We start from the raw sequence: 61,389 nt of genomic DNA, 5'->3' as shown, positions 1-61,389 counted from the left end.
CCCCACTTCAGCCACCGCCGACCCTGGGCCCCTTCCCTTCCTCCGTGCATGGGCCGTTCCGGGCGTCCACACAAGAGCAGCCATGCACTATCTGTGTGCTTTGTTTTATACATTTTTTTTTTAAGATTTTATTTATTTATTCATGAGACACACAGAGAGAGGCAGAGACACAGGCAGAGGGAGAAGCAGGCTTCATGCGGGGAGCCCAACGTGGGATTCATCCCGGGACCCTGGGGTCACGCCTTGGGCCGAAGGCAGACGCTAAACCGCTGAGCCACCCGGGGATCCCCTGTGACCGTATTTTAATTGCCTTATGTGTTTTTTTTTTTTTTTAATTTTAGGAGTGCTTTATATATCCCAGATATTAATCCCTTATCAGATATGTAATTTGCAGATATTTTCTGCCATCCCTTTTGCTCACAGTTTTCATTTTGATGAAGTCCAGTCATGCTCTGTTCTTTCTTTTGTCTGCTGTGCCTTCGATATCATATCCAAGAAGTCGCTGCCAAATCCGATGTAGTGAAGTTTTCCCCCTATGGTTTCTTCTCAGAGTTTTATAGGTCTTAGGTTTAGGTCTTTAATCCATATTGGATTAGTTTTTGTATATGGCTTTAGGTAAGGGTTCCACTCTGGCTTTTTGCATGTAGAAATCCAGTTTTCCCAACATCATATGTTGGAGAGGCTGTCCTTTTTTCATTGACTAGTCTTGGCATCCTTATCAAAAACTGTTTGACCACACATGCAAAGGTTTATTTCTGGGCTCCTTGTTTCACTGGCCTGTATGTCTGCCTTTATGCCATTTCATACTGTTTTGATTATTGCAACTTTGCTGTAGATTTTGAAACCCAGAAAGCATGAATCCTCCCGCTTTGTTCTTTTTTAAGATTGCTTTGGCTATTTGGGGTCCCTTGAGATTCCACGTGAATCATAGGAAGGATTTTTCCCATTCCTGCAAAATGAAAACAGAATTAGTCCTGAAAGTCACAGGCCCAGGGCAAAGGACCAAAAGGGACTGTTTTGGTATGACCAAGGTGGGTCTCTCAAAAGTGGTCATTCCAATCAGTTGGTGATGGATGTTCTAGATTCATTGAAGCAAGCTCTAGAAAGTAGGCATGCAGCCCAGTGATTGGTACCAGCATCCCTGGCCTTGGCTTTCCTTGTTTCTGCTCCTGTGGCTTCCATGGGTGCACAAGCTACGGTTTCCTTGGACCTCGGCCACCTCTTTCTTCTTCTCAGACTGAGCGTTTGCTGCTTCTTCCACTTGGCTCTTATGGCGTGGAGGTTTTCTTTTAAATTTTTTTTTTTAAATTTTATTTATTTATGATAGTCATACAGAGAGAAAGAGAGAGGCAGAGACACAGGCGGAGGGAGAAGCAGGCTCCATGCGCCGGGAGCCCGATGTGGGATTCAATCCCGGGTCTCCAGGATCGCGCCCTGGGCCAAAGGCAGGCGCCAAACCGCTGCGCCACCCAGGGATCCCGGTGAGGAGGTTTTCAAGAAGCTGGCACTGAGGCTGAGAGAGCCTCTCTTTAGTTGTTTTCAGCAATATATTTTAGTTTTCAGTGTACAAGTGTTTCACATTCTCGGTTATGCTAATTCCTGGGTATTTTATTCTTTTTGATGCTATGTAAATAGATTTTTTTAAAAAAATTATTTATTTATTCATGAGAGACACAGAGAGAGGCAGAGACACAGCCAGAGGGAGAAGCCGACTCTATGCAGGGAGCCCGATGTGAGACTCGATCCTGGGTCTCCAGGATCACACCCTGAGCCAAAGGCAGACACTCAACTGCTGAGCCACCCAGGCGTCCTGGATTTTTAAAGTTTCATTTTCAGATTGTTTATAGAAATGCACCTGGAGTTTTTTAGATTTTTTTTAATATATGACTTATACTCTATTGACAATTTACTATTTTTTAAAAAATATTTTATTTACTTATTCATGATAGAGAGAGGCAGAGACAGGAGAAGTAGGCTCCATGCAGGGATCCTGATTTGGGACTTGATCATGGGGCTCTGGGATCACACCCTGAGCCAAAGGCAGATTCTCAACCACTGAGCCACCCAGGTGACCCGAGGAGGTTTTTTAGTGGTTGCTCTAGGGTTTACTTATCCATCTTAACTGGCAGAGTCACATTCAGATTTATACTAGTTTAATTCTAATAATCTTTAGGAACATTACTCATATAGTTCTATTCCCTTTTGGCCTATTGTTTTTACTTATATTATATTATATTATATTATATTATATTATATTACAAATCCAATGACACATCATTATATTACTACACTACCGCGTATCCCTTTACATCTCTGATTCCACCCACCCCATATCCTTTGTATTCTTGTTGGCAAATATATTGCACATATATTCCTCTATGTTATAGGCCTAATAATACATTATATATGTCTTATTTTACAAAGTTTATCTTAAAATTAGTTTTTTTAAATTTATTTTTTATTTTAGGGATAGCACGAGTGGGGGAAGGGCAGAGGGAGAGGGAGAAGCTCAAGCTGACTCCATGCTGAGTACAGAGTTTGACACAGGGTTCGATCTCATGACCCTGAGGTCATGATGTGAGCTGAAATCAAAAGTTGGATGCTTCCATTCTTGATCAAAACTCTTCAGAGTGTAGGGATAGAGGGAACATTCCTCGACATCTTAAAAGCCATCTACGAAAAGCCCACAGCAAATAGCATTCTCAATGGGGAAGCATTGGGAGCCTTTCCCCTAAGATCAGGAATAAGACAGGGATGTCCACTCTCACCACTGCTATTCAACATAGTACTGGAAGTTCTAGCCTCAGCAGACAACAAAAAGACATTAAAGGCATTCAAATTGGCAAAGAAGAAGTCAAACTCTCCCTCTTCGCTGATGACATGATACTCTACATAGAAAACCCAAAAGCCTCCAACCCAAGATTGCTAGAACTCATACAGCAATTTGGTAGCGTGGCAGGATACAAAATCAATGCCCAGAAATCAGTGGCATTTCTATACACTAACAATGAGACTGAAGAAAGAGAAATTAAGGAGCCAATCCCATTTACAATTGCACCCAAAAGCATAAGATACCTAGGAATAAACCTAACCAAAGAGGTAAAGGATGTATACCCTAAAAACGATAGAACACTTCTGAAAGAAATTGAGGAAGACACAAAGAGATGGAAAAATATTCCATGCTCATGGATTGGTAGAATTAATATTGTGAAAATGTTAATGTTACCCAGGGCAATTTACACGTTTAATGCAATCCCTATCAAAATACCATGGACTTTCTTCAGAGAGTTAGAACAAATTATTTTAAGATTTGTGTGGAATCAGAAAAGACCCTGAATAGTCAGGGGAATTTTAAAAAAGAAAACCATAGCTGGGGGCATCACAATGCCAGATTTCAGGTTGTACTACAAAGCTGTGGTCATCAAGACAGTGTGGTACTGGCACAAAAACAGACAGATCAATGGAACAGAATAGAGAACCCAGAAGTGGACCCTGAACTTTATGGTCAACTAATATTCAATAAAGGAGGAAAGACTATCCATTGGAAGAAAGACAGTCTCTTCAATAAATGGTGCTGGGAACATTGGACATCCACATGCAGAAGAATGAAACTAGACCACTGTCTTTCACCATACACAAAGATAAACTCAAAATGGATGAAAGATCTAAATGTGAGACAAGATTCCATCAAAATCCTAGAGGAGAACACAGGCAACACCCTTTTTGAACTCAGCCACAGTAACTTCTTGCAAGATACATCCACAAAGGCAAAAGAAACAAAAGGAAAAATGAACTATTGGGACTTCATCAAGATAAGAAGCTTTTGCACAGCAAAGGATACAGTCAACAAAACTAAAAGACAACCTACAGAATGGGAGAAGATATTTGCAAATGACGTATCAGATAAAGGGCTAGTTTCCAAGATCTAAAAAGAACTTATTAAACTCAACACCAGGGGATCCCTGGGTGGCTCAGCGGTTTAGCGCCTGCCTTCAGCCCGGGGTGTGATCCTGGAGACCCAGGATCGAGTCCCACGTCGGGCTCCCTGCAGGGAGCCTGCTTCTCCCTCTGCCTGTGTCTCTGCCTTTCTCTCTCTCTCTCTATGTCTATCATGAATAAATAAATAAAATCTTTAAAAAAAAAAACTCAACACCAAAGAAACAAAGAATCCAATCATGAAATGGGCAAAAGACATGAAGAGAAATCTCACAGAGGAAGACATGGACATGGCCAACATGCACATGAGAAAATGCTCTGCATCACTTGCCATCAGGGAAATACAAATCAAAACCACAATGAGATCCCACCTCACACCAGTGAGAATGGGGAAAATTAACAAGGCAGGAAACCACAAGTGTTGGAGACGATGCGGAGAAAAGGGAACCCTCTTACACTGTTGGTGGGAATGTGAACTGGTGCAGCCACCTGGAAAACTGTGTGGAGGTTCCTCAAAGAGTTAAAAATAGACCTGCCCTACGACCCAGCAATTGCACTGTTGGGGATTTACCCCAAAGATACAGATGCAATGAAACGCCGGACACCTGCACCCCGATGTTTATAGCAGCAATGTCCACAATAGCCAAACTGTGGAAGGAGCCTCGGTGCATCGAAAGATGAATGGATAAAGAAGATGTGGTTTATGTATACAATGGAATATTCCTCAGCCATTAGAAATGACAAATACCCACCATTTGCTTCAACGTGGATGGAACTGGAGGGTATTATGCTGAGTGAAGTAAGTCAATCGGAGAAGGACAAACAGGGTATGTTCTCATTCATTTGGGGAATACAAATAATAGTGAAAGGGAATATAAGGGAAGGGAGAAGAAATGTGTGGGAAATATCAGAAAGGGAGACAGAACATAAAGACTCCTAACTCTGGGAAATGAACTAGGGGTGATGGAGGGGAGGAGGGCGGGGGGTGGGGGTGAATGGGTGACGGGCACTGAGGGGGCACTTGACGGGATGAGCACTGGGTGTTATTCTGTATGTTGGCAAATTAAACACCAATAAAAAATAAATTTATTATTAATAAATAAATAAATAAATAAATAAAAAGTTGGATGCTTGATCAACTGAGCCCAAAAATTTCTCTTAAAATCAGTTAATAGAAGAAAGAGAAAATCCTATATTTGTAGTACCTTTTATAATTATATAGTTATCATGACCATTGTTCTTTGTTCTTTTTTTTTTAAGATTTTATTAATTTATTCATGAGAGACACACAGAGGGAGGCAGAGACACAGGCAGAGAGAGAAGCAAGCAAGCTCCATGGGGGGAACCCAATGCAGGACTTGATCCCAGTACCCTGGGATCACAACCCAAGCCAAAGGCAGACACTCAACCACTGAACCACCCAGGTGCCCCTGTTCTTTATTTATATGGGTTCAATTTACTGTTTGGGTCGTTTGCTTTTAGCCTAAATAACTCCCTTTAATGTTTCTTTTAAAATAGGTCTGTTTTCAACAAATTCTTTTGCTGGGCATAGGATTCTTGGTTGGTGGTTTTCTTTGTGTACTAGAATGTCAACTGATAACATTACTGGGTTTCCCTTGTAAGTAATCAGTCATTTTTCTCTTGTTGCTTTTAACTTTAGAAATAAAACTCCGTTATTTTACCAGCAAACATGAGTTTATTTGGGAATAACAGAGAATGGCATTTCAGGACAGGCGAGCTACAGCAAAACCATGTGTGAGTCCAGAGAACAAAGCAGTTCTTCCATAGAGGAAAAGGAATTGGGGAGGGGCCTTGTAAACCAAAAGTCCACTGGAGTAAACTGGGAGCTTAAGGTCCTAAGTGTGGAGATCATCCTGAAGCATAGAGCCAACATCACCTTACCCGGTAGATCTTTTTTTTTTTTTTTAAAGTATGCTCCACACCCAGTGTGGAGTCCAATGTAGGACCTGAACTTACAACCCTGAGATCAAGACCTGAGCTGAGATTAAGAGTTGGCCACTTAACTGACTGAGCCACCCAGGTTTCCAGGTACATCATTTTTTAACAGTTTGACAGGCAACACAATACAAAACTTAATTATACAAAGCAGGAGAAGTAACACTATCATTCCAAATTGTATGATGGTTGTAAACGGGAACTCCAGGTCTGAAAGTAACCCACCGAAATATTTACTGGCATTTACGCTGACTCAGACTCCTTCTCCCCGCGAGGTTGGGGTTGACTCCACTGGGTTGACCACGGCAGCAGGACAGTGGGTATTGCAAGAGCACAACAGGAGTACTAAGCAGGCACCCTTGGGAACATATGGTGCGGGTATAAACATGAAGCAGCAGCTGATAAGCTTTTTGTAAAACAGCTGAAGACTTCAAAGTTGCTTTAAAACAGTATCACTATCTCAAAAGAACTCTTTGGAACCATATACGTAAATTTACGATCTCTGAATTCACAACTTTACAGACTACTATTGAAAACATGTATGAGTCCGTTAATATTAGTTCAGATGAAAGAAACTCTTGTGAATCCTGAGCCTCCTAACTTTTCAGAAAAGGCAAGAGAAAAAATAATTGTTTCAGGATGATGATAAGCCTGTTTCCAAGAGGCCATAATCATAGAAGAGGTTTCCTCCTTTCCACGAAAGAGAGAGAAGACATGACAGTGAGTAAAGGTACACAGGCCTGTCCAACATCTTGGGCAAGTGTCTCGTCAGATCTCATCCACGTCAATTCCAGGAATTCTGTGCTCTCAGGTCACCAGATGGTGCACAGTGCCAGTCGGGGTTTGCTGCTTTCAGATGCATCATGCGAGTCCAAGAGTCTACGCTCTGGAGTGTGTCCGCACAAGGTTGGTGAGCAGATCCTGATAAGGGGTCTTTCCAGGGAGGTTGAAGAGTCTTTCTGGAGATGTCTCTTCCAACAAACAAAATCTCCAGATTGCAAGGTGTGTGATGCTTCAGGTCACTCTCCCTTGGGAACACTGGGGAGAGGGATCTCCCTTTTTATCAGCCGGTGGTCAGAGGAGCCAGGGATCAAGGGGACTGGACACCCTGGGACTGTCTCAAAGTGTGAGAATCTGTGTGTTCCCAAGGGGGTGGAGCCAAGGTATTTGGAATTCTTTACGAATTTTGCCAGTTGAGTCCAAACAGTGCTGTTACTGCATTTTATTAACCCCGAGGATTGAGCATGGTGCACGATGGAGGTATTAGAAAGCCAGTCAGACTGTGCAGACGTCTTGAAGCACCTGACTGGTAAAGTGGGCTCCCTGATACCCAGAAAGTGTGAGAGGGTTCCCTAGGCAGGGGATAATTTTTTCTAACAGAATTTTAACCACAGAAGAGGAGTTGGCCTGTCTACCAGAGCAAGCTTTGGTCCAATGAGAGAGCAAAGGGAACATGACTAAACCATGTTTAAATCCATGAGATGGGAAAGCTGTGTGAAGTCCATTTGTATGAACCGGCCCCCCTGCATTTATACTTTGGAAGGTGTGACGAACGAGGGGGGCAGTCGTGGGCTTTACTCTGTTTTCCCATCAATGTTGGTTCATGAATGCTTCCACTTTGTCAGGAGGCCAGTGGTTTAATGCATGTACAGTGGTAAGTAGTGGGAATTTGAGAGTTTCTAGTTGGATTAGTTTGTTATTTGGTCTAAACCGGAGTTCTCTGGATCCCAAAATTATTAGATTTCCAATTTGTTTTTCCTTTTCTGGGACCAGTTGTAAGGCATCGCTTGTCAGTTTTTCCAAATTATCATTTGGGAGAATGTCTATTTGGACCACGACAGAGGTTCGGCTTGAGAGCCGTGTTTTTGGCAGAAGTGTTAATGGGGTTGTTTGCTTCAGCCTCTAGGGAGTCGAGTCTGGAACGCCGGGAACCTTCGTGGCAGCCAGAGAAGCCGGTAGAAGTGTAGTGTCTGATAAGCTTTGGACACAGAAGCCCTTCTGTTAAGCCTTTTTGTTTTTAAACCCCCCATTGCAGGGCTTGAGCTCACGACCCTGAGATCAAAACCTGAGGTGAGATCAGTAGTCAGAGGCCTAATCGGCTAGGCCACCAGGCACCCCCATCAGAGCCCATTTTTAATTTTATCCCATTGCAGGTGTTTTCCACAATGTTTGAAGTCCTGAGCCGCTCAGAGGCATACCAGCCACCAGACCTTTCTCCTAAGCTAAGGCACAAGCCCAGGTAACAACAGCAGGCTGAAGTAGCCAATGGTGCTGCCTCCGTGACTTCGGGATGGAGTTGTAGGGGCAGACTCAGCACCACATTTGCCATTTTCATCCTCTACGTAAGAGCCATCCGCAGATCCTTCCTGCGTGGTTAGAGGCGCTTTCTGGCCGTTGTCCCAGGGATTCAAAAGGTGATCCATCAGCATCAAGCAGCTGTGCAGTCCTGGTTTTGAGGTCAGATGCTCTAGGCTTCAAAACAATGTGAGCAAACTATACTTTTTCTTTGGAGGCTTTATGTCCCTTTAAGACCAAAAGTTTTGGTGGAGGGGTGGGGGATGCTCTTACTGGGAGGAGGTGTGAGAAGGGAGCAGAAGAGCAGATCGTCTCCACATTCTGGAAGAGTCGAGCCTGCAGAGAACAGTGTGCCATCCTCATCAGCTTTTGAGGTTTGTGACGAGTGAGAAGGACCCCGTGTGTCACCCTGGGTGTGACTGCCTGGTGTGCTGCTGTTGTTCCAGGTGAAGGTGGAAAGATTCCGGCTGCCCTTATGGGCCGGAACACTAGGAAGGCAGCCACAGGTCAATTACCGGGAACTATTTGCAGTCAGTGGGAACAGGTGTCAGCAGCATGCGGGGATTAGGAACAACAGGGTCCTGAGGGGTGATGGTGTTACTACTGCTGCTCGGAGATCCTCAGCCCACGGCTTCCTCACAGGTGAGGTCAGGGTGCTACAGGGTGCGGGGAGGGGGGCGTTGAATCGCGAGGGCCTGAGGCTTCTCTATCATGCGCTTGACGCCCTCAAGGCTTCTTTATTTATAGGCTGTTGAGTAATTCTAGGGAGGGGTTGTGAAGGATCTATTGGAATCTTATTGGGAGGTGTGCTGTGGGTTTTACCAATATCCCTTGGGGATTTTTGCCCCAGAAAGAGGGTGGTCGCTGATCCGATAGGAATAAATGATCGGTGTCCCCAGGCTCAGCTAGGGTCCCGTTGGAGACCGCAAATAAAATATGTCATGACCCTGGTTGGGTACGTTGATCGCTGCTGTCAACGTCTATGATTATTTTCCCCTTTGGAAAGAAAGAAATTCTGGCCCGATAACTTTTCTAAGAAGTCCCAGCCCAGTGAGTAGGGCAGAGGCAGGAAGGAGTGGGCATCTCTCAAAGGGAACCTGCTTGAGCTGTAGCTGCTCTGAGGGGCCGCTGACAGCAGGGGGCGGGCAGCAGGTGGCAGCTCTGGTGGCAGCAAGGGCAGGTTCCCTCCTGGCCTGGACATGGTTTCCCTGAGCCCGTCGAGACGGAGGATTGGGAGGAGGTCATGTCCCTCTGGGGGCAATGGCCTCCCAGTTCAGTCACCATGGCCTGAGGCACGGGGGGCCGTGGGTGAAGGCAGGCAGGAACTCGGGGTGATCAGATGGGCCAGCCCGGGAGGGGGCGGCGGGGCAGGGTGCCTTGGGGGGTCCGGCAGTTCTAGGGAGCGGGATGGTGGCTGTGTCGCTGACGCAGAGCAGGGCAGCCGGGGCGACAGAGTTCCATTTCGGTGGCTCTGCACATCGTCCCCGCGGGGATGGTCCACAGATGGCGGGGACAGCGGGCGGGAGGTCACCAGCTGGCCCTGAAGGGTGGAGGAGGAGCAGATGTGGGTGTCTCCTCCTCCTCCTCCTCCTTGGCGCTGCCACCCCGGGGGCAGGGCCCAGGGCGACAGCAGGACAGAAGCCACCCGGCGCAGCTGGTCTGTGGACCTGCGGGCCTCCGCTTCCAGAAGTCCGGAGGCTCGTGACATCAGCGCCTTCGTGCCCTGGACATCCCCGCCCCTGCTGCGTGTCAGCCATGTGCTCGAGGTGTGCACGTCGGAAGCCGGGCCGCCTGGGCAGGAACCCGCCGGAGGTGGTGCCTGTGTTGGGGCTGGAAGCCAGGGAGGCCAGAGCCATGACCCTGCAGGCTTCGGGGCTGCTCTGGCACCTTCGGGCTCAGCCGCCTCTGGCCTGTGCCCTCCATCAGGGACGCTGGCCACTTACTGTCTGTAACCAGCACCCACGCGGGGCTGGGTATCCGCGAGTGGTGGGCCGCTTGGAGCTGGCCTCGGTTCCTGTAGCCCAAGGTCTAAATGGATGGAAGCACCCGGACTCTTGGTTGATACCTTGTGGCGTTCAGTCATGCTAGTCCATCTGCAGCAGGACCAGGCACAAGCTGACGCACCACCCGTTTTCTGCCCCGTGTCTTCCTGACTTAAAGCAACAACGGTCTCTCGTTTCTCACGGTGGCCGGCAGCTGGCCGTCTCCTGCCCAGGCTGCGGGCCCAGCAGGCCCTGTCCCAAGCGGCCAGCCCCAGGGGGGAGGTTGAGGGCTGTGCGTCTGTCACACGAGCTTTCCCCCTGGGCCTCGTCTCAGTGTGGTGACCTCTGGCTTCCCAGAAGCAAGGGCAGTGCCACCAGGCTGCTGGAGCCCAACAGGTGCCCAGCCGGCCCGGGGTTCCCTGGCAGGGAAACAGGCACCTCTGACAGCAGCAGCTCTGCAGACACTTGACGTGCTGACACCTTCCCTCACCTGGCTTCCAGGGGACCTGCCACCTCGAGGCCCTCGACACCGGCTCCTTTTCTCTGCCCTTGAACCTCCTCCCTTTATGCCAGGAAACTGTCGGGGCATCTCAGCAGACAGCACCCCGAGACTGTCTGGGGCACCAGCCCATCCCCCAGTCCATCCACACGTCCCTCCATCTGCACATCTGGGCAAAAGGGTGAATCAAGTGTTGGAGTGGCACCTGTCCTGGGGAAATGCCTGTGGTCTGAACAGAGCTAGTGTCCTGGGGACTCACTCCAGCTGACCTCAGACGACGGCACTGCCAGCGTGTGGCGGGTGTCATTCAGATTCTTCATTCTCAGCCCCTGGGTACGTGGGGACCTCCTGGCTTGAGGACTCAGACTGACAGCCTTACACGTGATCCGCTCTGGGCTCTGTCTGCACAGAGCAGGTTCACACGCGGCTTGGCTGCCTCCTGGCTCTGCAGCTTCTGATAAGCAGTGCCTCAGTTTATCCGTGAGGTGGGGATGATGGTCAGACCCTACCGGTTAGAGGTGGGCTCTGCTGTAAGCACAAGAGACTCCAAATAACAGGGCTTTAGTCACACACAAGCCAATTTCTGCTCGTGTTGCCTTTGAACGGTCACACAGCCAGCCGTGTCCCAGGGAGGCCGGTGGAAGAAGGCACATATCTTTGTCTTTTTTTTTTTTTTTTAAGATTTATCTATTTATTCATGAGAGACACAGAGAATGAGAGAGAGAGAGAGAGAGAGAGGCAGAGACACAGGCAGAGGGAGAAGCAGGCTCCATGCAGGGAGCCCGACGTGGGACTCGATCCCGGGACTCCAGGATCACGCCCTGGGCCTAAGGCAGATGCTCAACCGCCGAGCCACCCGGGTGTCCCCACGTCTTTGTCTTGAAGACAAAAGTGCCACGTGTTGCAGGTCCTGACCAGGTCACACCCAGCAGCAGGTGAGCCTGAGAAGAGTAGACTTTCCTCTGGGGCCTAAGACTCACAAAGCTTGTGCCTGGGGTGTGCTCAGTGCCAATCCAGCCTCCTGCACAGAGGAGGAAACCGAGTCCCAGAGCAGGGTTTCTTCAGGACCAGTCATGTGCACAGGGACAGAGGCGGGGGCCAGGCCTGTGCACGTCCACACAGAGAGTCTAGAAGGCTCAGTGCAATGAAGATGCCCACGTTTTTAGACCCGTTTTTTAAAAAAATATTTTATTTATTTATTTATTTATGAGAGACACACACAGAGAGGCAGAGACCCAGGCAGAGGGAGAAGTAGGCTCCATGCAGGGAGCACGACGTGGGACTCGATCCCGGGACTCCAGGATCATGCCCTGGGCCGAAGGTGGCGCTAAACCACTGAGCCCCCCCGGGCTGCCCTAGACCCGTGATTTTTTTTTTTTTAAGATTTTATTTATTTATTCATGAAATACACGAGAGAGAGAGAGAGAGAAAGAGAGAGAGAGAGAGAGGCAGAGGGAGAAGCAGGCTCCATGCAGGGAGCCTGATGTGGGACTCGATCCGGGTCTCCAGGATCACACCCTGGGCCGAAGGCAGGCACCAAACCGCTGAGCCACCCAGGGATTCCCTAGACCCGTGATTAACGAGGCCTCAAACTCGTTAGGTTCCCCTACAAATTCAGAGCGTCTCTCAGACCCTCCCATGCAAACTGCGACATTCCCCCTGTCAGCCTGCGGTTGGGAGGGTCCCAGCTGCAGGCTGGGTGACGGGGCTGAGGGGATGGCGCCAGCTCAGACACCTCGGACTAGTTCGGGCCCCCGAAGCTGCCGGGGACCGCATATCCCTCATGCACCATCCTTAATCAGAGGTGTTCACGTTCAAGAAAGCACGTATGCGCCAGGGCCACCGAGCCAGCTCTGGCGGCAGGGGAGCGGGGGTGGGGTGGGCTCCAGGTTGGGGGGCTGATGGGATCTCAGGATAACATCGGAAACCGCCCACCCGCCACCCACGAGGGAGGCTTCTGTAGCTTTCAAAAAGATGGACACACAAAGAGGTAGGGAAAGAACTGCCAGGTTTTCTAAAGAGAATGCTCTAAGCAAAGGGTTGGGGGGGCACCTGGGGTGGCTCAGCGGTTGAGCGTCTGCCTTTGGCTCAGGTGTGAGCCTGGGTCCTGGGATCGAGTCCCGTGTCCGGCTCCCCGCATGAGCCTGCTCCTCCCTCTGCCTGTGTCTCTGCCTTTCTCTCTGTGTCTCATGAATAGATGAAATCTTAAAAAAAAGTAAAAAAGAGGCAATGTAGCACTGTCCTGTATTTGGGAAAATCGTGCGTTAAGTGGCCCTCTAGTCCCACCCTGTGTGTTGGGGGTGAGGGGCCGGCCAGGAAGGATTCCAGCAGGTGCGCAGCTGGCTTCCTCTGGAGAGAAGGGGTCGGTTGTGCTCGCAGGTGTAAGGATGGCACCCTGGCCCCTCTCCCCAGCGCTGACAGCCCCCAGCCCCAGCCCCAGAGGCTCTGCACCTTTTTGATGACACCTGTCATCTCTAATCTGCTGCATTTTTCACAACTTTTCTCTGCAGACTGCTTCAATTATGAAATTACCCCTTAGTTTTTGAAATCAGTCTGTGGAACCAGCAGAACTCCTGTGTGAGACTGAGAATCCCACGGCCTGCTGGCGGGGTCCTCCCCCCACCCTACAGGTTCCTCGCTCAGCAGGGTCACGTGAAGGCTCACGCTGTTCCCCAGCTCTCGTGATCACGTGTAAATTAGAGAAAGTGCCGTAACTTTACATCTCAAGTCTCAACATCGTAATTAAAAATTGCCAAGTCCCAAATAAAAATAAAACCTGAACACCTCTCCAGGCGAAAATGCCTTTCCTCTGGCTTTGCCTTCAGGGATGTATTCAGCTTCCATCCCTTGCCGCCTCCCAGCTGGGGGGGCTGCAGCCAGGCTCCTGGGGCGGGGAGGGGGAGGGGTGGGGGCAAGCCTCTCCCTCCTCCCCTGTTGCTCTCCAGCTCCCAAGATGAAGGGATGTCCCCCCTCCAGCTGCTGGTTTCTGCAGGTGGGGGATGGGACAACCCAACCGTTTCCAGAGAACCCCACCCCCACCCCAGCCATTTACCCCTCCGGAAACCTGAGGCCAGTTCCTTTCTCTGGAGTCTGTGCTCCAGTCCCCCCCAAGGTGGGTCTTGGCACCTTGCTTGCATTTCCAAAGTGAAGTAAGTTTGTGTTTTTAAATGGGTTCCTCAGTGTCTTCCACACACGGCCCAGCACACACTTGCATGCATGCACACACACATGCAGGCTCGCACACGTATGCAAGCACATGTGGGATCACACGCATGCACAAGTATGCACTGGCACGCAGGCTCACACGCATGCACACATAGCCACATGCAGGCTCGCCCGCAGGCGCACGCACACACACACACATGCACACCTGTGCCAGAAGGCCCACTGGAGGGCCTAGGGGCTGCCCACCAGTGGGGCCCTGGGCAGAACATTTGCTGAGTGGCCCCAGGATGCTGAGCACAAGCCCAGCACATGTTTGGTTTCGGCCTGGTGGACGCCCTGCAAAGGCCCGCCAGTCCCTCCCCTAGAGGTGTGGCCCTCGTGTCTCATCTGTAAACTGGGCATACGATGGCTCATGGTCGTGGAACAGTATGGGGTGGACTGAGTGAGGGGGCTGGAGGCCTGGGTCCCCGACCCCAGCGGTCACAGACAGGCCACACCGCAGGTCAGGTTCGGAAACGGCATTTATTGTGTCCCCGAGGGTGGGCCCGAGTCCCAGCTCTGCCACGGTCACTCCTCTTTCTCATCCCCGTGGGTGATGATGTAGCACAGAGACTTGTAGTCTATGTCCCCTGCCAGGTCCATGGGCGTCAGGGCAAACATCTGCTCCACCTGGGGCGGGGGCACCAGTAAGAGGGAGCCCGGCCTGGGAGCCTGGGGTGGCCACAGCTGTGGCCTCTCACCCTGCCCTCTGCCCCCAGCTCCGAACTCTAAACCCAGACTCCATGTGTTTCTGCTGACTCTGGGCGGTAAGGGAACTGGGGTAGAGGGGGTGTAGGGGGGGGCCCAGCTGGGTCTGCTCTCTGCTTGCCCAGCCCCCACAGCCTCCTCCCTTCTGGCTGCACGTCCTGGCCGCTCTGGGGCTCCTGCATGCAGCCCACAGGGGTGCCGGGTCACCGAGGCCGCCCCAGTGCCCTGCGGGGCACGACCCCCCTGAAGGAGCTGGGAGTCCTCACCTCCGCCGGAGAGAACTTGTCAGCCTGGGTCAGGAGAAGCTGCTTGAACCTGGGGAGAGTGGGGGCGGCTCAACGGCCGAGATGAAGGCTCCCATGGCCCAGGTGCCTGCCCCCCAAAGAGTAGAGAGGCCCCAAACACAGGCAGCCACTCTCACCGGGCCTCCTGGGCGACAGCTCACACTTACTCATCCTTGTTCACCACACCCTTGCCGCTGGGGTCAAACATGCGGAAGGCGCTCAGGATGGCTTCCTCCGGGTCCGTCCCTGGGAGCCGAGGGAGCCAGGTGAGCACCTGGGCCCCCAGCCTCCCCGGCCCCACCCAGGAGGACCCCAGGGTGCAGGGGAGCCCTTCCCGTCCCAGAAGAAGTGGGAGGGTGTTCCCAGACACCAAGTGTCCCTCGGGGCTCAGAGAGGCCAGGATCAGCCATCCCCGTGGACAGGCCGCCCAGGAGACTGGGATTTGGGAGAGTCAGGACTTGGGGCGACCAGCGCCCATGGGCCTGGGGTGCAGGGGAGACCTCCACATGCTCCGGGTGGGGTTGCAACCCCTTGAGGTAGCAACCCCTTGAGGTCTGGCTGGGGTTCAGGAGGGGTTGGGGCAGGTTCCAGGCTGGGAGATCCAACCTGGCCCAGGCTCACCATTGAGCTTCTCCCCGAAGAGCGTGAGGAAGACAGTAAAGTTGATGGGACCCTTCCCCTCCTGCAGCATGGCATCTAGCTCCTCTTCTGGGATGCTCACCTTCCCTGGTGGGGGTGGGGGGCATGAGGTGGACACAGGGTCCCAGCAGCCTCCCCTCCTTCCCAGTCACAGTGGGTGGAGAATCCAGCAGCTCTGGCCTGGGAGGAGGTGTGGTGACCAGCGGGGGTCTGGGGGGTGTGGGGGACGAGGAGACCCAGGGGGAGGGAGGTGTGAGCAGGAAAGGGGGAGAAGCACTGCCTGGCAGAGGGGGCCTGGGCCCTCTCAGCGGGCTCACCCAGCTGGGAGTAGGTCTCCCGCAGGTCTGACTTGCAAATGATGCCATCGCGGTTCTGGTCGATGCAGCTGAAGGCCTGCGAGGTGGGGACACGAGGTGGGGACACGGTCACCATGCGGGAACAGCCCCCCCCACCCTGCCCAGGGAAGGCCAGAGGTGGGCAGGGGTCCTGGCTGGTGGAAGGAGCAAGGGGCCAGGACCACTGACTACAGAGAAGAGGGGGTGCTGCAGAGGGTGGGGTGGGCAGGGAATGCCCTGGGCCCCTGGCAGTGGGGCACTCACTTCCTTGAACTCCTGGATCTGCGCTTGCTCGAACATGGAAAACACGTTGGAGGAGCCTCGCTGGGCCTGCTTGGTGGCTGCAGCCTTGCCCCGGGTCCCCGCCTTCCTGCTGGCCTGCAACACTGCAGGTGGGGAGACGTCCTCTCCCCGGCCCCCCAAAGACCCCAGTTCCTGGGCACGCTCCTGGAGCATTCCCAGGAGAGCCTAGGCCAGGGCCCTCCTCCCATCTCTGGAGACCCCCTCTCCAGGCCCAAGGCCAGCTCAGAAGTCACTCACTCGCCCCAGCCCTGAGGACTGGGCCTGGGAGTGTGCGGCCTCTGGCTTCCCCACTCGCACTCACCATCCTCTCTCCAGGCAGCTGGCTGGGTCGCTGCATGGGGCCCTCAGCCCCTTTTGTGTTTCAGCCTTATCACCTGGGGAGCCAAATAAGGACAGGAGGAGCGGACAGGCCCAAACTTGGCAGCCTTGCAGGGGCTGGGGGAAGACAGGGCCCCAGGCAGATTCCAGCCACATTCCTGGTGACCTTCAGACCCCTGATGTGTAACATCCGGGCATCCACCCATCCAGCAGCAACGAAGGCAGAGCTCACAGGCTCACAGCTCTTGCCATTCTGGGTGCCCACTGAGATACCCCCCCCCCCCAAATGAGAAGTCTCCCCTGCTGCCCACAGGTCCAGCCCAGAACATGTCCCATCCGGGAGGACAGCTTGGGAGGGCTGGTGGGCCTCTCCTGGGCTTGGCAAGGGCAGTGGGTGGTCTGGGGATGGTCTCTGTCCAGAGATCACCAGGGATTCCCAGAGGTTTGGGTGAAGATGGTGGCGTCTGGTTCCTCCCCTACACCCCAGACCCATGGGCACTGGCCGTGGCCACAACAGTACCTTTGGGTGCTGCTTCTGGAGTCCAGTGCACTACCTGGATCCCAAGCATCCCCTTGGGTCCCCATGAATGGCCATGAGCCCTTCCTGTGTGGCTCAGCTGTAGAGTCAGGGGTCACGTACCCTCTGCTCTGTGGAGCAGAGAAGGGCTGGGGGCCTTGGAGAATAAACATGATGGGCCACTGGCTGCCCAGCCTCCCTCTGCCGGCCCCTGGGGGGAGGAACACAGAGGGGCCAACTGCCAGGGCAGGACCCAATGCCCCTTCTATGTAACAGGGTTTTATACCATCTCCTTACTCTCCTGAAAAGAAATTCATAAAATATATAACCTGCCCACAAAGAGGGCTGAAAAAATCAAGAGGATCCTCTGGACTGTAAGGTGAAGACCAACTAGGAAGTAGCTGACATCCAGATGGGATCCACTGGGTGAGCGCCCACAGGAGCCACGAGGAGTGGCCACATGCCGGCATAACGTTCTCAGGCACAACTGAGATTCTAGAGAACTGAAAGATCCCACGTAATCCCACCCGAGACACGAGACACGGGAGAGATCAAGGGCACATCTCAAGAGGGACGTGACTGCTGGAAGCCACAGCTCTGGGTGAAGTGCTGAAGGGAATTATAGTCATTCCAGATGGGCTGGGTGGTTCCTCTCACCCTGCCCCCCACCGCTCCCCAGGGGTGGAGGCTCTCCCACACATGGCCAGCAGGGCCTGGGCAAGGCCAGCGCGGCTGACTGCCCCTGACCGACGACACCCCACCTCTACTCCTACCACCTACGGCACTTCACACCCCCGCCACAGCGGGCAGGGAGGGCTGGCAAGTTCCACGGGCGTCCACGTGCATGTGACCACATCTCCACTCAGTCCCCCGGCCCGTATGCACACAGATCAAAGGACACTGGTCAAGGCCACATTCTCACTTTTGAGACTTTTAATTAAAAAACCACACAGTCCCAGGCTGGGCATGAGAGGGGGGTGTGGCAGATGGAGGTCTGGGGAGAAGAGGGAGGCCTGGGCGGTCCCCTGGGTGCTGAGTGCTGTGTGATGTCTTTCTAGGCCAGCCCTGTGGGAGCGGAGGACTCTCCCATGGAGGGTGCTCCCAGGACTGCCTGGGGTTGGGGGTGGGGTTCTCCTCCTCATGGGCTCCTCTGGGCAGGGGCTCTGGGGGCTCTGTGTCTTGCACCACCTGGGAGCTTCCATCCCAGAACCACAAACCACTCAGAGTCAGTGGCAGGGGAGCAAGGAGGCCTCCAAATGCAGGCCTCCGGGTACCAGCCGCCTCCACTGGGAAGCGGGTCCTCTCCCATCCTCCACCCCCCCACCAGGCAAGAAAACAGCCAGGCCTGGGTGCCGGGCAGCCCCTGGCCCCCTGAGGAGCCCCGGTCCACGTCTGGCCAGGTCAGCAGGGCTGCCTCCCCAGGGGTTCCCAGGCCACAGCAGGGTCCAGCGCAGGGCCCAGGCGAGGAAGAGTCAGGCCAAAGGCTCCAAAGGGCAGGCAGTGCAGAAACGCAGCCAAGTCCCGAGTGAGCAAGTCCCTTCTGAGTCCTTGGTTCCAGCAAGACCGGTGAGGGACTCTGGGGGTGTCTGTGCCAGCTCACCTCAGCCCCCAACCCAGTTAGGGCCCTGGTCTGTCCCATCAACTGCCTCTGAGGGAAGAGGCCTGTCCAGGGCCCTCCAAATCCCCTGTGGGCCCGTCCCTATCTTGTGGGGTGGCAGTGGGAATGGGAGGCATCCAGGGTCCTTACAGAGAGCGACCTCTTCACTGGACCAGGCTGTGGGCACCTGTGGGGGCGAGTCCCCTGGAGCCCAAGTCCAGCCAGTCACTGCCTCCTCCTGGCCTGATGGCCTCCGGGCTCACTGGCCCAGCATGCAGGCCTTCTTGCAGGCCACTGCGGAGATCAGGGCTGCGCCCCGGCCACTGCCCTCCTCCGACTCGATGAAGGTGATCTCGCAGCTGGGCGTCAGCCTGCGCACGCTGGCATGGAACCTCTCCTTGAAGCTGGGCAGGGGGAATGGGGCTGCGATCGCAGACCGCCTCACCTCGGGCCCCCTCCAGAGCTGCTACAGCAGGTGGGCCCTCCCCCCTCCCTGTCTGGAGGCCCGGGGGTGGGGGGTGGGGGTGGGGATGGTGGGGGGTGGGGGTGGGGGTGGTGCGGGGTGGGGATGGTGGGGGTGGGGGGGTGGGGCGCACGGAAGGGGGGGCTAGTTTCCACTCCGGCCCGCCTGCAGGGCCCCGGGAGACACGACCGACCGACAGCGGCGGCGGCGGCGGCGCGGCCTCACCTGGGATGCAGCTTGTACACGGAGCCGTCCACGCCCACGGTGATGCGCATCACGTCCTCGCTGCGGCTCTCGCGCATGCGGTTGATGACGCCCGCCAGCCCCGCGGCGCACATGTGCGCGGCGCGCGTGGACACGCTCTCGCAGGCGCGGCGCACGATGTCGCAGTCGGTGGCCGAGGGCCGCAGCCCCAGCGTGCTCAGGATGTTGTAGATCTGCTTTCGGTCGCCCGAGTCGCTGCGGGGCGGGGCGGCCGGGGGCAGGGCGTCGCTGGAGGGTCGCCGGCCCCGGGCCAGCCCGACCCCGCCGGCGGCGGCTCTTCCCCTCCCCGTGCCCCCCTCACCCGGGCAAAGCGCTTGGGGCTCGGGCTCCGGAGGGGAGCGGGTCCGATTCCGCCAGGCACCGGCAGTGCGCGGGCCTTCGCGCCTCTACGCCCGGGGTCTCCGCTCTAACGTGGGCGACACGGGCGCGCCTCGGGGCCGTCGCGTGGACGAAATGAGACGGTGTCCGCGGCGGCGGGGTGCCACGGAAGGGACACGCGTGGACGGCCGGGCGGCGGCTGCACCGCGGGCCGCGCCCCCCGCCCCGCCCCGCCCCGCCCCGCCGCGCCCTCCGCCCCGCCCCGCCCCGCCGCGGCTCCCGCTCCCCCCGCCCGCCCCAGTCGCCGGCCCCGCCCCAGCCGCCGGCCCCGCCCCGCCGGCCCCGCCCCGCCGGCCCCGCCCCGCCGGCCCCGCCCCAGCCGCCGGCCCCGCCCCGCCGGCCCCGCCCCGCGCCCCGCGCGCCCCGCGCACCTCTCCACCTGCGACACGAAGCGTGTCTCGAAGGCTCCGCGCGTGCGCAGCTGCTCCGAGGCCTCCCCACGGAAGAGCAGGTTTTCGTCCACGAGCTTTAGCAGCACGAGCCGCACCAGCTCGCCCATGTATTTGCCGCCGATGATCTTCTCATAACTGCGCAGAGGGCGGCGGGGTCAGGGCCTCGGCCGCCCCCAGGAGGCCCCCACACGCGGCCACAGGGAGGCCAGGTGAGGCCCTCGCACACCCCGCTTGCAAACCTGGTCGTTTCCGTCCCCTCATTTATCAGCCAGGGGTTTCGGATGAGGAGGGCTCTGGGCCCTGTCCCGTCTGAGACCTTCCTCATCCGACCTTGCGCTGAGCGCACTGCGACCGCCCACGGCCGTGCCACCCGCCGGGAGGGGGTAATCCCGCTCCTCTGCCCACAGACCCTCTCTTTGGGGACGAAACCTTCCTGCCTCTCACCGTTCCCGTTCCCAGGGGGCGCGGGGGCCGCAAGGAGGAGGAGCCAGTTTGCAAAAGGATTGTGGGTCTGCCCCCCCCCCCCCCGGCCCCCCCTTGTTTGCAAACAGGCCCAGGGTCCGCTGGCCGGAGCAGGGCTGGGGGGGGCGGCGGGGCGGTCCTCACAGCTGCTGGCCGGGGTTCAGGGAGTTCTCGTCCACCACGCGGTCGTACTCCAGCAGGAACTCGTCCAGCTCGCCCGAGTCTCCGAAGGCGCCCCACTCGGTGTTGACGCACATGCGGCCCTCGTCCCCTTCCACCAGCTCCACGTTCTGCATCTCCTCCATGTAGCAGGCGTTACAGCCTGTGCCTGTGGGGAGGGCCAGGTCAGGCCCCACCACCGCCCGGGGCAGAAACCCCTCTCCGGAGCCCCTCCTGCATCTCTCCGCCCGCACTCCTGCAGGAAACCCCGTGGCCCTAGCTCCCCAGCCTCCTTCCTCCCACACCCACCACTGCTGGCCCCGGCTCGCTGCTGACCTGGCCGCGTGGACAGGCGGCTCCCCCAGGCGCCAAGAGATCTGGGTTTGCTGTGTGACCTGGCACGGATGAGCCCACCTCTCTGGGCTCTTCCTCAGCCCCAGTAGGAGATGGGAACACCTTCTGCTCCTATTACCTGGGGCCCTGGGAGGACGGAGTGAAATGTGTCCAAGTGCTTTGCCAGCTAGAGATGTGCGTGGGATGTTATGGTTTTATCGTATTTATGCACATCCTTGCTTTTTGGCACTTTACATATGTGTGCTTGAGCCTCCCTGTCCTGGGTGGGGTTTGTGGGGCACCCAGAGATAAGGCACTGCCTGGGTCCCTGGCCGCAGCACAGAGGTTACTGCAGGCGGTGTTGGCTATGGAATTGGTAATTTGCAGCGTCCCTCGCAAAGTGAAACGTGGTGTCCTTTGCTGATAAATTTTTAAATTTCAAAATGGTTTCTGAGCCTGTGTGGGAAGCATGCCCTTAAAGCCATTGGGGATGTCCACTCGAATGCTGGCAGTGACCTGCCCAGTAAGAATGGGGCCAGTGATGCAGGGCCTTCCAATTTTTTTGTTGTTGAAAAAAATCCAGACCTTGATGTGCCTCCTCCCAATTTTTGGATCTTGGTCATTATCAGAAACATGTTTTTAAGCACTGAGCAGAGTGTTTGCAGCGCAGCCGTGGCCACAGGCCACCCCCTGCCATCTCTGCTCCAGCAGGGCTGTGGCTGAGGCAGGGGCTGCAGAGCTTAGGCCCTAGGACAGGACATCCTGGGGAACAGTGCCCAGACTCAGCTGCCCCAGGCAGCTCTGCAGGGGACAGGCAGGAGATCAGGCTCCTGCAGCTCCTGGTTAGGCGGTGGACTCAGAGACAGCTTTCCATCTGAAAGTCAAGACTAGAAGGAGGAGATGGGAGAAACAAGAGGAGGGCTGAGGTGAGGTCAGGTGGCAGCTGAGGGCTTGTAGGTGCCGTTGGAATTGGGTTTGTGAGCACACAGACAACCCCTCAGGATGGCTCTGATGGGCCTAGCGGAGCAAACAACTTTGCCACTGACTACAGCCCCAAGACTGCAGGTAAATACTTGCGTGCCCACGTGCCCAGAGATCACTGGCCACACAGGAGCGATGCTCAGGAAACATTCCTGATCCTCAGGAACTTCTGGGAAAGGCCTGACGCCCACTGGGGCCAGTGACACTCCTTTCCTGATACAGGTCTTCCCTTTGGGCAGGGACGGGCCAGCCGCTCTGGGGTACAGGATGACTGCCTAGGAGGGGGTGACCGCACCCATGCTTATCCTCTTCCACTTGGACAAATGTGTCCCGTTTGGTCAATTTACCAGATGAGGGAATTTAATTAAATCCTGGTGGAGGGTGCCTGGGTGGTTCGGTGATTGAGAGTCTGCCTTTGGCTCAGATCATGATCCTGGGGTTCTGGGATCAAGTCCCCATCAGGCTCCCTGCAGGGAGCCTGCTTCTCCCTCTGCCTGTGTCTCTGCCTCTCTCTGTGTGTCTCATGAATAAATAAATAAAATCTTTAAAAATAAATAAATAAATAAATAAATCCTGATGGGCCGGTGTGCCATCTGATGCAGGGACCCATGAGTGCTGGGACATACCAGCTGCATTCAGGACACCCCTGCATCTCCCAAGACCACCTCACACCCTATCACCTGTGGGGTTCACGCCTGGCATAGGGGCTCTGCTCTGACCACCAGTGACCCAGCACTTTCAGCCCTTACTCCTCAGGACTGAAGTCAGAGGCAGGCAGAGGCCCCTGGATAGAGCAGGGCATGAATCCTTACCCACAATCATGCCAACCTCACACCGGCGGTCTTCATAGTAGCAGGAGATCATCGTGGCCACCGTGTCGTTCACCATTGCTACCACGTCCATTTCAAAGTCCTGCCAGGAGGCAAGGAGGCAGCAGTGACGGGGCCTGGGTCTCGGCCTGGGTGCTCTGGGCCCCTCCAGCCAGTGACCTGGCTCCCTGGCCAGTGGGGCGGGGGGTTCCCAAGGCGGGCACGGGGGCCACCTCACCCCTCTGCGTTTGATGGCATCACGGAGGAGCCCCACGATGTTGTTCCCCTCTGCTCCTGATGCCTTGAAGCCCTTGGTCCAATTGAGGAGGATGCCCTGAGGGAAGAGGAGGGCTTGTGGCTGCAGAGGAATGCTGGGGGCAGCTGGAAGCCCTCCTGCTCAGCAGACCACAACTTTGAGACGTGTTGGAGACGGTTCTTTATGAATCTTCATACTTCTGCGGGGCTGGCTTCTAGCCCACTAGCAGTGGTCCTAACGTAAAGGCCTAGAGGCATCGGCCCAGAGTCAAGGTGAGGTCCCCTGCAGCACGCCCGAGTGGACAAGGATAAGCAAAAGTTCTGTCACCCCCTCCTGGATGGTCTTCCCGTGCCCCAGGGTGGCCTGCCTGCCCCTGCCCTTCATTCGCTTGGGGCCCAGGGCTTGGAGAACCAGGGAGCACTGAGCTGGCTCTCTCTCTGAGATGTGTGTGTTTTGTATGTATGTACATGTGTAGATGTGTGTGTGATTTATACGTGTGCATAACTGTGTATAACTGATGTGTATCCATGTAGATGATATGCACACGTGTATGTATTACACACACATAAGCATGTAGGGTTGATGCGTGTGTCTGCGTGTGCACTGTATGCACATGTAGGGCTGATGTGTGTGCATGTATATGTATGACTGACCTGTGTGTGCATGTATGTGCAGGCACAGTTGGATTCTGCATGTAAGCATCATGTATCATACACATGTGTGGGGGGTGACTGGCAGGTGGAGCCCTGGCCCCTGCACACTCCTGCTTCCTGTAAGGGTGGCCCAGTATCACGTGGCTACGCTGGCTTCCGGCTGCCTGCCTTTGAGCCCCAGCAACCTCTTCCATCCGTGGGCAGCTCGCGTAGCCTGCCCCCTGACCTGAGACAGGGTGACAGTCCTGCCAGCCCCTCAGGGCAGCAGGGGCTTCAGGCACACCGAATCAGCCGTATCTCGTTCCCCGAAGTCTCACAAAAGGTGAGTGACAGGGCCACAGGTTGAATCCAAGGCTCTTTCCCCACGGGGAGTGTCTGGGGTGCCTGTCTCTGGGGTGCATGTCCACCCCCGACCTGCCCCACCTTGTCGATGTCTTCATGCCTCACAGGAAAGGAGAAGGTGAAGCCCAAGGGCAGCTTCTTGTGCTTCATCTGATGCTTGTCCAGGAAATCGGAGATGCACTCGGAGATGTAGTCAAAGAGCTGGAAGACAAAGCGCCAGCGGGCCATCGGCCTCAGCGCCCCTCTCCCAAATGCTGCAGCCCCTGGCACAGGGCAACACCAGGACAGGTTTGTCCCCAGCCCAGCTGGGTGGGCAGCCTGTCCCTCCCACTGGACGTCCAGCCACAAACTTTGGACAGAGGTTCAGCCGTGCTCATGACTCTGATTTCTGTACTTTGCTGCCTCCAGGAGCCTGGCTGCCCCACCCCGGCCCTGCCGAGGACAAGCCCCCATCCTGCTGCGTGGGCCCGTCCACAAAACTGGGTATTGCCGAGTGCTCTGCGGATGGACCAAGGTCCCCGCTGGTGCTGGGGCCCCGTGAGGTGCCCATGCCATCCCTGCCACCTTGATTTACCCCTATAGCATGCAGGGGTGTGGTGAGGACCAGGCTGCCATGGGACTCCTGCCTCGAAACCCTGGCCCTCAGGATGGCTCTGCCTCTGCCCGCCTCCCCTGAGGGCTTGTCATCCTTCTGTACCTCTCCAGTCCTCCCCACCAATGGGTAGCATTCCTGCCTGGGCAGACATTACGACTGCAGCCACCCCACCAGGTGTCCCTGCTGCTGGAAGGTGAGGGGGTGACACATAGGAAAGAGGCAGAGTGCTGTGTGCTGACTGCACCAGCTTGTTCCCTCAGCTGCCCTGTCACACATCTGATGCCTCTGGGACACTGGGCAGGGATGTGACCTGCAGGGGCCATGCCTGGCACCATCCGCGTAGGCCTCTCAGCTACCTCCCTGGGCCCTCTGAGGCTGGCTGGCTCTCCTCTCTACAGGTGCCCCTGCCCCTGGGAGAAAGGTGGGCCCTCCTGCCAGGACTAGTGAGCGCCATGATCCTGGGCAGAGCTGATCCTGCCCCACGGTCCCCGGGCCCCCGGCCCCCGGCCCATGGGCCCAGCCCAGATCCCCAGCCCCCAGCCCCCTAGCCCCAGCTGCTCACCATCTCAGCAGTACCAGTCATGGCATCCTCAGGGATGGAATACATCTCGTGCTTGGTTTTCACACTCCACTGCCCCTCCTCGCCCTCCCCCACCTTCACCAGCATCACCCTGAAGTTGGTGCCGCCCAGGTCCAGGGAGAGGAAGTCCCCGACTTCTGCAGACACAGTGAGAAGTGCATTAGCCTCGGGGCGCTGCCCAGCAGGACCCCAAGACCAGGGAGAGGAGGAGAGGACGGGGTGGGGGCATCAGAGGAGCTGGACAGGGGGCTGCTGACTCTAGGCACCAAGGGACCCCAGAGTCAACTGTGGAAGAGGTCAAAGGTGAACTGGGGAGCTCAGTGGGCAGCCGCTGCCTTGGACTGAAGCCACTGCAAGCCCAGGTTCCAAGGGAAGACCTAGTGAAACAGCGCAGGGTCAGGATTGGGCTGAGCCTGAGAACAAATTTCTTATTGCAAGATGCACAAAGCCAGTTTCCCCAAGGCGGTGAAGACGCCAGGGCGGGGCCAGCACGGAGCTCGGGTGAGAACCAGCCCATGGTTGCAAGGACCTAGGCTGGCCTTCTCTGCTGGGGCCCAGGGACGCGGTACCTGAGCCTTCTGGGGTGGAGCGCACGTAGGTGGGCAGCATCTTCACGCTGGCCTCCTCGTGGGTCTCCAGCCGCAGGCCCCGCGCCATCTCCCTCTGCATCCGCCGCATCACCTTCTTCAAGTCCGCCTCCTGCATCTGGAAGTCTGCCAGGATCTGCTCTGCCTGCACGGGGTGGGGGGCAGCTGGGTGGGCTGGGGGCCTGTGGCAGCCAAGTCAGGCCCTCCCCGCACACACCAGGAGTCTCCTTTGCCCTCTGGCCTGGGCCCAAGATGACCCCTCATTTCAAATGACCAGTTGAAAAGTTAGAGCAGCAGAGTTCCAAGAGCAGCCCCCAAATGCAGCGGCCGAGGCATGCTGGGGGGTGCAGGTGGCAGCTCCCCCTTTGTAGCTCAGATGTCTGCTATGGGGAGGAGGGAGGCACTAATCAGGAAAGTGGGTGAGACAAGGCTGTTGGGCAGTCAGTGGGCACCTGGCATGACGGTCACAAAGACCTGGTCATTCTCCATCTAAATTCATGCAGAGGGAATGAATGGGCCTGTGTGTACAAACGGAGCACGTTCCACACGGCAGCTCCTCCAGCCCAGGGTACAGCCCCCGGCCCATGGGCCCAGCCCAGATCCCCAGCCCCCAGCCCCCTCTGACCGGGCTGAGCCAAGCACGGCTTACCCGTGCTTTGCCTTTTCTCCCCACAGATTTTATTTATTTATTCGTGAGAGACACACAGAGAGAGGCAGAGACACAGGCAGAGGGAGAAGCAGGCTCTAAGCAGGGTACCCCATGTGGGACTCGATCCTGGGTCTCCAGGATCACACCCTGGGCTGAAGGCAGATGCTCAACCACTGAGCCACCCAGGAATCTCCATCCTGTGCCCTTTTGCCAGTGATCTGGTTTCGTGCTGGGCATGTGGCCCCATCCTGGCCAATGACAGGGAAAGGAAGGTCTGATTTTAGCAGGACCTTCCTTTCCTTCCCTTCCTGGGAAGGTCAGTGTTCCTGTAACTGTGACACAGCTGTGTAGGAGTGTGATGGCCGGCGCCACAGCAGCGGTCCTGTGACAAAGTGGAGACAAGGCTGAAGGGGAAAGCTGTTGGTGGACACCGATGGCGGGAAGAGAGACAGAGCAGCCGGGCCCCGACGTGCTAGCCAAATGCCAACGTCTGCCAAGCCATTCTACAGCTCTGGGTGCCAGTGCGAGCCCAGCCCTAGGAAGGCCCTCATCCCAGCGGAGCGATACTCATCCTGTTCTCAGAGGCCCACAGCGACAGTCTTCCACAACTTTCAAATGTAAAATGTGTCAGCAAGGACTGGAAGCATTAACCCTGGCACGTTTCTGCCAACAAGCTGCACCCCAGGCTGAGCGCAGTGCACTCCCCTCTGTCAGTGTCGTCAGGGTACTAGGAGGAGGCGCCAGCAGCCGCTTCTAGAAGAGCACAGGTGCGTGCGGGTGCATGCGGCCTGCGTGCCTTGTGGCCAGCACCCAGGAGCTGCTGTCTGAAGTCATGAGAGGCTGCCGGGCACCTCCCTGAGACAGAACTGTCCAGAGGGACCTGCCGTAGGACATGACAAGCTCTTAGCAGGACTGATGCAGATCCACGAAGGTCCAGCCGCAGCCCCCTTGTTGTGGCCTGGACTCGGGAGCAGCTTTAGGCCAGAGGCTTCACCCTCTGTGTCCAGGCCCATGTGGATCCCTCCACTGATGGTGGGTGAAACCCCCACTCTGCCGGCTTCCAGGCCAGAGAGACTCTTTGGTGGGACCCCAGAAATCACATGAGGTCAGACCACCTGGTCAAAGCATAACCTGAAGTTGCTAGCAACATTTAATTTCAGCCTAGCAGTTTCTCTCCAAGAATCCATTCTATGGAAAGGGTCCTGCAAGCAAATGAGCACATGCGGTGCTGGGACGTCGGGGACTCAAGAAGACCCCACATGCACCCCGGGGCCTTCCCGTCCCTGCTGGGACACCGCACGGCAGGAGTGGGAGGCTGAGATGACATTTGCTAGAACCTGATTGCATTCTGTAAATACAGCTGCATCTGGCTGTGGCTCTCACTTGTCCTGTACAACATTCTCAAAAGCTTAAATTTGCTGTCAACATTCAAATAGAGACACTTTTACAGACAAATCTGGATTTGACAGCATTTCTGTAAAAACAGGTCTGCATTGTCGCTAGCCCTGTTGGGGGGTGGCCATCCACTTGGAGAAGGTGTGTGTGTTGGGGGGAGCCTGTCCCTGACAGTGATGCCCAGTCACCTGCCCTCACACCAGGCCCTGCCCAAGTGAGGCTCTGCAGAGTCCGGCACTGTCCACACCACAGGACTGAGGGGGACCCACCCCCCAGGCCCCCACACTGTGGGCAACCCCTGTTCCTTGGGGGTACAGGTTGGGAGGGGCGCCGGGGGGTTCTATGGCCGCAGTCCAATACTCTAGGTGGCCACGGGTCAACACTGGCCTGCAGCAGACCTTGCCTCTCACTGTGAGGAGTGACATCTGTGGTGGGTGCACATCAGGGTCTCCTGCACACAACCCTGAGAGGAGGGGGCTCTGACCTGTGCAGCCCCCTCAACCCTCAGAGCCATGTGTCCAGGGGCCATGGGTGGGGTTCGGGTCTCAGGGGGGGAGCCTGCCTCCCAGAGCCCTTGGAACGTCCCCGGGAGCAGACCCTGCTCAGGGCACCCCTGGTTCCCCCCATCATGAGTCATTGCCCCAGGACGCCCTCTTTCTTACAAATGAGGAACCTGAACATGCTGGCTATGCCTTTCCAAGCCCACGGTGCCAGAAGGCTTGGATCTGGGTTTGCACCCAGGCGCCAGCTCCGAGCCCACTCCCCATCCCACTGGGCTGCCTCCTGCCCAGTTTCAGTGCCCAGAGCCAGCTGGGAATTGTCCTGAGTGTCATGCTGCAGTCTGTCAAGCTAAAGGACTTGCCCGAGTGGCCTGGGAGACGCAGGTGCTCCCTGGGAAGCCCTGGGAAGCTGACTGCCCGCCCCCAACCCCGCTCGGAGCACTGCCCAGTGCTTTCTGACTTGGGGGCTCTCCCACCCGGTTCTCCCGGTGCTCCTGGCAGGGCTGGGCTGGTGGACCGGGGATCCTTTTCCCCAGGAATGTGTGGGCAGCTGGGCCAGGGTCACCCACTGTGTGTCCCAGAAGCACAGGAGCCAGGCTGCAGCTGGACACATGACAGGGCACAGATTGTCCTCTAAGGCACCGGCACGGTGGCCTCCAGTGTTTGCCCGGGGACCTCATTCCCTGGTCCTCAGGGGCCCACAGCTCCGTTCAGGCTGGCCTCCCAATACCATGCTGGGGCAGAAACACTTTGGGGCCTTCTCAGTGTCCTCATCTGTCAAGTAGAGGCACTCCTAGGTACACTGCCTTCTTCTCTGAGTCCTGGGGATGAGGTCCCAAAGCCATGAATGCTGTATAGAGGGGGCAGGTATCCTGCCAGCTGAGCCCCCCAGATCTAGCCCCTGTCATCCCCACCCAAACAGCTTAACTCCTCCCACTTTGCTTCAACTCGTACACCTGATGACCCTGTCCAGGCCTGTGTCCTTCAGGATGTCTGCACATTGATGCCTGGGCACCCAGAGAGGTTCCACTCACTGAAACGGGGGCCGGGGGCCAGGGTAGGGAAGTCAGGAGCTTGGTGTCAGCATGTTGCCATGTGTGTTGGCCAAGGAGAGATAGAGACCAAGCAGCAGAAGGCTCAGCGAGGCCTGAGCGCAGGGGACAGCCTGGCCGTGCACGCCCCAGGGGCCAGTGCCCTAGAAGGCACTGTCCCCACAGACGTCCCGGGAGAGTCTGGGTGTCAGGAGGGGCAGCGGGGAGGGGGTCCGTGAGGCACAGCTGCCTCTCCACCCGAATGCCTCTTTCCCGGGGCCCACAGCACCCTGACCGCCCTGTGCGTGGGGGCTAGGGGCGGCCACTCTCCCTGGCTCTGGGATGGTCCTTACCAGACTCAAGGCTGTCTGGGCTTGGCTCCTCGTGGCATCTGTCGCCATGTCTCCGAAAGGCCAAGAGGTAGATGTTTTGGGAGGTGGAGACACTGCTGCCTGCGGAGGTGCAGGGCTGGACTGCAGCCGGGGACAGAGGCCCACCTGTGCAGGTGAGGGCCACCCCGTGGAAGAGCTGCCCTCGGCAGGCCGCCCAGGGCTTCTGCACTGAGAGGGCTCAGCCGGCAGTTGCTGAAATACTCTGCTCGCTGCCACCAGGTCAGGCGGGGCCGAAGGGCAGAGGCACCCTGCATGGGGTCAGAGCTGACCGGGGCGGCAGGACAAGGCCAGGGGGCGGTGCCCACGCCACCTGCACCCCCATGTGGGGATTAGCTGCCCAGACGTTCTGGGGAGGGGACAGAACCAGTCCATCTGCCCCCAGTCCTTGATGTTCCTGGGCTGGGGTCCCCACCCTGCCAGGGCAGGAAAGCAGTGAAGAACCCCCCACTCCCTGCCACCCTTCACCATGCACAGGGAGGGCCTGGGAGGGCCTGGATCCTGCTGGCCAGAGTGCGGCCCTGGAATCCTTGGCGGATTTTCATCTGAGGAGGGGTCCCACTGGCATTGCCTACACTCGGGGACCAGGGCAGCGCTTGGGTGGGGAGGCTGGGACAAGATCCCTGCCCGCGCCCCTCCACAGGATCCGAAGGGTGCTGCCCATGTCCTGTCCCTGGTGGGTGTGTCCCCTTGGCCAGTCAGGCCACAGGGTTGATATGTGGTGCTGCAGGGTGGGGGGAAGGAGGGGAACGAGAGGGGGGGTGCCCCAGCAGCTGCCCCCAGCCCAGGGCCACCCCCACACAGCAGGTGAAAAATGCTTGTTTTCATCAGGTTTATAAACTGCAAATCGTCAAGACCTGTCTCCAAAGATCAGGAGGTTGTTCTTGGGTTTTGTGCTGGACCTCATGCAGTGTCCCTCACCCCCGGCCCAGCCCCCACCAGGAGTGTCACTCCCAGGACACGCTGGCACCTGCCAAGCCTTGCTAAAATTAGCAGTAGCTCCTAAGTGGCTTGGGTACGGATGGTGCAGGGACAGAATGCCAGGCTCTCCCACCAATGGCCAGTGTGGTCACCCCGAAGAAAGCCCTTGACATGATCGATCCCTTTCCTAAAATAGAGCAAAAGTACCTTCACCAGATCTACTTGTGACAGGTCACTGACCCACCAGCCCCTGGCTCTGAGCCGCCGTTTTTTCTGTGTGTGTGGCAGTGGGACTCATCCTGAGCTTGGATTGGGGGCTTCTGGCCCAGCCAGGCTAAGCAGCAGCTGCCTCTCTCCTGGTGCGAGCACACAACACCCGAGAAGAGGCTCCGGATCCTCCAGCCCTCTCCTATGGGATGCTGCCCAGGCGCACAGGCCCCCTTTCTGGTTTGTGGACTTCCGCTGCCCTCTCTAGCTTGCAGGTTGACCAGCGAGCATCCTTCCCCAGAGCCCTTTCCCAGGACCACCTCCCTGCATTCTGTGGCAACAGCAGGGAAGGAAGGGGTCCCAACTTCCCCACACTAGGCAGTCCTGAAGAGCCAGACCATCAGGCCTCACACCAGCCCTCCTGTTTGCCCAGCCCTTTCTCACTGCTTCCTCTTTAGATGGGTCAACACTAGGCTCCAAGTGAGGGTCTGTCCTACCCAAATTAGAGGGTCCAGGAAAGGTTGGACCTCAGAGTAAATGGCTTATGAGGGACATACTTTAGAGTCTTTCATATCTCAAGGGTGGTCTTCAAGAGGATGGAGGTTCATAGTTTCTGCTTAGGGTTTCTTAAAAACAAGGAAAACACAGAACTGCCTGACAATGGGCCAGGATGTCTCAGTGAGCTCCCCATTTAACGGGGAGAGAGAGCAGGACATCTGAGAGAGCTTGTCCTGTGTTCCAGGGAGTATTCTCATCCCTTGGTTGCTCACAAAGCCAGGTCAACAGGCATGATTTCATTTTCTTCTTAATTCATCTCTAGGAAATCTCTGACAAGTTCAGTGGTGGATATTCCATGATCAAAAAATAGCACATAAGCCATATAGCTAAGTACAGGGAATGAGTCCAATAAATTATGCTACATTTGTGAGTCACTAAAAACAATAAAATTGATCTGCCTCTGTTGGCATAGAAAGACGTCCCTGACACACTGTTAAAGACAACGTGGTGGCTACCCTCCAGTGAGCCCTACCTCTGTTATTTGCCACCCATGTGGTCCCCATCTGTGTTGAGTAGGCCTAGCCTATAAAAGGATATTGCAGAGCATGACCTTTGAGGAAAGGACTTCAAATACATGGTGGCTCCTGCCTTGCTCTCTCTTGGATTCTTCACACAGAGAGAAGCCAGCATGAGGACAGACAGGTCTTATGAGGGGGTCTATTCAGAAGAAGATTCCTAAGTGAATCAGTCAAGGCCTCCTGCCAATGATTGGGCTCCACCTTCCCAGGCAGGTCAGTGAGCCACCTTGGGAGCAGACCCACCTGCCCCAGCCAAGCCTTCAGATGCAGCTCCAGCCAGCTTCTTGACTGCAACTTCATAAGACCCCAAGCCAGAACCCCCACACTGAACCACTCCTGAACTCCTGACCCACAGAAATTGTGTAAGATAATAAGGGCTTGTTGTTTCAAGCCACTAAGTTTTGAGGTAATATTTTACATGGCAGTAGATGACTAATACAGAGGAAAAATGGTTATGTAACACAGCATAATGCACTTTTGTCATGTAGATGTACACTCATATAATATACACATGGGATGAAATACAGTAAAATGATAAGAGTAATTATCTTGATGGTGGAAATATGAATGCTTTTATTTTCCTTTTTTCTTATCTGTACTTCCTATGTTTTTCTGCAATGAATGTGTAATAGAGAAATATATATATATTTTAAAAATCTATGTATCTTGGGGGGGAGCACACAAGCAGGTGGAGGGGTAGAGAGAAGGGATAAAAAGAATCCCAAGCAGACTCCCCACTAAGCATGGAGCCTGACATGAAGCTCTGTCTCACGATCCTGAGATCAGGACCCAAGCTGAAACCAAGAGTCAGATGCTCAAATGACTGAGCCACTCAAGCACTCTGAGATATATTTTTAAATAAAGTTAACAAAACAAAAAAGGTTAGGCCTCATCTGCGATTTTTGCACAGAAACTCTAAGACCCAGACTCTGAAGGATGGAGGTTCACAGTTAAATTGGAACTTGCCAGACCCTGTATTCTAGTGGGATAGAAAATGAGGCCGGAAGCCAGAGTGCCCCATATGCCAGCCCCTACCCACCGTGAGCCCGATGGCCCTCAGCACTAGCTGGGCACCTGCACTGATGCAATGGGGCCTAGAGGTCAGCACAGTGTTGCAAGTGTTTGCTTACTGCAGGGCAGACTGGCTGTGCCCTTGTATGAGGGAGGCCAGGGGCTGTGGGGTAGGATGATGTCATGCAGTGTGGTCAGGATGTCAGGCACAGGAGCAAGGAGGAAATGAGCCTAGAGACAGCAGAACATCCTGGGGTCACAATAATGAGCACTGGGAGGCCTCCACAAGCTGCCTGCTGTGCCAGATGCTTTATGTGGATCACAAATGACCTGTGAGCCTACAGCTGTCATTTTATATGGGGAAACGGAGCCCCTTAGCAGTTACAGGACTTCAGAGATCCCACAGCTGTCAGTGGTGTAGCTGGGGTCTATCCCCAGGTTGGTCTGACTTCAGGTGTGCTGGCAGTTTAGTCTTCCTGATTGAGGGATTCTTCAGGGCCAAGCATACACAGGGGTCAGGGAATAGCCTCTGGAGCTGCTTCCAGGCTGGATATGTTCAGAGACCTCAGCTTCACCTGGCAGGGGTGGGAGTGGTCACAACATTTGCCTCTGAGGGCAGGTGGCACTAGAGGCCTGGGGCCAAGTGTCAGGGCTGAAGGCCAGAAAGCCAGAGCCATGAGAAGGTCAGGAGCAGAGTGAGAGTGAGGGTACAGAGAGCATGCTGGATGTTGGCAGGAGAAGGGAGGCAGAGTGAAGGGGTCACCCAGGACCCCATGTGGGAGATGCACGAGATTGCTAGGGCAGACAGGAGTGTGAGGTCACCAGCCCGAAGTCTGAAGACTGACTCTGCCAGTAGGACGTGGGCAAGTCCCTTATTTTCTGAGCTTCAGTTTCCCTCTCAGTAAAGGAGAGAACAATTTACCTCCCTCACAGGGCTATTGAGAGGATCTGACAGGACAATACAGATAAGATTCTTGGCAATCCAAGTTGTTCAATAACTTGTAGCTATTTTTGCTACCAGAGGATGCTCTAGCCCCTGGGTCAGAGTTTAGAGCAAAGGGCATCCAATACTCTAGATCTATGGCAGGTCCAAAGCCAAACACCCAGCCCTGTGCCTGCCTGAGTATTTTGGAGTGTTCTAAGGAGATAGGCAGGTGGCATAGTCTCTTCGATGCCGGTCTTGCCCTAAATCAGTGTGGCTTATTGTCTGAAAAGAGAACGTTTAGGGGTGACATCACAGAAAATGGTAAAGTAGGACACTCCAGGGATAGTTCCTCCAGCAAAACAGGCATGACTTAGAAAAAAAGGATCAAAATAACTATTTTGGAACTGGGGATCCTGATCAGTAGAGCAGCCAGTGGAGTGCTTGAGGAAAAGAGAGGTTACTGATGGCATATGAGTGAGCAGTATGCACAAACCGGATACCACACCTAATCCCTGTCATGGCTACAGGGACAGCACCCATGTCTCAAGAGCAGCTGGCTGGAGTGAGGGTGGACAGCCAGGCCTGTGGGTTGTGCACTTTGGTTTTTCTGGGCTCCCTGAAGGCTCAGTGCGGAGGGTGCCTTTGTTTCAGCCTGAGATATACAATTCCAGTTAAATGTTTTTGGGTTTTGTTTTGTTTTTTGATCCAGATATTTAAGAAATCCTCTGTCAGGTCACAGGCTGGCTGCAGAAACATCAGAACAGAAATTTCTTTAGGGACCACACATGTGAGAAATACACACTTTGAAAACCATTTTTAAAAATTAAAAAAAGAAAGAAATACAGACCTTGTAGAAAATCATTTGCAAAAGTCACTACACATGGACAACTGCAGCCCTCAACAAGCAAGAAAACCAATCCTTATGGAGGGGGAGAATGTAACTTCCAGAGTTGCCACATTATACTACTCCAAGTGTCAACTTCTTAACAACAACACAAAATTACAAAGCATACAAAGAAAAGAAAATATGGCTCATTCACAGGAGAAAAATAATTTAGTAGAAATTATCTGTGAGGAAGCCCACATATTAGAATTGCTAGTCAAAGACATTAAATTAAACATATTCAATGACCTAACAGAAACCACAGATAACACCCTAAAAGGAATTGGGAGAATGATGTGTCAACACACAGAGAATGACAATAAAGGTAGAAATTATATAAAGAAACCACACAGAAATTCTGAAGCTGAAAAGTACAATAGGTGAAATGAATAAATAATAATAAAAAATGCTAGAGGAGTTCAAGAACAGATTTGAGCAAGTGGAAGAAAGTGCATGAGCCTGAAGGTAAGGCTACTACTGCACTATCCAGGCTGCCTGGCAGAGAGGAAACGGGACTTGCAGGATGCCGGTAAGATTATCACCATGAGTATTGCAGGAGTCCCAGCAGCTGCTGAAAGATGGAAAGGGGCAGAAAAAGGACTGAAAAAATAATGGTGAAACAATTTCCCAAATTCAGTGAAGTACATGAATATACACATTCAAGAAGCTAAAACTATAAAATTCTGAGAGGAAAACATAAGTGTAAATCTTTATGGCCTTGGGCTTGGCAATGATCTCCCTTGAATAGGATGCCAAAACCAAAAAGATATAAGTTGGACTTCATCAGAATTAAAAACTTGTACAAGAAACACACAGGTGGATGAGAAGACCCCCATGAGGTAGAAGAAAAGTTGTGCAAATCTTGCATCTGATAAAGGTCTGATGTGAAGGGGTTAATAATGCTCACAACTCAAAGACAAACCACCCAATTTAAAAATGGGCAAGGGACTCGAGCAGATATTCCTTTTTTGTCCCCTCAGGTTTTTATTTTTTTATTATTATTTTTTAATAAATTAATTTTTTCGGGCAGATATTTCTGCAAATAAGACAGACAACTGGACAGTAAGCACATGAGAAAATGCTCAATATCACTAGTCACTCAGGAAATGCAGATCAAACCACAGGGAAGGACCACTTCAACCCTTCAAGGGAATAGAAGTGTTGGTGAGATTGTGGGGACAGTGAAACCCACACACGTTGCTGGCGGGAATGTAAGCTGGTTCGGCCACTGTGGAAAACATCAAAACATTAGATGTAGTGTGACCACGTTACCCAGAGACTGCACTCCTAGGTGTATTCCCCACAGAACCAAGAACACAGACTCAAAGATGCCTGCACGCCAATATCCATGATTCCATCATCTTCCACAACGGGGAGATGACTTCACTTTCTGCTAACAGGTGAATGGGTAAACAAAGTGCAGTATCACATAGAGTGGAACATCTTCAGTCCTGAAAAGCGATGAAGTCCTCACACACGAGACATGGATGAAACATGGAAGTTTTACACTACTAAGGGAGCTAAGCCAGATGCAAAGGACAGATGTTATATGATTCCACTTAAACAAAATATCACAACAGACAAATTCATGGGGACAGTGAGTAGAACAGTGGCCCCCCGGGGGAATGTGGGGGAGGGATGGGGAGTCACTGAGTTCCTGACCAGGATGATGAAAGGTTTTGGAAAAAGTGGTGACAGTTGCATAATATTGTGACTCTAATCAATGCCACTGAATGGCACACTTAAAAAGTGGTTAAATGGTGAATTTTATGTTTTATGTATTTCTCCACAATAAGAGAAAGAGAAGGACTAACAAGCTGGTTTATTTTTACAGTAAGAGCATGTTTCTTACTTCCCCAAATGGGATCACCTCTGAAGCATACTCGTGCATTCGTTCACCCAGCAGCCCTCCCCCACAGGCGCCCTGGACCGCTGTAGAAGCAACGTGGATGTGAACAAGGTTGGGGATGTCGGCTCCTTCCCCCCAGCTGGAGGTAAGCCTGGAGAGTGTTTGAGCTCTTCAGTCGTCTTGGTAGTAAGCAGAGGGTCTCAGTCCTGGGGCAAAGACTCATTAGATGGTAAGGCCTTGTCACCGGGGCCTGTTGTTTCAGATGTCACTGAGCTAAGAGGGGACTGGGGACAGAGAAGAAAGAAACAGGACAGATATGAAAACAGGTCTGGGAGAGAGCTTTGGTGACAGTTATTGCCTGGGGCACATGGGTGGGACTCCTAAGAAGTTTTTGAGGAACTGCATTGCCCAAAACCCCTGCACGTGGCCTGAATATGCCCTTGCTGTCTCAAGCCACAGAGTAACCCTTTGGCTTTTAAAGTTTATCTGAGAGAAGGGGTTTTACCTTTGTGGAGGGTGGAGGTCAGAGATGGATGTCCGCAGGGTGGGGTCTAGGCCACCGAGTCTCCCCACAGGGAAGAACCAGAGTCCCGTGGAGGTATGTGTCCCCACAGGGCACGTCTTCTCCATTCTCCATCCTTCCCCTCTGCCCCTGGGGATATCTGCTGTGCACAGCCTGCCCACACTTCCCTCACCCACGTGCAGGAAGGATGGAGTTAGTGGAGATGCCTGTAGCCGTCCCTGGTATGGGGACTGTGTGAGATCTTGGGCCACTGCCTTTCAGGAGGGATTACTGTGCATTCTGTGTGCAAGAAAGCAGGGTGCAGGATCCCTGGGTGGCGCAGCAGTTTGGTGCTGCCTTTGGCCCAGGGTGCGATCCTGGAGACCGGGGATCGAATCCCACGTCGGGCTCCCGGTGCATGGAGCCTGCTTCTCCCTCTGCCTGTGTCTCTGCCTCTCTCTCTCTCTGTGTGTGACTATCATAAAAAAAAAAAAGAAAGAAAAGAAAGCAGGGTGCGCATGGACACCAGAGGAGTGGCCAGAGGAGTGGACTGTGCCGAACCCCTCCAGCCGTTGGCCCCGATCCTCCGTGATAACAAAGCCAGGCACGTTGCTGGCCAGTGGCTCTACGTTCTCAGCCTCCCTTGCAGTGAGATGCATCCGTGCAATCTGAACAGAAGTGATGCAAACCATGGCTGGCCCCAAGCTTTTCAGAAGAAAATGGCTCTTCTGGCTTCTTCCTTACATTTCTTTCTTTCTTTCTTTTTTTTTTTTAATGGACTTTTTTTTTTTTTTTAAGATTTTATTTATTTATTCATGAGAGACACAGAGAGAGGCAGAGACACAGGCAGAGGGAGAAGCAGGCTCCATGCAGGGAGCCCGATGTGGGACTGGATCCTGGGTCTCCAAGATCAGGCCCTGGGCCGAAGGTGGCGCTAAACCGCTGAGCCACCTGGGCGTCCCCTTCCTTACATTTTTATGGGCTACCTGGAGAGGAGGAGGAGGAGGAGAGAACCCAGCCAGCAAACATCTGCACTTGGCTATTCCGGGAGCGAGAAATACTACTCTATGGAGTAGACCCGTTTCCTGTTTGGGTGTACTGGTTACAGCGATCAAGCGTGCCCTAATTAATACCCAGAATGATGGCGTCAATGACCAAAAAGAGACTGGAAAGGGAGTTGAATCACTTGTGTATTTAACATTGTTAAGTACCTGATTTGTGCTCCATCTGAGGCTATGGAAGGGACTCATTTTTAGCTCCCCAGGACTTACAATCTAGCAGAGACTAGCAAATAGCCGATACAAGCTGGCGCGGTGGAGGTGAGGGCCAGGCTGGAGACTGGGTGCTGGGGGCCTGGGACAGGGCTTAAGAAGGCTCCTTCCTAAGGTCCTGCATGGCCGAGAAGGACATTCCCCCCAGAGGACCTGGTCAGGGCGACTGGAGAAGCACAGATGGAGAAGCTTGAACTGAACACACGCCCAGCAAGTGTGGCTGTTGTAAACGGCATTTGGGCTAAACAGGAAGTTTGAGTTGGGTGATGGACCTTCATAAATGAGTAACCACGAGTGTGCTGAGCACAGAGTGGATGGCTAATAGCCAGAGCAGTGCTCGAGGGAACATCTAATGCCCTCACATGCACGTACAGAGAAAATGAGGGAAAACCCAGCGAGCTAAGCCTGCTTCTCAGGACACTCAACCCTGAACATTCAGAACACAGAGTAAGCCTTAAAAAACTTAGAATTAAAAAAGCAATATGGTAAAGGCAGAAACAAGTGATACAGAAAACAGACAAACAAAACGGACAGCCAACTTGACTGACAAACCCCAAACCCAGTCCTTGGAAAAAGCACAATAAAATAGCCAACATGTGGCCATTGGATCAAGGATAAAAGAAGACAGCAACAAACAACCTTAGTGATAAGAAAGGGAGCTTGAAAAGTTTTACGAGTTATATATAAGACTTGCTTCCATGCATTTTTAAAATCTGGAGAAAAGAGATGATTTTTAAAATATAAACAAGGGGTGCCTGGGTGGCTCAGTGGTTGGGCGTTTGCCTTCGGCTCAGGTCATGATCCTGGGGGCCTGGGATCGAGTCCCATGTCGGGCTCCCTGCTCAGCGGGGAGCCTGCTTCTCCCTCTGCTTCTGCCCCTCCCCCTGCTCCACTCGCACGTGCTCTCTCTCTCCTTATCTCAAATAAATAAAATATTTAAAAAAATAAGTAAAATAATATAAATTACCAGAATTGACTGGAAGACAGAAAAACATGAACAGGTGGAGAAGAAGAAGAAGGAGAAGGAGAAGGAGAAGGAGAAGAAAGAAGAAGAAGAAGAAGAAGAAGAAGAAGAAGAAGAAGAAGAAGAAGAAAAAGAAGAAAAAGAAGAAACTTTTTAAAATGTCAAAATGTCAAAAACCTTCCCTTGACAGAACACTGGACCCAGCTAACTTTAAAGAAATATGGGGGCAGCCTGGGTGGCTCAGTGGTTTAGCACCGCCTGTAGCCCAGGGCGTGATCTTGGAGACCCGGGATCAAGTCCCGTGTTGGGCTCCCTGCATGGAGCCTGCTTCTCCCTCTGCCTGTGTCTCTGCCTCTCTCTCTCTCTGTGTCTCTCATGAATAAATAAATAAATAAAATCTTTTTTTAAAAAAGAGAAAGAAATATGGACACACAAATATCTGATGCGAGGCCTGGCCCCCGTGACAAGTCTTAATCATTCAATGAGCTGACACGTAGATGGAACTCGTCAGGCAGAGACTGTGTGCAAGGGATCCTGTGCTGGGACATGGCTGAGTGTTCAGGCGGTGCAGCTGGTGACAGCAGTGACTGGAGGCAAAAAGGTTACAAGGCAGAGCCCAGGAGGGACAGGACTGGGGGAGGAATAGTCACGATGGTCACAGCCGTGCACCTGCTGCACAGCACAGCCTCTGGGCCACAGAGCTCAGCTGCTCCTCCCCAGCCTGCAAACACAAGAGCCTCTCCTACTTACTGTGCCGTCCCGCCTCTGGAGGAGCTGGGGCAGGCCAGGCCAGCTGGGCCATCAGCTTAGGAAGGCCGCCATGATGCTGAGGGGCTCTTGCCAGGGTGGAAGTGGGAGCAGAGGGCTGTGAACCCGGTTCCTCACAGCATGCTTCCAAGTTCCTAATAGGGCCCTGGTAGAGTTACTCTCACCTTGTGGCAAAATCATGTCTGATTAAATGCTTTGTATTCACGATATATAAAGATCCCTGACCAATCAATAAGAAGACAGCAACCCAATTTAAAAAAACCTCACTGAAGAATACCCTGTAAGCTTATAAAAATATGCACACTATTAATCAGCCAGTGAAATGCAAATTCAAACCACAATGACATGCTCATGCATCCCCACCAGAGTGAATAAACTTTCAAAGATGGACAACGACCAGAACCCTCAGACACTGCTGGTGGGAATACAAAATGGCACCGCTCACTTTGGAAAGCAGCTTGGCAGTTTCTTCTAAGGTTAAATAAGGAAGCTCTCAATTATTCCATTTACATAGAACCAAAGGGGCAGAAACCAGACCAGTGGTGTCCAGGGCCTGGGAGTGGGAGGGGGATTGACAGCAAGGAGGTGGAACTTTCTGGGAGATGGAAGGATCCTGTATCTTGATGGTGACGGTGGCCATGAAACTGTGTACATCTGACAGAAACTCATCAGACCGTACACCTAAAGTGGTGAATTTTATTGTTATACCCTAGTTCCTAGAGGATGAGCCGCGGGTGAGGAGTAGGGTCTGGGCGAGAGGCGGGAAGGCACAGGCGCCCTGGGGCCCAGTGTGGCTCTGCAGTGGGACCTGCTCCCTAGGGGCTAGTGACCTGACTTCAGACGGGGAATTCACTCCCGCAGGACTTCTGTCTCTGCGCCTACAAAGCAGGGGTGCGATGCTCCCTGCTGCACTCCTGCAGCTCTGCACGGAGAAAGCCCACCTTTCTACAAGACTTCCTGTTACTACCTGGCCCACAGGTCTGGGCCCGGGCCGGGTCAGGAGAGCCAGGGCTCCCTGCGGTGTCCAGCGTCCTGACCGCAGTCCAGCTTCGCCACAGTCAGGACTACAGGGTCCCCAGGCACGTCCCCTGTCTGCACCCAGCTTTGCCTTTCTCTGGGCCATAGTCAGATGGCACTTGGAGAGGATCACTATCGGCAGCCTTCTTGTGCTCTTAAGAGGCAGTGCCCTGGAGAGCCAGACCCCATCCATCCTGAGCCCCAGGACCAGAGGGTATCCTGGCCTACCGTGGGTCCCCACTGCTCAGCACTCCATGCCACTGGAGGCCAGGGCGCCCTGAGAGCCATCCCTGTGACTGGGTCTGGTCCCTCTGGTCCCACTGGCCCAGGGTCACAGGTCTGGGCTCTGGCCAGAGGGTAGGCATGCTGCTGGGCTGTGAGCAGGGCTGCCCACGCTGGTAGGGGTGGGGGGCAGGTGCTAGTGCTAGCCACCAGCCCATCTCCCTTCTTTTTTTTTTAAGATGTATTTATTTATTTATTTATTTATTTATTTATTTATTTATTTATTATAGACATAGAGAGAGAGAGAGAGAGAGGCAGAGACACAGGAGGAGGGAGAAGCAGGCTCCATGCACCGGGAGCCTGATGTGGGACTCGATCCCGGGACTCCAGGATGGTGCCCTGGGCCAAAGGCAGGAGCTAAACCGCTGAGCCACCCAGGGATCCCCCCATCTCCCTTCTTGCTCTGGGACCCTCCGTGCCATTTGCTCCTCCTGGGTCGGGAGGCAACGCACCCAGCCCTGGGGGATGGACCCGCCTGGTCTCACTGCTCACCCCTCTTTCGTGGAATGCCACAAGGGAGGCCTCTTGGGAAGACACGCTGGCAGAAATGCTTTGGAGCATCGTTGGGCCTGTTGGTGTCGCTGGGCTGGGGCTGGCCCAGGGGGCATGAGCTGGGCTGACCCAGAGCCTGGCATCAGGGAAGCACCATATTGGGCTGGGAGCTGCCTCCTCCTGACTATTCACTATGTGAGATGACAGGGCCTGCAGAGCAGCTCGGTGTGAGCCCAAAGGACCCTTGCTGCGACCCAGGGGGCTGACAAATCACTCTGCTCTGCTGTCCATGGGAAACCAGGTACGGGGGCTCACAGATCCGTAGTTACCTCCAGCAGGGTGGGCTTAGGAAAGCCCCTGGGAGTCGAGGTAGGAGCTGGGTCACCTCAAGGTGATGGAAACCCAGGGCTGTGCTGGGAGTTGGTGAGCAACAGGTCTGGGGGAAAGACCTGAACTGACGACATGAGCAGAATGCATGCCACCCCCAGGCTTCCCGGGCTCTGACCCTCCGGCCTGCTGGGGCATGGGGAGAGGCCGTGGTCCTGGCAGGGGCTCCTCACATGTTGCCCCTCACACTGGCCCCCCAGCTACAGACAGGCTGGGTTGGGCTGGAAGGATTGGAGGCAATGCCCTGGCCTCCCCACTGACTTGCTCCAGGGAAACTGTTCAACTGGCCAAACATGGGTGGACGCAGCACTTGACACAAAGGCCCTAGTCGTGGTGGCTGAAGGATCCTCATGACCTTTGTGGCCACCCTGGAAATGCTCTGGAGAACGACTTTATTAGGAGTCTGCATGACTGGCTATCAGTGAGAGCAATGATGCCCACCTGCAAATGTCCTCCAAGTTTCCAAATGTCACGGAAACTAAACAACGATTCACCAGAATTCGGCCCGGTGGCCCAAGGCCAACCCACAGCCCTCGACATGGCTGTGTCTTCCACAACACACGGGACCACGCCGTCCCCCCACCCCCACCCCGAAACACCTGCTGCCTTGTGCAGCCCCACGATCGGTCGAGAAAGCACAGTGTGTCGCGCAGCACTGGGGACAGACGCTAACACTGGCAAGTTGCTCATCTGAGATTCACATCTAACTGGGCATTCTCAACTTTCCTTTGCTAAGGCTGGCAGCCCTGGCCTCCCGCCCACCACCCCTAGCCAGTGGCTTTCAGGTACTGAGTACACGTCTGTTCCAGACTCAGGAGGGACAATACATTGTGCTGTTCACCCTCCAGAGCTCCTTGTGGGGTCAGAATCTGCCTCCGGCCTAGTCTTACCCAACCCACCTGCCCAGCGGGCCTCATCTGAATGCGCTCTCTCACTAAACGATGGGCACCAGAAACCTGGTCAAAGACCTTCCTTCTAGGACCTGAGATAGTTGGTGCCTGGAGAGTCCTAAAAATCAGTGGGGCCACTCTGCAGCAGGGTGACCGAGGGTAGGAGCGGCATTGGCGCCTCCCGGCCTATGGTGGCAGCTGTCACCAATCCCCGCTGGCAAGTGTGGGTGCTGCCGTGTGATGTCTGGGACTGAGGGCGCCGGGGAGACGCCAGCCCTGAGGACCTTGTGACCGAGTGGCTGTTGATAAGGTGCGATGCTCTGAAAAGAGAAATAGTAGGTAGGCTCCAAGCTCTCGATTTTGAGCCAGGCGCCAGGGGAAGTCGTATTGGTCTCCCGCAGCCACAGGCAGGGGGGTGCTGGGGGCCACAGGGGGACATGGTGAGCGGCGGTGCACCAGCAGATGGTCCACTCAGGGCGCTCAGGGATGCCGTGCCCGGTCTGCAGCACCCTCAGGTTTTCAGGCTGCTGATACCCCCTCCACGGCCAATTTCCAGCGTGTCTATGTGGCATCACAGAATGAAGAGGTGGAGAGGCACTTGTGATCAGTTTTCCGAGTGTGTGAGGGTTTTGAATTTCCAGATTACCACGAACCCTCAGGGCTCATAGGACACCTGTGCTGCAGGGCGGATGTCTCCTCTCACCTGAACAACATGACTCAAGGCAGGCCCTTCCTGGGAACTGCCTCTGCCTCCCCCCACCCCCACCCGGCCACACCGAGGGCCAAGGCTCAGCTGGGCGCTGGTGCACCTGCTCAGGAAAGGCAGTAGCCTGGGGAGCCGTGAGTCCCACTGATGCACACCAGCAGGTGCAGGGTCAAGGGAGGTGCACTCTGCATGGGAGAAGGGAGACTTTACTGAGGTAGGGGTGCTCTCCAGGGATGCAGGCTGCACGTGGGCAGGGGTTCCGAGAGAGACATTGCTGGGGGGGCTCATGGAAATCTGAAAAAAGCCATGACCCACATGAAGCCCTTGAATTTACACTGCAGACCCTGAAGGACGTGATCAGAAGAAAAGAAGCAGACACATCACCACTGCTGTGTCCATATGCTTGGAAAACCCACATGCTGGCCATGCTCTCGGGAAGGCGGGAGGACACTCTATCTGTCAAGGCTGCAGGGGATGTGCAGATGAGGGGACACCAGCTGAGAGGCTCAGTGGGAGCTGTCCCCTCCAGACCAGGGCTGATGGCAGACAATGCTGCTCAGAACTGCCCCTCCCCTTCGGCCAATGGGCCCAGAACGGGTGAACAGGAGGCTGAGGTCGGCCACCCTAGTGGAGACTTGCAACAGAAAGGCATAGCTTCCGAGCCTGAGCTGGTTCTCAGGTCCAGCACCCACGACGGAAGGACGGACGGACTGAGTCCCTGGGAGGGATCTACAGCTATCTACAAGCACGTCAGACATACTCCAGGTTCGGCTCCAGACCACTGCAATAAAGCGAGTCAAATGAGTCATTTGGTTTCCTTGTGCATATACTGTGGTCTACTCAGGGTACACTTTGTCTTAAAAAGCAATGTTCATACCTTAATTTTAAAATACCTTGGGGGATCCCTGGATGGCTCAGAGGTTTGGTACCCGCCTTCGGCCCAGGGTGTGATCCTGGAGTCCCGGGATCGAGTCCTGCATTGGGCTTCTTGGATGGAGCGTGCTTCTCCCTCTGCCTGTGTCTCTGCCCGCCCCCCTCTCTGTGTCTCATGAATAAATAAATAAAATCTTTTTAAAAATCTTTAAGATACCTTATTGCTGGGGCGCCTGGACGACTCACTCAGTTAAGTGTCTGGCCCCTGATTTCGGCTCAGGTCATGATCTCAGGGTCATGAGATGGAGCCCACATCAGGTGCCACACTCAGTGGGGAGTCTGCTTGAGATTCTCTCTTGCCCTCTGCCCCTCCCCCGTCTCCCTCTAAATAAGTATATACATCTTTTTAAAAATACTGTATTGCTAAACTATGCTAGCCATCATCTGAGCTTCTAGACAGCATAATCTTCTTGCTGGTGGTGGGTCTATGCTGATGTTCATGGCTGCTGACTCATCAGGATGGTGGCCGCTGAAGGCTGACGTGGCTATGGCTATTGTCTTTAAAAGACAACAATGAACTTTGTTGCACTGACTCTTCCTTGCATGAAAATCTTCTCCAACATATATATATTAAAAAAAGAAAGAAAGAAAGAAAATCTTCTCCATAGTATGTGATGCTGTTTGATAGCATTTTACCCACAGGAGAATGTCCTTCAACTTTGGCATTCATCCTCTCAAACGCTGTTGCTTCTTTACCAACTCAGTTCATATGATATTCCAAATGCTTTGTAGTCACTCTAACTACAGTTCATTGGCATCCCAAATGGAAGTAGATTCCATCTCAAGGAACCCTTTCTTTGCTCATCCATAAGAAGCAACTGCTCATCTTTGTATCCTGAGACGCAGCAAATCAGCCCCATCTTCAGGCCCCACTTTGTCCTCTAGTTCTGTGGCTGTTTCCACCACCTGCAGTGACCCCCACACTCAAGTCTGGAACCTCTCCCAGCCTTCCACGGGCGCTGGAATTGCCTCCTTCCAAATTCCTGTTAATGCCGGTATCTGGACCTCTTGCCATATATCATGAATGTTTTTAATGGCATCTAGAGTAGCGAATCCTTTCCAGAAGGCTTTCAATTTACTTGTACCAGATCCCTAGAAGATTCACTGTCCATGGTTAGCTATGGCCATACAGAATGTATTTCAAAATAAGAGGACGTGAAAGTCGGAATTACTCCTCGATCCACAGGTTGCAGAATGGACGCTGTGTTAGGCATGAAACCAACAGTGCTCTCGTCCATCTCCAGCAGGGCTCCCGGGTTACTGGCTGCATCGTCAGTGAGCTGCACCATCTGGAAAGGAATCCTTTGTTTTAGAGCAGTAAAGGGATCCCAGTGGCGGGCTTAAATACCCAGTAGCCATGCTGTAAACAGGTGTGCTTTTCTAGAGCACACACAGGGATCTGACATGATTCTTCAGGGTGCTAGGATTTTCAGAATGGCCACTGAGCACTGGCTTCACTTTGCAGCCACATGAGCCCCTGCAGGAGTCAGCCTGTGCCGGGAAGCTCTGAAGCCAGACACTGACTTCTCCAGCTGTGAAAAGTCCAGGTGGCATCCTCCTCCAACAGCAGGCTGTTCCATCTACATCCAAAGTCTGTCGTCAGCATTGCCACCTGCCTGAATGAGCTCAGCCCGATCTTCTGGATGACTTCCTGCAGCTTCTCCTTCAGCACCTGCTGCTCCACTATGTACTTCTATTTACAGAGATGCTTCTCCCCTTCAGCCTCAAGAACCCTCCTCGGCTCACTCCTCGATTTTCTTCTGCAGTCTCCTCACCTCCCTCAGCCTTCACAGAACCGAAGAGTCAGGGCCTCGCTCTGGGTGAGGCTTGGGCTTATGGGAGTGTCACGGCCAGTCTGATCATCTGTCCAGGTGACTAAAACTGTCTCCATGTCAGCAGTCAGGCTGTTCTGCTTTCCTGCCATCCCTGTGCTCTGGAGTAGCTCATGCAACATCCTTCTAGAACTCTTCCTCTGCATCCACAACTTGGCTTGCTGTTTGGTGCAAGAGGCCCAGCTTTTGGACTATCTCAGCTTTCATCCTGTCTTCCTCACTAAGCTCAATCATTTCTAGTTTCTGGTTTGAAGTGAGAGACGTGTGACTCTTCCTTGAACAAGTAGAGGCCACTGTAGAGTAATTAAGTGCCTAATTTCAGTATTGTTGCATCTCAGGGAAGAGGGAAAGTGCCGGGAGATGGGCAGTTGGGACACATTTAGGGACCAGGTTGACCATCTTATGAGGGCGAGGTTTGTGGTCCTGATACAACACAGCTCTAACATCCAAGATCACCAATCACAGGTCACCACAGTGAATGCAATCATAACAAAAAATTTTGAAATATTACAATTACCAAAACATGACACAGAGACAGCAAATGCTGTTGGAAAAAAATGGTGCCAAAAAAAAAAAAAAAGAAAAAAATGGTGCCAAAAAAAAAAAAAAGAAAAAAATGGTGCCAGTAGACCTACATGACACAGAACTGCCCCAAGCCTTCGATTTGTCAAAAAGCAACAAAAACCCCGCAGTAATCCACGAAGTCTAGTAAGAAATGTGCCTGTTCTAGAATACACTGGGGAAGAGTAATACTCAGATATTTTGATGGAAATTTATGGCAACAGACACTGATATCTGGGGCCCCAAAGCGCCATCACAGCTCCCTGGCTAGTGTTGGGGGAACCCTGGGGTGGTGGCCTCCGTCTGCTGCACTCAAGGTCGGTTAGTTCCTGGACCCACTCAGTGCTCACATCCCTGGATCCCCGACGAAGGACTAGAATGGGCTTGCTCAGCTACTGGAGGAACCCTCACAGCAGTTCCCTGACCTACAGGAATGGCTAAGTGCAAGCCCCAGAAAGTGCTGTACACGCACACACACACTCACTCCCACACATGCACACTCCATGCATGTACACTCATATACAGTCACTCCACACACATCCTGCATGCACATGTACATTTGCCCATGAAGCACACCCATGCACACTCACCTCCCACCCATGCACGCACACTCACATGCACACACACTCACCCCACACACATCCTGTATGCACACATATGCACACTCACCCCCCCACTCATGTATGCACACACACATTCACCCCATGCACATCCATGCATGCACACTCACACACTTGCCCATGCATGCACACACATGCATACACATATTCATCCATGCACACACACACATGCACACTCACTCCCCACACCCATGCATGCATACTCATGCACATACTCACCCCACACACATCCATGCATGTACTCTCACATGCCCATGCATTCACACACATGCATACACACACTTGTGCCTGCACACACATACATGCACACTCACCCCCACCCATGCATGCACACTCATGCACACACACCCCACACACATCCATGCATGCACATTCACACACTTGCCCATGCATGCACACTCACACTTGCTCATGCATGCACACTCATGCATACACACACTCATCCATGCACACACACACGCACACTCACCCCCTACACCCATGCATGCATACACAGCACATCCGCCAGCCAAAAGAAAAGCATCAATCCCAAGAAAAATGACAGAAATTGTTGCCGTTCTCAGAGACTTCAAGGTTCAGAGTGGTGGGTCACATCCTGTCACCATTAATTCTCTAGCCTGGTCCCCATAAAGACTGACTGGACCAGGACAGATGATAGTAGCCTGCACAAACTCAAATGAAGGGGGGACCTGGTTGCAGCTGCCGTGCTAAAAGCACTTCATTCTGGAGGGATCAGCGCTGCTCACGGCAGGCAGCTCTTAACTGGCAGAGCTACTGTTATGGCCTGAACGTGTGCCCCAAAAGCTGATGTATTGAAGCCCTCCCCCAACAGGGTGGTGTTTGGAGGTGATCAGGATTAGAGATGGGCCCCGGGGATGACAAGAGGTGGGAGCTTGCACTCTCTGGCCACCATGGCACAGAGGGCCATCTGCAGGCCAGGAGCAGGATCTCACCAGAACTCCACCCTGCTGGCGCCTTGGCCTCAGACTTCCAGCCTCCAGAACTGGCAGAAACAAGTGTCTGTGGCATTTTATTTTAGCAGCCAGAGCCCAGGACTTTGCTTTGTCAAGACCCTCTGGAATGAAGAATGGGGCAGTCTGCACTCACACGAGACGGCCAGCAGTGTGCAAAGGGATGGGAATGCGCCCACTCTCTCACAGATCTGTCCTGAGAGACCTGGGCTACTGGGCTTTCCACGGGGCATGAGACAGCGTCACTGTATGGGTGGCTTTCCACGGGGCGTGATACATCGTCGCTGTATGGGTGCAACTAGGCTGGATGCACCCAAGCAGGGAGGGGCAGGAGCCATGATGCCCTGGTGAGACATGTGCTCTCTAGGAAAGTCAGGGGCCCGTGAAGTTTGTGGGGGCCCAGAGGTCACGCCAGGACGATCACTTTAAAGTAAGGGACAGGGACACCTGGGTGGCTCAGCGGTTAAGCATCCGACTTTGGCTCAGGGCATGATCCCGGGGTCCTGGGATTGAGTCCCACATCGGGCTCCCTGCAGGGAGCCTGCTTCTCCCTCTGCCTGTGTCTCTGCCTCTCTCTCTCTCTCTGTGTCTCTCATGAATAAGTAAATAAATCTTTAAAAATAAAATAAAATAAAATAATAAAGTAAGGGACAAAGGCTATGCCTCTTCTTATCACCAAAAAAGGTGCATAACGTTTAACAGGCCATATCGTGGAGGCAGGATACTGTACACTGGCAACGCCGTTCCAGCTTCCCTACCAGGTAAAACAGAAGGCTCATAGTTTAGGTGGATCCGGCACCTGGTCCCAATGGTGCCACGACCGGCCCTGCCCCTGAGGTCCTGGGACCTGGCAGCCTTGATTGGAGATGTGACACAGTATAGACCCTGGTAAACGCTGAGAGGAGAGTCAGAGACCAGAAATGGGTCAGGGGGCTGCCGCCTGCGGCAGAGAACCGATCACCACCTGAAAAGCAGCTCCTGGCACGCCACCAGGTCCTGGGAGAGACAGAGCAGCCGACCAGAGGACATGGAGCGCCCACGTGGCCAGAACTGCCTGGCATGAGCTGGGGGCTGGGGGGCTCACTCTGTCATCAGATCAGGGGGCCCAGTGGCCACCCATTATTCGATGGAAGTGGCAGGTGTGGAAATCAGGCTCAGGCAGGGCCAGAGTGTAGGTCAGCTGCCGGAACGGGCAGCCCAGACCCTCCGTCACTCCTCCTCCTGCAGTGACGCCCCTGTGCCCGTCCCTCAGCTCACACATGCGTGGCCTCAGAGCAGGGGCTTCCCTTTGCTCAGCTGTGGATGAGTGCAGACACCCACCCAGCGCTTGGTGCTGTGTGTCAGGTGCTAGCTGGAGAAGGCACTGCAGCCTCCCTTGGGGTGGTCCTGGGAGACCACGGCAAGGACACGTCCTCTGGATGGTCAGCACTGCACACAGTGGTTCACCTCATGGGGAGAGACCCATGGGTCGTGGTGAGTAGCAGTGTGAGAAGCTGGCCAGAGGCCTGAGGACCACGAGTGTCGGGGACACGGACGCGGCCCATGCTGGCGGCTTAACCACCACCAGGAACTACAGAGATGTAGCCCACCATGGGCTACAGAGATGGTGACAAATAACCAGGTGGACGGGATGACCAGTGGCTCCCAATGTCAGCTCGGGGTTCACACAACATCCTCCTGAGGGGGAAGTGTGGTGGCATGGAATCCGTGTGTGCCCCAGACTCAGGGCAGCCATGAGCCACCATTTACAGCCTCGGGACCCCCCGAGGACGTGGGAGCTGAAGTTCACCTCACCAAGCATCCGACTGTGGGTTTCCCTGCAGGTGCCAGGATGGAGATCTGAGCCCCACTAGGGGCAGAAGGCAGAGCTGCTGCTGGCGCCCCCACAGGGCTGGCCCACCGGCCACCAGCTGCTGTGAGAGCTGGAAGTGCCTGGAAGGTTAACCAAGGGGAAGGCTGGCTTCCCGCCCTCTCTGCGGAGCTCCCTGGAGGTCAGGGGGTCGAGGGCTGGCCCCTCTCTTGCTCTGTGCACCCCCCACTGCCACGCAGGCTCTGCAGCGAGCACTCCCTCAGCAAGCCACTCTCCCCAGGAGCCTACTCTCAGCCTCTACACTGAGGGAACCTGACCAGAAACAGACGCGAGGGACTGTCCCCTCCCCATAGCCACGGTGGCACATGGTGCACGCAGACACTGAGTGTGGACGAGGCCCCCTGGGGAGAGCAGCGGAGAGAGGACACCCGGTCCCGGGACCTGCTGGTGCGCTGGACTCCACCCCACCCTGGGTAGTGAATTCTGTGCAAAGGATCCTGCAGGTGGCCAGAGGGGACGCGTAGACCGAGTGATGGGGGCAGAGGAACCTGCAGGCCCAAGGCAGGAGCAGAGGCTCACAACCATGTCCCTGAGTCAGGGCCCAGGGAACAGAGGCCCGCACATCTCTGCACCCCTTTCCTAAGCGTCTACCAGCGGGGCTGACGTCACTGAGGCCCAGGCCCTGCTGGGGGGTGGGGCCCAGGTCTCACCTGGGCCACCACGTGGGAAACACCAATCCTGCTGCTACTTCCATGTGGAGCCCACAGGCCCACGCAGAGATCTCCACCAGATACAGCTTTGTTTTCATTTGCCTTCCTCTATGGTACTTTTAGAAACTTTCTGAGGGATCCCTGGGTGGGTCAGTGATTAAGCATCTGCCTTCAGCCCAAGGCGTGACCCTGGGGTCCTGGGATCGAGTCCCACAACGGGCTCCCTACACGGAGCCTGCTTCTCCCTCTGCCTCTCTCTCTCTGTCTCTAAATAATAAAATCTTAAAAATAAATAAATAAAAACTCTTTCTCAGAGGGAACTTTACATTTCAACCAGCCAGGAAGGGAGGGAGGATAGTGAACCTGTCCCCCGACAACAACAATGAACATCTCGTCATTCCTGCACATTTTTATAATTGCGTCAAAATGCTTTCCTACGCGGGTGGAACACAGGAATTCTGGAGCTGCCTCTGAGTCCAGCTTGCCCTGTCACGTGAATACCCTGAGAGGCCACGGGGATGGCTCCTGTGTCAGCCGTGGCATTCCCAGGGCAGTGGATTCATTCGTTCACGTGAGCACACTCACAGAGGACCCACCACGCCCAGCCGCACACCAGCCTAGGAAGCACTCCAGCAGCCTATTGGGGGGCTGGGCAGGGATGCCATAGTTCGGGGAGGGGGTGGCTCTGACCCTGCAGTCCCAGACACTGTGCTTTTCTCCATCCAAGGCCACTCCCTAGGCTCTGACCAATTCCATGGCTCATCCATGAGGCAGTGACCCCAGTCGTGACCTTTCCCTGAGCCCCAGACCGCAGCACCACCTATCTCCTCGACAGCCTCCTTTGGGGGTCGACAGGTGTCTTCCTGCTGGACTCGCTTCTCTGCCTGCATTCAGCACCTGTCTCAATCTCCGGCTCCAGGGGACACGAGGGCTGGAGCCTCGAACCACATTTCCCAGGTTCCCTTGCAGCCACTGCTCTGTGGGACTGGTGATGACCACAGCCCACACTGCTGAGATACTTGAAAGGACTGGCACTTGACCCTCCAGCTTTGACAGACGTAACTATTTGCACTGCCTGGACCTGTGACCCAGCTTCACGTGTGTGAGAGCATGAGGCAAAGACATGGCAACAGAGGCTCCCTGGCCCTGGGATAGAATTGCAGAAGTGGCACAGTGACCCCTGGCTCTGCTCCTTTATGCACCTAATTCCCTGTAGCAGAACCTTTCTGCTTGGAATCCCTAAAGTGGGCCGTTTCTCCCAAACCCTAACACAAGCGTCTGGCACCATCACCCCACACATTGATCCTGACAACACTCCGGGCCCCCTAGAATCTCCCGCCCTCAGCACCCAGAGTCATCTTTGAGACACACAGACTAACACAACTACCTGAGAAAATAGCTCACAGTATTAGGGGCTGCGAGGCCCTGGAGACCCCGAACACCAGGAGATGAGGGACGCTGGCCTCCCAGGTGGCTCCCTCTGTATTCCTTTCTGTCCTCTGGCCTCTCCCGAACCTGCTCCACACAGACAACACGGTGATGATGACATGGAAGGAACTCCCAGCACGGCACACACAATGGCCCAGGCTCTAGCTGGGCACAGGGTGCAGGGAAGGGCACTGAGACTGGGGTGGCCAGCGAGGGGCTGTGGGTGTGCGGCTGGGAGGCTGGAGAGTCTGGCTCCACAGAGAGCAGCAGAAGGGTCTATGCAGGCAGACGTGCTTCTGCATCTGCTTTCACATGACCCACTCTGCAAGCAGTGAGAGAGGTGCATGTGGGGGTACAGCCAGCGGAGCTGTGTGAAGGGGTGGGGACAGGGAGGCAGAGAGAGTGCTTGGGGCCCTGGGGCCCTAGGGAGGGCACAGTAAGGCTGGCCTTCACGGGGCAGTCGACCTTGTCCCAGAGCAGAAGGAGGCCTGTGGGCAGGTGTGGAAGGAGGGAGAGGCGACTGCTCAGTGTCCACACCAGGCTGCCTGGAGGACAGACATAGATTGGGATGGGTGTGCCCAGAACAGGACCCTGGGTCTGTCCCCAGTGCCAGCCTTCTGACCCCTGAGGTGGCCCATTCTAGTGTCCCGGGCAGCCTGCTGGGCCAGGCAGTATGTTCCGTGGCTCCCCAGCAGGTGCACGGCCCCAGCAAGACCCCAGGTCCCTTCCAGAAGACCTGGAAGGCCAAGGGCCACAGGGGAGGGATAGGTCTAGCTGGGCCTCTGGAGACAGAGGATTCTCTGGTTATAAGCAGGCGAGTCCAAGGAGGCCGAATGGCAGCAGCTGGACTCAGAGCGGCTCGTCTGTCTACCCTGAGGCCAAGAGCTCACCTCCCTCGGGGGAGGGCAGCCGTGATGACCAGGATGCAGAGAGATGGCCAAAGGGGTGGACAGGGCAGTGGGCGCCAGCTGGCAGGGCCTGGGAGGTATGGCGTGGAGAAGGGGCCCCAGGTTAGTAGGAGCTTGAACACAAGGCACTCTGCGGAGACAGAGACAGACGGGAGGCGTGAGAGGCCAAGGCAGGCACGGGGGAGCATTGAGTTCAGGGTCAGGCCACCCAGTGATGGCCCCGTGGCGCCCTCCCTGGCAATTGGGACGTGTTCAGACTTGGCCGGGTCATGGGTTCTTGTCCCAGCCTGTGGGCACACAGCACAGACCCCGGCACCCCCTGAGCACCCCCTGGAGATCCAGGAGACCCGGGCAGAGCGAGAGCCTGAGCTGACAAGTGCTGAGAGGAATACGAGGAAACTTTCCCGGGGGCAGGGCCCAGGTCTGGAGCAGGGGTCAGAGGGAGCCAGGCAGACGCTGGCAGCTGTGGGAAGACTCTGTGTGCAACCGCTGCAGGCCCCGGGGCGAGCCTCCTGACTCCCGGATAGTGTCATGACAGTGTCATCACACCTGTTTCCTAAAAAGATCAAGTTTGATCCTCTGCGGGATGAGGCTGATGCCCAGCTGCAGCCCCAGAGGCCGTTTCCAAAGCCCGCCATCGGTTCTCAGACCCTACCGCGCCCAGGGGTTTCAGGGAAACCCAGGCAGCCACCCTAGCCACCCTCCCTAGGAAGCGTTCCATCTAACTGTGCGAGCCCCGGGACTGCAGGGGCCAGGTGTTGGCGATGCTCCCCCAAGCACACTCCTCAATGCCTGAGGTCTGGCAGTGGCTTGGGGTGCCTGCTGCCCCCCCGGCCTGCTGCCCCCACAGTGTGTGAGCTGGGACTGTGAGGGAGCAGGGGCAGGGGCCACAGGTGCAGAGGCCACAGGGTCTCCCCCACAAGCCAGGCTGGATCCAGGAGGCAGGGGCTCGTGGACCTCAGCACACTCGCCCTGGGGCAGAACTGAAAGCCCAGGTATTGGGAACCCAGCACCCCACCCGCGGAGGTTTGCTCACAATGTTAGTGTAGTTTCTGCGTAATTAACAGGCAATGCTTCAGTCAGGGGTTGAGATTGTGCTGTAGCGTGTGTGTGTCTGTGTCATCACGGGGTTTCTTGATGAAACACGGAACATCCGGTGTTTCTTCGTAATCAGCTGAAATCCCTGCCCACTAGCGGGCCTCTCGGTGCTATGGTCACAGCCAGACATCATTCACTTTTATTGGACTTATTTATGACTTTATGCATTCCTGGTTTTCAGAGTATGCTCAGGGGCACCGAGCTGGGGGCTATGCGTCCAGAAGCGGGGGGAGCAGGCCAATGCTCCTGTGGACATGCCACCTCCACGCGTGCTCTGGGTGGGGCCCGAGGCCCACCAGCCACAGCGGTGCAGCTCTGGGCCCTCCACAGGGCGAAGGGAGCCTCGTGGGTGGGTTTGACTGGAGCGCATCCGTGGGCACATGATGTCGTCCATGGGCAGGAGCACAGGATGCGGGTGCGGATCCTGTGTCCTCTGGGAAAGCCCATGGCATGCAGTGGCACCCATTCCTTCCCTCATCTGGACACTTGCAGGACAGTTTTGGACTTGGCGTCCACAGAGGAAGCACAGCTTCTCTGGGGAGGTGGGTGCAGGGTTATGTGGCACGAGACTCCCACCCTGCTGAGGCCTGTGAGTCTCCTAAGGAGGCCTGCTGGGGGCTCTTTAGGGAACTTTAGGGCTGGGGAAGGCCACCCCACTGGGAGCGGGCGGGGAGGGGGCAGGTGTGAGACTGAAGCTTGGCGGGGGGGTGCCGCAGCAGAAGGGCAGGACCCAGAGGAAGCAGTCGTTGCAGGTGGGGACGGATCCTTCATCCTGGGGTGCCCAGCTCAGTTCTACTTTTGGGGGGAGCAAGGGGGGTTTGTTCTCCTCCCCCAGAGCACAGCAGGGTCTGCAGGGCCTCACAGGCAGGAAGCTCGGAAACCCAGCTCTGTTGTGGGGGACCCTCAAGGCAGCAGGTGAGCTGTCTGGGTGACGGCTGAGCCTCTGGGCAGTGGCTGAGCTGTCTGGGCAGTGGGTGACCTATGTAGGCAGTGGGAGACCTGTCTGGGCAACAGGTGACCTGTCTGGGCAGTGGGTGACCTGTATAGGCAGCGGGCGACCTGTCTGGGCAGCGGGTGACCTATCTGGGCAGCAGGTGACCTGTCTGGGTAATGGGTGACCTGTCTGGGCAGTGGGCAACCTATCTGGGCAGCGGGCAACCTGTCTGGGCGGCAGGTGACCTGTCTGCATAGGGCGGCAGTGAGGCAGGACAGACAGGCCCCTCCCTCCTTGGAGGGCAGTGCCAGGAGCCCCCGTGTCCCCGAGAGTCCCAGGCTGATTTAGCTCTGCCCACGCCTCTGACAAGTCTCCATGCCCATCCCACCTGACACGCGATGCTCTCCCCTCTTCTGCAGGCCAGGCAGGGCCACCTCTGGACCCACCACTTCAGAACGAATGGTCGCTCGCAGCCAAGCCTCCAAAAGTCACCCGGCATTACCTCAGCAATCCACTCGGCCTCTGTACACAGGGCCCCAGTCAGAGGCAGAGGCTCCCCACAGACTGTCCTTCACAGAGACCTGGGGGGCCAGGACCCATCGCTGGGGCTCTTCCCCATGTTTGGGGCTGCGCGCAGGTTGGGGGGCACCACCATGACATGGAGCCCCCCTGGCTGGGCAGGTGCAGCCTGGTGTGGGGGCAGCTCTGCACGCAGAGCAGGGCATGTGCATCACAAGGGGATGCTGCTTGATAGGAGGGCTGGGAGGACTTCAGGGCGGCACAGGGAGGGGGTCCAGGGAGCACTGGCCACCCAGGTGCAGGGGCCCTCCCATCCCCCTTCCTGCCCCAGGACTCTAGCTCACTGCACTCCTTCGGCCCCTCTGTCGCCTCCTGGGCCCTAACCCAAAGCCCCTTCCCTTGGTGTCGGTGTGCAGCTGGGCTCTGGGTTCCAAGGCTGGTGGCCCCCCACACAGTGCCCAGCCCAACACCCGCACCCACTGCGGCCCTGCAGGGAGCCTGCTCAGGACCCACGTACACCAGCCCCTGCCCTGTCCTTGGCAGTCGGGACTTTCTGGCACCAATGGCTGGACAAGGAGGAGCCGCGGGGCTTTCTTGTGGTCACAGGAAAACCCGGGCCAGGACCTTGACTGGGGCAGCAAGGGGAGCCCAGGCTCCAGAGAGGTAAACCGAGAACATTTCACCAAAGGGGGAGAAAAGATCTGAACCAGGGAGGCAAACAGCTTTCCTCTCCCCACGTAGAAACCCTGACGGTGGTTTTCACGAGGCCTGACCACCAAGGCCCTGGAAAGGTGAGGCAGGCGAACCCATGGGAAACTGGCTACACGGACAGCCTACCCGGAGCAGAGAGAACCAGAAAAGCAGGTCCTGGTCAGGCGGCGCATCCAAACAGTGAGGTGGCCAGTTCACCCAGAAAAGGGCCATCCACGTAGAAAAATAAAGGACTCGAGTACACAGAGCATGAGGGGAGGTGGCCATGGGTCAGACAGCCAGGGCCTTGCCGGACACCAAGAAGTCACCCTGAAGCCCCCAGAAGCTGAGGACAACAGGGGGCAGGAGGTGAGGGGCCACCTGGGAGGGACCTGGGCAGGGGTGGGCCAGCCCCCGAGGAGGGGGACAGGACTGGGGCAGGCTTAGGGTCTGATGATATCCCCTCCCCAGCCCAGGGACACAGAGGCAAAGAGACAGAGAGAGACAGAAAGGGATAGAGAAACAAAGGCAGACGGAGACAGACAAAGGCAGACAGAGAAACAAGACGGAGTGGCATCCTGCTTCGAGTGCCAGCAAGACCCACCACGGCCCCGTGAGAAGTGAAGGGGAGATGAAGGTGCAAGGAGGGCGCAGGCCAGGACTGCGCCTCGGTTGAAGCAACACCCTCCAGCACCCCCAGAAAAGCTGCAGCCCACCCCAGTGCGGGGGCCCCGGACCTGCCGTGCGGTGGCTTCGGGGCAGCTCTGCAGAAGGGCGGGGAAGGAGGCCTGGGCCTCTGGCCTGGTCCTGCCACCACAGGAGCAGGAGCAGACCTGGTCGGGTCTTGTGCCCTGGCAGCCGGAGGGCCTGACTTCAGGGGGCTCCATTCTACAGGCTACAGAAGGGTCCCACACAAGGGGACACCTGCGCTCTCTGTCTCTGCCAGGTGAGGACACAGCGGGAAGGCGGCCGCCCACGAGCCAGGAAGAGGCCCTCGCCAGAACTCGAGCCTGCTGGTGCCCCAACCTGGGGCTTGCATCCCCAGATCCGAGAGAAGCAAACATCTGCTGTTGAGACCCCTCGGTGAGCTACGATGAGGAAGTGCCACCCACCAGCCTTCTTCCTGGAAAGCACTGTGGAGCCCCCTCCTTCCTGCCCACTGGCTGCTCATGGAGCGGGTGGGACCCACCCGGAGGCAGGAGGGAGAACCACATGCAGGGGCTTCCGACAGGGTTCCCAGATCCCCACCTTCAGGTCATGCAGGAGGGGTGGCCATCAAGAGCCAGAGCTCCACGCCACAGGAATGCACCTGCTATAATGGGGTCCAAGGGGCAGCCAGAGGCACAGCCCTGCCCCCAGTGAGCTCTAGAAGCTGTGCAAGGGGCTGGCATACACGTGCAGAAGCCACTAAAGGATAGCAGAGCCCACAAGCTCACGCAGACTCTGGAGGGGTGACAGCCAGTAAGCGTGGAAGGCTCAACACTGACCAAAGGGCTGCTTGCATGCAGAGGAAGAGCAGCGCTGGCGCCTCCGTTCCCTCCTCTCAGGAGCCTGAGGTGGACACAGCCGCTGTGAGGGACATACTGCTCACTGCTCCAGGGCCAGTGCTGGCTTGGGGTGGGGGTAGCACTTCCCGGGAGCGCAGGGCTGGAGCAAGACGGGCCTGGCAGCCAAACCTCAGCTCCTGGGAGGACCCTGAAGCCACTGCAGCCCTCCAGACGATGGGGGACTTATGCTCAGCCAGGCTGCCCCCTGCCTCCCTGCACACTGGCCGGGGCCCCAGCTCACTGACCCTACAGAACAGGGGGCACAAGGCTGGGACAAGCGCAGAAATGGAGACTCATGCTCCCTCTCTTTAAGCTTTTGAGATTTTCTTCTCCACATTCTTTTGCATTAATTTTGATTCTTCAGAAATTATTATCGACCTTGATCACTGATGTTTTTGGTGCTCCTTTCAAGTGTATGCCAGAGGCGGGGCTTCCCCCCTCTGCTCTCAGCCTGGGGCTCTGGAGCCGGCCCTGCCTCGGGGACTGGACCAGCACCCCTCGGTTGGGGGGCATTGTGTCCCCTGGTGCAGATGGGCAGGAGCAAGGACCAGCCCCAGAGTCTGAGAACGGGCTCCCCAGGCCCTCACTCTCACTGTCACCTAGTCACCCTTCTGCTCCCCAGTAGCCTCCCGGGGCCCCTTTGGGCAGCATTTCTCATCCAAACTCCTGCCACGCCAGTAGTTATAGGACTCGCTTGGGGACTCAGCCTGTCTTGCTGCCTGCGGCTCCAGGCACCCTGGCTCGGGCTGCTTGTTTTTCTCCTCACATCATCAGCTCTGCTGGGAGCAGAACCAGCTCGTGTTTGTGCTGACCTCGTCAAGTCACAGAAGAAGTGAAGACATGTGAGGAGGAGACTGTGCCAAAGGGACTGGATCCCTGTCCTGCCCTGATGACTGGCCTGGGGCTGCAGGCATGCTCCCCCTGCCCTGGCCCCAGCCCTGTCTCCTTGCTCACTGCCTGGGCACAGGGCGGCCTGAAAGGACGTCTGGATTTCTCTCTGTTTTGGAAAAAGTAACTGTTCTCTGCTCCTCGCCAGGAGCAACCGTGCTCCTCCTGGAGTGAATCCTATGAAGCTGTCCAGGGCCCATCACAATACCTGCTGGGTGCTGCCTCCCAGCCTGGCAGCTGGCTCTGCCCACTGAGACCCCAGGCCCCAAATCCCCCTCCAGCCCGGGCTCTAAATTCTCCAGACCCCCGGCCAATGAAAGCCACTTGCCAGACCTCCGGGCAGCCTAATTGCCCAGTCACGGGGCTGGAGCCTGAAGCAGCCGGAGAGGGCCTGGCCTGCTGGGAAGAGGGGGCCTTCCGGCCAGACAGAGCCGCTGCCCCGGGCTCCCTCCCCGTTAGGCCTTCCCTCAGGGGCCAGGGAGCCAAGGCTGGTCTGTGCCCAATGAGCCACAACCAGCACTCCTGGAGAAGAGCTCCAGGTTGTGCATTACCTTTTCCTTCTTGGTGACGTCCATCCTGGCTCTGTCATCCAGCATGTGTGCGGTGGGCAGCTCGTGTGAGCTGGAACCCCTCAGTGTTTCTGGACAGCTTCTGAAGCAGAAGTCCCCCAAGGTGTCCGCCAGCCAAGGAAGGATCTGAAGGGAGGGTATGGTCCACCTTCCAGCCGGTTTCTGGCTTGAGCTTCAGGCATAGACTTTCCTCCTTTTCATCGTTGACCAGCAAGCCGGCCGGGCTTCTCTCCGGGGACACAGCCGGGACCCTTCCCCACCCAGGCCCGTGTGGCCATCGCTGGAGGCCAGGACTGGCCAGCGCCAGTCAGCCGTCCCTCCAGGTGACGCCGGGCTGCGGTGGCACGGTGTCCTCCAGATACACTCAGCAGAAAGGGTCCGCTCTCCTCCTGGGGCCAGGGACAACTCTTGAGCAACTAGGCTTTAGGGGACCATATCCCTCTCACACCCCAACCAGCCTTCCCCAGCTTCTGCGCCGCCCAGCACTTCCTGCTTTGACCAGGTGTGGAGTGGGGAGTCCCCCCACGGGGCCTTCTGTGTTCCCCGAGAGGGCCCGTGCTGCCATGGCAACCGAGAGCAGGGCCTCCGGCCTCCGGCCTCTGCAGGGCTGACCATCCTGTCATTAGAGCTGCCATGCAGAAAACCGGGGCTGATGGCAAACGCCTCCATCCCCATCACCATAGCAACGGCCCAATCGCCCTGTCACCGTGGACTTTGCCACCTGTCCAGTTCCCAGGGCAGGGTCACAGGGTCTTCCAGGCCCACGTCCTAAGGAGCAGAGGCCCCTGCACGTGAAGAATCCAGAGAAGAGGGGGCAGGCAGCTTGCCCACCAGCCCTGCCACAGGTTGGGACCCCCCGTAAGCTCTGTGGCCGCCTTCCCTGCCTACCTGAGCCGGGACGGTGGGCCCGGACAGGGTCCCCAGCTCAAGAGAATGCCCAGTCATGTTCACAGTGACGGGGCCCTGGGAACCGAGCGGGAGGCCAGGTGCCAGAGCTCACCCACCAGAAGCAAACTGGGAGACCAAGGACCATCTCAACTGGTGCTTCTGGCCTCAGCCTCTGAAGCCTGGTGTGCTTCATCCTTGCAGAACGGCTCAGGACTGGCACACCGCGAGCACTCCAGTGGCCGGTGGCTGCTGTCGGGGGGGGGGGGGGGGGGGGGGGGGGGGGGGGGGGGGGGGGGAGAACGTGGGAATGGGGCCGGGCAGGGTCAGGACCAGGCCACCGAGGAGACAGGAGACGTCTAGAGGACCAGCAGGGGGAGCGAGGAGGAGTGGCCAGCGAGACTCTCCAGACTCTCCAGACCAATGCTGTCCCATTTTAAACCAACTTTCTATTCGTGGTCATCTGGGCAGTTCCACTCTTCCTCCATCGTGGGGCTTTGTGTTTTACCAGTCAAAACATGCACATGTGTCTTCCAGAAGATTC

General features: G+C 55.6%; 2 protein-coding genes and 1 long non-coding RNA gene across 8 annotated transcripts; 1 reads left to right on the top strand and 2 right to left on the bottom strand.

Annotated features, from left to right (window-relative positions):
• Positions 1-14,336: 14,336 nt before the first annotated feature.
• Positions 14,337-17,760, bottom strand: MYL7 (myosin light chain 7). Its single transcript, XM_072763045.1, has 7 exons — positions 16,443-17,760; positions 16,103-16,216; positions 15,821-15,896; positions 15,486-15,590; positions 15,032-15,110; positions 14,847-14,895; positions 14,337-14,502 (listed from the first exon to the last, which is right to left on the bottom strand). Exons 1-7 carry the CDS (start codon positions 16,476-16,478, stop codon positions 14,401-14,403), a joined length of 561 nt encoding a protein of 186 aa, XP_072619146.1. The 5' UTR covers positions 16,479-17,760; the 3' UTR covers positions 14,337-14,400.
• A 134-nt stretch (positions 17,761-17,894) lies between these two features.
• Positions 17,895-60,471, bottom strand: GCK (glucokinase). 5 transcript variants are annotated; one of them, XM_072763040.1, is made up of 11 exons: positions 29,756-30,020; positions 25,810-25,972; positions 25,223-25,377; positions 24,147-24,266; positions 23,053-23,148; positions 22,818-22,917; positions 20,677-20,860; positions 20,050-20,205; positions 19,602-19,730; positions 19,262-19,495; positions 17,895-18,977 (listed from the first exon to the last, which is right to left on the bottom strand). In XM_072763040.1, exons 1-11 carry the CDS (start codon positions 29,801-29,803, stop codon positions 18,833-18,835), a joined length of 1,530 nt encoding a protein of 509 aa, XP_072619141.1. In that variant the 5' UTR covers positions 29,804-30,020; the 3' UTR covers positions 17,895-18,832. The 5 variants fall into 5 exon arrangements, with proteins under 5 accessions (XP_072619141.1, XP_072619143.1, XP_072619142.1 ...); XM_072763042.1 differs by lacking the exons at positions 19,602-19,730; positions 29,756-30,020 and adding an exon at positions 59,943-60,471; XM_072763041.1 differs by lacking the exon at positions 19,602-19,730 and having other exon boundaries at positions 29,756-30,475.
• LOC140599634 (uncharacterized) lies at positions 20,082-27,931 on the top strand. Of its 2 annotated transcripts, none has more exons than XR_012002498.1 (5): positions 20,082-20,279; positions 23,746-24,045; positions 24,173-24,353; positions 24,474-24,548; positions 26,503-27,931. It is a non-coding gene; the product is annotated as an uncharacterized lncRNA (long non-coding RNA). The 2 variants fall into 2 exon arrangements; XR_012002499.1 differs by having other exon boundaries at positions 20,152-20,279; positions 23,809-24,045.
• Positions 60,472-61,389: the final 918 nt, after the last annotated feature.

The sequence above is a fragment of the Vulpes vulpes genome, chromosome 7, assembly GCF_048418805.1.
Source record: "Vulpes vulpes isolate BD-2025 chromosome 7, VulVul3, whole genome shotgun sequence".
Lineage (NCBI taxonomy): Eukaryota > Metazoa > Chordata > Mammalia > Carnivora > Canidae > Vulpes > Vulpes vulpes.
The sequence above is the reverse complement of the archived record's forward strand: the minus strand, read 5'-3'. Positions and strand labels throughout refer to the sequence as shown.

Bases quoted from the DNA above. Each gene is read 5' to 3' on its own strand.
- MYL7 (XM_072763045.1), bottom strand. From the start codon at position 16,478: ATGCAGCGACCCAGCCAGCTGCCTGGAGAGAGGATG. The intron at 15,111-15,485 runs GTGAGCCTGGGC...CTCGGCTCCCAG, and splicing joins CTTCGGGGAGAAGCTCAATG to GGACGGACCCGGAGGAAGCC. The intron at 14,503-14,846 runs GTGAGGACTCCC...CCCCCGCCCCAG, and splicing joins ACAAGTTCTCTCCGGCGGAG to GTGGAGCAGATGTTTGCCCT.
- GCK (XM_072763040.1), bottom strand. From the start codon at position 29,803: ATGGCGACAGATGCCACGAGGAGCCAAGCCCAGACAGCCTTGAGTCTG. The intron at 24,267-25,222 runs GTGAGCAGCTGG...TTTGTCTTCCAG, and splicing joins TGACTGGTACTGCTGAGATG to CTCTTTGACTACATCTCCGA. The intron at 18,978-19,261 runs GTGAGGCCGCGC...CCCCCTGCCCAG, and splicing joins GTGTACAAGCTGCATCCCAG to CTTCAAGGAGAGGTTCCATG.